This window comes from Miniopterus schreibersii, assembly GCF_964146895.1.
Source record: "Miniopterus schreibersii genome assembly, chromosome: 14".
In the NCBI taxonomy this organism is placed as follows: domain Eukaryota; kingdom Metazoa; phylum Chordata; class Mammalia; order Chiroptera; family Miniopteridae; genus Miniopterus; species Miniopterus schreibersii.
The window spans coordinates 18,887,798-18,959,886 of NC_138114.1; the positions used below are offsets into that span (position 1 = coordinate 18,887,798).

A 72,089-nucleotide genomic window follows, 5' to 3' on the forward strand; every position below is an offset into this window, starting at 1 on the left:
ACAAACACCAATGATGAGTCATTGATCGGCTGCCTCCTGCACGCCCCCTGCTGGGGATCGAGCCCGAAACCCAGGCATCTGCCCTGACCCGGAATCGAACCTCGATCTCCTGGATCCTAGGTCGATGCTCAACTGCTGAGTCACGCCCGGCCGGGCTCCATTGATATTTTTTAAAAACAACTGTACAAAGACAATTCAGTGGAGAAAGGAACAATTGAATATCCACATGCATAAAATTAATTTGGATCCCACCCGGCCGGGTGTGGCTCAGCGGTGGAGCATCGATCGACCTAGGATCCAGGCAATTGGGGGTTCAATTCCAGGTCAGGGCACATGCCCGGGTTGCGGGCTCGATCCCAGTCTGGGGCGTGCAGGAGGCAGTTGATCAATGACTCTCTCATCATCGATGTTTCTATCTCTCTCTCCCTTTCCCTTCCTCTCTTTGAAATCAGTAAAGATATAGTTTAAAAAATTAATTTGGATCCATAACTCAAAGCATATAAAAAATTAACTAAAAATGGATGAAAGACCTAAATGTAAAACCAAAAACTATAAAATATAGGAGAAAAATGTAGGAAGAAAACATAAAAGAAAATACTTTGTGACCTTGAGTCAGGCAAAGATTTCTTAGTTACTACACCAAAATATCAATCCATAAAAGAAACATTTGATAAATTGAATTTTATCAAAATTAAGAACATTTGCTCTTTGAAAGACATCAGGAGAATGCAAAAAAAAAAAAAAAGTATCTGCAAATCAGCCCTGGCTGGGTGGCTCAGTTGGTTGGAGCACGGTCCCAATGTACCAGGGTTGCAGGTTCAATCCCTGGTCAGGGCACATACAAGAATCAACAAATGAATGCATAAGTAAGGGGAAAAACAAATCTCTCTCTCTCCCTCTCTCTCTAAAAAATCAATTAAAAAATTAAGAAAGAAAATATTTGCAAATCATGTATCTGATAAAGTGCTTATATTATATCCAAAATAAAAAAGTCTTAATACCCAATAAGAAAACAAACATTCAATTTTTTAAAATGGCCAGAAAATTTTAATAGGCAATTTATCAAAGATTTACCAATGGCAAATAAGCACATCAAAAGATGTTGAATATCATTAGTCATTAAGGAAACTCAAAATCACAATGAGATACCATGAGAATGGCCATACCAAGTATTGGTGCCCCTGCCAGGGTGCCAAGGATCTGGAGCTCTCACAATACCACTGGTAGGGATGTGCAACGGTAGGACCACTTTGGCAGTTTCCTAAGAAGCTAAAAAAATATATCTACCATGTGACCTGGCCATTCCACTCCCAGGTATTTACCCAAGAAAAATAAAAGCACCTATCCATGCAAAGACTTGTATGCAGAAGGTCACAGCAGCTCAGAATCTAGAAACCACCCAAATATCCATCAACAAGACAATGGGTAATCAAATTGTGACATATCCAAGACAATGTAATACTATAAAGTAAACTTAACTTAGCCGGAAAAGGAAGAAACTGTTGACACATGCAACTGCATGAGTTAGCCTCAAAAAGTCACTATGCTGAGTGAAAGAAACCAGACACAAAGAGCAATACTGTATGATTTCCATTTGCATAGAATTCTAGAAAATGCAGCCTAATCCATAGTGAGGGGAAGCAGATCAATGATTGTCTGAAGAGGGAAGAGGGAACTTTTAGGGGTGATGGATGTGTTCAGGATCTTGATCGTGATGATGATTGCACGGAAGCATACCTATGTCAAAATGCATCAATTTGTGCACTTTAAAAGTGGGCAATTTATTGTAGATCAGTACCTAAAAATCAAGGTGTTTTTCAAAAGAAAAAGATAATGTCCCTCCTGGGGTCACACAGCTGGTAAGTGGCCGAGTAGGATTCGGACGCATAAGTCCGCCTTTGGCGCCCCAAATAGGTAACCCCTGAGCCCCGCGTAAGAGGGGCTGGGAGGAGACGCCGGGAGAGCGGAGGCCGACCGCTCGGCCGCGCCCGCGGAGTTAATGATTACGGGCCGCGCCCCCCCCCCCCCCGCCGGCCGCGCTCCCCGCCCCGGGGCGGCCCCAGCGCGGCCCCGCCCCTCGGCGCCCGGTGCAACCTCGCGGCGCCCGCCCGCCCCGCCGCCACCTGCTGCTCGCCCGCGTCCACGCCGCGCCCCGACATGGTGAGGGGGGTCGCGCGCCGCCGCGATTGGGGCGGCCCCGGTAGGAGCGGGCGCGCGGTGGGGTCGGAGGAGAGGAAGGGGCCGCACCGGGCCTGCGCCCCAGCCGCCTGCGAGGGCAGGGCGGGGGAGTGCGGGGTGGAAGGGCGGGAGAGGGGTCCTCCGAGCCCCTGGCAGGTTCCCACGGGCCTGGTTTGGAGAGCTGGGGTCCCCGCCGCCCTCCCACCCCACCCCCGGTGGTGCTCCTGGGGAAGCTGAAGCCATGAGAGGGCGGTGGCAGGTCCAGGTCACAGCCAGGCCTGTCCCTGGCTCCTAGGCCAGTGCCCCCTTGGGTGGGGCTTAGTGACCTCCCTGGTAAAGGTGGGGCGGTGGGACTAGGGCCTGGGTGGGGAAGGACAGCATAGTGAGCCTGCCCTTACCATCCCCTTTGGTTCAAGGTTCTCTTCTGTACTGGAGGTGGGGATGGGGACACGCCTGTGTGTGTGAGTGTGAGGAGGGAGATTGAATTTGTGAGTTCTTCTGCCTGTTTACTGCCCTTCTGGCTTGCACTTCTGGGTACAGGGGCTGGCAAAGCCCTCTGTGTCCTGTGCTGTCCCTGGCATCCAAGCCAACCCCTGGTGCCTAGTTTGAGGCCTGCCCAGCAGCGCAAACTATTGCTTAGGATCATCTGTCCTCGATGCTGAGCTTCCCCCGCAGGAGGGTCTCAGGCCCTGTGCTCAGGTGTGCTTACACACACACAGACACACACACACCTCGCCCCTCCACCCCTCAGCTAGTGAGGTGAAGGTGAGCCGTGGGGGCAGCCAGGAGAGGAGCCTCTAGACCTGAGAAGCTTTACTAAACACCCCATTTCTGGCCCAAAAGCATTAGGAACAGTTCAGACTGCAGGGACACCTGGGAGGGCATTTTGAAGGCTATGGCTTGGAGGAAAGGGAGGTGGTGAGGCTGTGAGTTGCACTGAGGCCTCCAAGAGGCAGGGCGTGGGTAATCAGTAACCCCTGGGCACACTCCCCCAGAAGCAGAGGCAGAGGCCAGGCCAGGCCTGATTTGGGATTTACTAAGTAAACATGGCCCCTACCCCCTTTGATCCCAGAGGTACTTGTCAGGTCAGCCTCGAACTGTGAATCTTGGGGGATTCCAGAAGACTCTAAAGAGAAAGGGGGCCCTCCCAGGAGCTCACTAGTACCCACCCGCTCCTTTCAGAGCTGAAGAACTAAACAGTGAGCTGTGATATCTGGGGTGGCATCTGGTCATCCGGTTGCCTAGATACATGGAACAGGCTTATCAGCCACTGAGAAAGGCCAGCTCTGGAACAGAGATGCGGTTGGGCGTGTGATGCAGATCTCTACTACCGTCCATAGCCTCTGGAGCCTAGAGGGAGCCAGACCAGGTCAGATCGTCCAGAGAGAGTGCGTATTTTCAGGAGGGAGAAAAAGATTGACTTGTCAGAGCACTGTTCCAATTCCACCCAAACCTGCAAGGCCCATCATAAGCCTACTTGCCCCAGGAAGTTTCCTTTTAAAATTGAAGGTGTCATTCCTTTAATAACGAGAGATTTTACTAAAGGGTCCTATTGACTCTTTCTGATGTGAAGTGGAAGTGCTTGCCCCCTTTTACCCGTGAAGCAAAGCGGAGATGAGTGCCACAGGGCTACCTGGCTGAAGAAACGCAGAACTGGGGCCTGAACCAGTCCTGCTAACTCAACCCATGGCTTCCAGTCTGTGGGCTGCCTCATAAAATGGTACATTAACCTCCCTGGCATTGTCTCCCCAGACCCCCTTGATTCATTTTTAATTTAGCACTTTACAGTTTCTGTCCTTGGGAAGTTCTGTTTCAGGAGTCTAATTCTGGGACCCCTTAAGCTCCTGGACCTGGATCCTCCCAGAGGACAGAACTGACTTGCTGACTTGCTGCCTTCTGTTCTCTGAGGGTTCCATTCACAGCCTGAACTGTGCCAATTTGGGCTGCCCAGAGGGCACTTTGCACAATAGATAAATACACGGATGGGGCATTAGGTTTGCCAATCGCCTTTGGCCAAGTTACTTCAACTTTTTTTTTAATGTTTTTTATTTCAGAGAGAGGAAGGGAGAGGGAGAGAGAGAAACGTCAATGATCAGAGTCATTGATCGGCTGCCTCTTGCACGCCCCCAGCGGGGATGGAACCTGCAATCCGGGCATGTGCCCTGACCCGGAATCGAACCTTGATCTCCTGGATCATAGGTCGATGCTCAACCGCTGAGCCACACCAGCTGGGCTCGTCTTTTAACCAAGCTCTGTGGCTCAGGCTGACAGGAAAGGTCGGTGGAAGTCTGAGAATCCTCTCCCTGGCCGGGGAACCAGAGGCTGCATGGGAGCGTCATGGTGGACCCACTGGGAGGCAGTGTCAGTGCTTGTCCACTGCACTGTGGCTAAGAGCCACCTGAAATGTGTCTTTAGTGCTGGGCCCTTTGCCGGCCCCAGGGACGCATAGACACAGAACCCCTTTGGGAACGGGGCCTGTGCTCTCACTGCCTTGGGGGAAGTATGGTGGTCATTTCCCTTTTCTAGGCCTCAGTTTCCTCTTTAATATACCCGGCAGTGAGTAAGGGTAGGGGCATGGAGGCAGACTGCATAAGGTCCGTAACTGAAAAGGGAAGGTTGGACAGTAGGGGGAGCTGTTTTTCTGAAAAGTTGTGCTGTAATACACACATCTGGGTTCGGTTTTGCTTTTACTCCCTCATCAGTTAAGAGACTTACTTTTTTTGCAGGGGTCGGTTCTTAGTTCGATGTGATTTGCATTACACTCTGGATTTTCTGTCCTTTTGTTTGTTAATCCTCACGGGGGGGGGGGGGGGGGGGGGAACATCAGTATGAGAAAGACATAGCAATTGGTTGCCTCCCACACACATCCCAACCAGGGCTGGGGATTAAACCTGCAACCCAGGACGTGCCCTTGACGGACAATCAAACCAAACCTGCAACCCTTCAGGGCTCAGGCCGATGTTCTAACTGCTGAGCCACACCTGCCAGCACAGGATTTTCTGTCCTTTTGAGTGTAATGTGAAATTTAAGAACCTAATCACTGCATCCGCCAGGGCCCCACCTCCAGGGCAGGGCCCCACCCTCCACACCTCCCAGTCTATAGCTTTAGACTAGCTGCCCTTTGGCTGTCACCTGTGTCCAGAGCAGCCAGTGGAGGCTGGCTCAGTTCCCCCAAAGGTCTGGGCCCTCTTTGTCCTATACAAAGAAATGCCCCTGGGCCTCTGTTTTTTTCCTCTCCTAGGCTGGCAAAGCACACAGGCTAAGTGCTGAGGAGAGGGACCAGCTGCTGCCAAACCTGAGGGCTGTGGGGTGGAGCGAGCTAGAAGGCCGAGATGCCATCTGCAAGCAGTTCCATTTCAAAGACTTCAACAGGGTATGGCACCAGGGTGGGGCAGAGCTTTCTTGAGACTGGGGCTGATGGGGTCACACTTGTCCTCTTCCTTAAAGTCCTGTTAGCCAAGACTCTCAGACACTGCTCTAATGCAGCTTACTCGGAAAGTGTCATCCTTGTGAGCTGGAGAGTGCAGACATGAGTCTCGGGCTCCATGAACCAACCCTTAAAAGACAGGTCAAGTAAGAAACAGTACATCTGAAGACATTTTAGATAAACAAAGGATTGGCCAAGACTGAACGCCTCTCCGGTGTTTCCACCTTGTTAGTGATCTAAGTAACAAGACTTTTCCTAAGGCAGAGAGACCCCTCAAACTCTAGCCTCAGATGCTGGGGGAATGATGAAAGCTAGAGGGGGACTCCTTATAGGAAGCCTGTCCGCCCTCCTGCATCGAGGCCTTACACTGACCATGAAAAGGTGCCCCGCAGTCTGTCTCTCAAAACACTAACCTGGGTCTCTCGTCACTAAATAGGCTTTTGGCTTCATGACAAGAGTGGCCCTGCAGGCTGAGAAACTGGACCACCATCCTGAATGGTTTAACGTGTACAACAAGGTGAGTGATGTGTGCCCGTTGTGCTGGGCTGCGTTCAAGTTCTGAGAACTCCACCTTCCTTGGACTTCCCTATGGACAGTCCCCGAGAATGTCCACTCCTGCTCCATCCATCTCCTTCCTAGAATCAACATAAACACCCCTGGAAAATATCCTCACTACAAACTAAAGAAATGCAAATTAAAAACAGTGCGATAACTTGTGGTTAAAGTAGACATTAAGTAGACATCAAGAAGGCAAAACCCAAGGAAGGCAGGCTGTGGGAATCAGATGTATTCATTGTTCGTAGCTCTGCAGGCTTCAGTCTCTCTGGAGGTGTGGGAGTAGTAAAATTGAACTAGGAACAGCCATGCACAGCGAACAGATCGGGTTTTCTGCTGAATGAACTGAAACAATCATTAAATGCCCGCCATGTGCCAAGAGCTATCCTGGACTCTTTCTAAAATTATTAAGGCTAAAAGACATGATCTGTAAATAGACAGCGTTTAGTAGGAGTTTGAGTTCTTTAGTTTCTTCTGTTTTTAATCCTCACTGAAGGACATGCTTATTGATTTTAGAGAGGGGAAAGGAGAGAAACATCAACTGGTTGCCTTCCATACTACAGCAACAAAGCGAGTCACACAAATTTTTGTTTCAGTGCATATATGTTATGTTTATACTATATTGTAGTCTATTAAGTGTACAGTAGCATTATGTCTAAAAAAAAACAATGTACATACCTTAATTTAAAAGTACTTTATTGCTTAAAAAAAATGCTATCACCTGAGCTTTTAGCGAGTTGTGATCTCTTTGCGGGTGGAGGGTCATATTTTCAATTTGTAAAAAACAGCATCTGTGACGCACAGTGAAACAAGGTATGCCTGTACTCTGGTGCTCAGTGTGGCTGAGCCCAACAGCTAGCAGCTTTCTCCTGCTCTTCGGTGAAGTCCGTGGAATCAGCTGGTTCCAATCTCTGGCTTTGTTTCAGGTCCACATCACCCTGAGCACCCATGAGTGTGCAGGCCTGTCAGAACGGGACATAAATCTGGCCAGCTTCATCGAACAAGTAGCAGTGTCCATGACCTAGACCCTGCCTTTCCTCTGAATTCTTCAGGGAAAGGCTGACTGAACTGGAATCTGGAGAGAACAGGGGAGCCCCCAAATGTTGCTGCAGTCAAAACTGCCAAGTCTTCCCTGCTGCCTCCATTTAGGGGTGAGTCCTGGCTAGAAAGAGATGACAGCCTCACTGCCAACACCAGGAATTTGGACCGTTTTCCCCCACCATGCCCTTCAACACTGGGGCCCTATTAAATGTGCACTAATTTGAATAAGATCTTCCCATTCTTTACAGCTTCCCAGCAACAGTATTGACTTTCTTTCTAGGCGCCCTTTCTAATTCATTTCCCAAGAAGCTGTGATAGAAGCTGTGTCTAAGACAGACAGAATCTTATCTTAGAAACCAGAACCCTAATGCCAACCCTCTCCTATGTGATAGAAACCTCCTATGTGTGCTTTTATGCCTCAAATAAAACTCTTGTTTCACTTGGCCTTAGGCTCTAGAATCTTCTCTTCCACTGGTCAATCCAAATTGGAGTCAGAAGACATTTAAAGAACTTACTCAACCAGACCACCCTGCCTTCAAGGAGTTCATTGTCATAGAGGCCCTAGATCTAAGGGAATGAAACAGGAAAACAGTTAACTATTTGTAAGCAGGATGAATTAACACTAGATGCAAGGATAGGAAAGAGCTAAGAGAACAGGAAGTGGCTAACAAGGGTGAATCTGGAGTTTCCTTTTGGGTTGTGCCTGAAAGACCTGAATCAAGACCAGATTCTTGAGGCAGAGAAGGCTGATCGTGAACAGAGATAATGGTTCCTGCATTACACGCGTGCCAAGACCTGCGACAAAAGCTACAGCTTAGGAGATGACAAGCTATTTGCCATCTGAGAGTTAAGAAGCTGATTCGCAGATCGGTCCTCCAACCCAGTAAGTAACTCTCTAGGACAAAACATTCTGATGTGCCAGGACTGGGAGAAGGGGGTGCCAAGAGCAGTGTCATCTCCACCCCGTGTACATGCCCCATGGCTGTCATTCCACGTGTGCCATTATACAAAAGAGTTCTCACCTATGACACCTAACCTGAGGCTGCCTGGGTACTAAATGGACTTGTAAATGCCAGGGTCACTTGGAACAGGCATCTAGCAATGTCACAACCCAGTCACCCTAGGTGAGGTGGTTCTGCAACAAAGGCCAGAAGAGGCAGAGGTTGGTGGGTGAGAAATAAGCATCTCATTGGTAAGAGGGACTGGCAGGGTCCCCTTCCCAGCCTATGTGCTAGTGCGGATTATCATACCTTGTTAATAGCAAGTTCTCAGCAAAGCCTAATATCAGAACCAACAAGGTTCACACAGTGGTCCCCCATCTGCTCCACTCTGACTTCAGTGTTTCTAAGTGCACTTCAACCTGATGACTGTGGGTTAGGGGACAGAAGCCATATAACACTGTGTTGTGTCATCTTCCTGCCTCTGCTTATGCTCATGGATCAAGGGTCGAAAACACCAACTCAGAGAACACTACAGTTGTATGAGGCACTTTTATGTGGGACAAAGACACAAGCAACACTTTTTAGAAATAAATGTTTATTCTAAAATTATTCAAACAATTGAAATGATAGGGGATGGAGTTAAAGAGAAGTGATAATAAAGGGAGCACAAGAAAAACTAAAGCAATTTAGATTCCAAATCAAGAAAAGGCTCTCAAACACCTCACTTTGGCTCCCCCAGGCTGTAGGTGGTGGCTCTAAAATAGGCCTCTGCCAGTACTTCTGTTACTACTGGGTCTAGCTATAAGTGGATCATTGCTACCAAGAGCCCATAGAGAAGGCAAAGGGGCTAGCATCCAGACACCATTTCTTAAGATGGGCCACGTCTATCAAAGCACATCCTAGCCCCTCTTTCTCTAGTGTTTACCCCGAAGCAAGCAGGTGCTCAGGGAGCCAAGTCATCTGGCAGAAAACTATAGCAAAGGTCACATTCCTCAACTTAATTCTAGCAAAGTCTGAATGGACAGAGCCAGATGAAAAGCTTGGTTACCTGAATGAGAGCTTTTGGAACCTGAATAACCCTTTGGAAAGGCTTTTCACTTGTTAGTCATAATGGAATAAGACACTCAGCAGTTGCAAGTGCAAAGTTAATCAGAGATTCTATCAGTTCCCAATCCAAATGCAGGGCTTGAAGTCAGTGTCCTTTGGTTAGACAGAGCCACACTGCCCAGCTGGCCGGACACTACCCCAGATGGCTCAACTCATCATTAAGGTATAAGCAGAAGTCGATGATGAAGATGAAAGACAGCATAAGGCAGGACCCTGGTCCTGGGGAACTAAAGACCTGAGTTCCAGACCTCCTTAAAACAGGTATGTCAATCACTCCTGGTGGAGCCATGAAAGTGCTGGGAATTGAGTGCTGCTCACCCACTCATATCTATTTGCCCTCTTATCAGTGGTCACACACAACCATTTCACCACAAGGGGGCGATCGCTCACCAGCAGCTAGTTCAAGAGCTGTCAACAATACATCTGGAATGACACATGTGCGCCTAAATAAACAAATGAATGCAACCATCCACAACAATTAAGATTTGGGACATTTAATTACTTAATTGCTTTTTAAGAGATTATTGCTGTAATTAGGAAGAGAGCCTTGAGATGGGAAGGGGGAGGTTAAAGACAGGAAAGATTTAAAGAAGGCAAGTACCATTTTCCAAGTATAAAACTGGTAATATTAAAAGTGACATGGCAGTACAGTCACATGACTATTCACTCTAATGCGAAACAAGACAGTACAGTTTTTGCAGAGGTCAGTGTGACACCTGCTAACATGATATCACTAAGACATTCCACCCACCTTTGCCAGACTTGGTGTTACTATATGCAGATACATACACACAGAATGGAAAGCCCACAAATGTTACGTCAAACTAAAGCTAGTAAACATAAAGTGGCTATAGTAGGTCCCTTTGAAAAACAGCCCACGACTCCCATCCACCCCCCGAAGCAATGTTGTCACAGCACAGGGGACAGTCCTAGGGAGACACTGGAAGCAACACATGCTTCTCCATTTTAGCAGCTGACAAGCCACAGTGGTGCCTGCTGGGTAGTGCTGGGTCCCTGGACTTCGTCCAACATAATGAATGCAGTGGAGACACAAAAGATAATTCACGCAGAGCGCTGACCACACCTCCTAGCTCAGGAGGTGCCCACCAGTTCAGCAACCGGAGGGAACATAACTTCCAGGTCCAAAGGACCTCAGCCTCTCCCTATCTCTCTCTCTCTCTCACACACATACATACACACACACACACACACACACACACACCCCAGCCCTGCAATGACATGGCCAATCACAGTTTTGTGTAGGAAGTACAGTGCTAAAGAACATTTCAGACAAACGTGGTAAGGAGCTTGGGGAAATGGTCGTGTTGGCTCTCCTGGCCAGCATACCCAGTGAGGGAGGCAAGAGGATACCAGCCTGAAGAGGCCAAATCTTCAGGAGTCCCTGAGAAGGGTAATGGAACAGAGGAGTTTCTCCTGACTTATCCTAAGTACTCCCCTACCCAAATAAAACCTCAAAGACTGATCCCCCGCCCCCCGGGGCCTGGGTTAGGCATAGCCTACCACTGCTTCCCGCTGAGGAAAAAGGCACACATACAATATGTTGTCATTAGGGTAGGACAGTGGCTCAGCCTAGATCCAGGCCCCTTGCAGGGCAGAAAAAGGTAGAAAAATGGGCACAGGGTTTGGTCCTGTCCCTGCACCATCCTGAGCAACTGGTCGTAAGAAGAAATCCCAGGCCCTAGGCTACAACTGACCCCATCATATTTTCCTATTCCAAATGTTTATCTCTTCCTAGCCAGGGCTGAGAAGTATCTAGTACCTGAGGCGAAATTGCCATAGTACCTTTGGGAGCTGAATAAAGAGGAAAGAGGCTGGAAGAACACACTAGGGGAGAGAGAACTTTTCCTTCCTTTGGGCCCTCTTGCGCCCTCCCTGCATCACTTAGGGTAAATCAAGGCAACTGGCGAAGACGCTTTGAGCTGCTCCTCCTGGCAAACATGTCCTCACACATGATGGCTTAGAGCAGTGAAAGTGGGGGACACCACCAACTTTGGTGACATATATTTGAATTTGGGTGCTCATCCTACCCAGATACTCAGAAAAGTATAGAAAAGGGTCTGGTTTCTGGTCATCTCCAGCCCAGGAGAGGGCTCGAGTGTGCTCTGAAAACTGCCAATTCAGAGAGACAGCTCCAAGACCAGAAAGTCCTAGAGTCTCTGGGAATTGCATTCTCTTCCTAGTCTAAGAACAAACCAGTGGCAGCATTATTTCAAATAAGAATCTCTAGAGACGGTGGGAACTAGGTATCAAATGGGGACTACACATCAGAAGAGGACAATGTGCCACTCCACATGCCGTCCTGGCAGACTGACCGCTCCTATCCTGGTCAATCTGTGTCCTGGAAAAATACAAGTTTCAGGAAAAGTAACTCTAAGAGAGACAACCAACCCACTCGAAGAGCAGGGCTTAAAGGGCCTCCTGCTTAGAGCTACCTAACAGCCACCCGGGAAACTTCTGTTACATGAGTGCATCCCATTTGACTAAGCCAATTTACCTGAGATGACAAAAAACCTTTTTCTACCTCATAAACTGTACCCCAGCTTCTCCAAGGAATCAGGACAGGTCAGAGCTGCCACACAATGATTAAGTGAAGGTAAAAGCTGAGAGGTTAGGGAGGAAATGGTTAAAACAATTCCTAGTTAATATTTAGAACAAGGGCAAAATTATGTAATGGAATCCTTAGGGGTCTTCACATTAAACCCACAAAAGGATGACAAGAGGAGGAACATGAATCCTGAGGGTCGAGCTGTCCCGTCTGTCTTGTGCGCTATGGAGCGAGACCAGATGTGGAAACTGCGTGTGGCCTGTTCCACACCCCAGAGCCTTCTGAGGGCCAGAAGCCCCTCCGGGCTCAGCGGGGTTTTGGAGAACCATTCATCTGGCTGCCCTGAGGTACAGTGTCTGTGCTGAAAAGGCTGTCCAGGAAGATCGAGGACAGTTCTGCTACCTGGTTCCTGTCGACGGTGGTCTGGGCCATGCCATAGATCGCGCCCTACAAATCCAGTCAAAGAATTGTTATTAGTGACGATGAGGAACGGTTGTGATCTCCTCCCCGGTCCTTGCCCTCCATGTGCCCTCCTCTCCCTCACTCCATCCCCACCCCAGGCTCCAGTCTGTCAGAAAGACAGCTGGCACAATAAATTTCTCCCAGGTACTTGCTAGTTGTCTGCCTTTCTGCCCAAAGGAACTATCCTGTGGGATTTTCTGTAGGAAATTCCAGAGAAAATTGGTTTATTGCCTTTCCTGTGTCAAGTTTTTCTTTGTAAATGGACACTACCACTACCTGCCTCTGTATGCAGCACTTCCAAATTTACAAGGTGCTTTAAATACAGTATGTCTCAGTGGAGACTAACAAACCCTGGGATGTGAGGCAGAGGTCATCAGCTACAATGAATAAGGAAACAGGTTTGTGGATAAGGGGCAGGGGCAGCAACAGACTCGAGGTCATCTGGTTCTTTCAGCCCCTCCCTTGCAACACCTAAACTACCAGAGAAGAAAAAGTCCCGTGTCCCTACCATTCCTGTGGCCTTTGCTTTAGGATTCTTCATGATCTGAGTGACAGATTCTCGGACGTCCTTCAGGAACTGTATGGCTACTCGCTTGCGGGTGTGCACTAACGTGACGCAGAAATGAATACTATGGGAGAAGAAAGAGACGGAGAGAGATGAGCCTGGGAAAAAAGTTCTATAATAAAGCAGCCCCAAATACAGAAATAACATGCTCCTTCATGTTATTTGTGACAAGTCATCCATGCTGTTACCAGGCCTGGGAACCAGGGCTCTCAAATACATGGGTTGTCAAGCACGGGCTGGCAGGAGGGTTTCTTGGCCTGATCAAGGGCCACCCTATAGAATGAAGACAGTGGCTGTTCTGTCCCACCCTTCCCCTCAGAAACTGTCCACCGCTAGTCCTTCAGCCATGTGACCACCAACGGGATGCCTTATCTCTTACTTAGATGATAAACCCTCATGGGGACAGTGCCACACATAGGCTGGGGTCTTGAAGGATGTCATGGCAAACTAGCTTTAGCTCCCCCAGAGGGAGACTGGGGACCAGAGGGATTGTGAAGAGAAAAGGCAGAGTCCAAATGGGATTGGCAATGGTGCTAACCTGTGAAAGGTTCAGGAGTACATGGAGGACACTGAAGAGACCTATTCTATTGGGGTGGAGTATTGATTTAAAGCATCATGGAAGATGAGGTTAGAAAAGCACATTAAAGAAGACAATAGCAGGCCTGAATGATTAGAAGCCCTCTGAAAGGTTTTGAGCTAAATATTACTCAGGTTACAAGTCAGTTTATAAGAGCAATCTGATGACTGTGTATAAGACAGATCTGAGTGTATAGAAAGACAGCGGAGGTGGGGATCTTATGAACCTACCCCTGACTTGAAGAGGATGCCACCTAATTTTGCCAGAATTTAAAGATAATGGTCTTGTTTTGATATTAACTCCAGGTGGTAAGACAGAAATCCTAGATACTACAGTTGCCACTACAGCTGGGCTCTTTATACTTCTGGTCATCTTGCTACCCAAGTTCTTCAAAAGTCACAGAGCAAAGAAGGGGAACGAGGCTTCTTCAGATTTACCTGGATGGGAACTGCAGCTGGTTCAAGTTCCACCCCTTAGCAGTCATCAGGTTAAATAGTCGGTAGATGTCAAAATCATGGGAGCCCAGAGCAATGACTGACAACTGAGGATCCCCAAAAACAAAGATGCCTTTGATATTTTCCAGTCTTAAAACAAGAAAAGGAATAAAAAGAAAATTCAGCCACATCTGGTCCTCTGGTCTTCATCTCTTTAATCACCCAACATCTCCCTTATAATATAATCTTTTGGGCTTTAGTTCTCTCATCTTGTAAAGTAAGGCATCTAATCTAGACTGAGATCAGTGATTCCTAAACATTACAAATATTCAAAGGCCCAAATCCCTTCTAGATGCAATGAATCAGAATCACTGGCTCCTCACTAGTCTGCTCAACTTCCAAATTATGGTATCACCCCAGGGGAATACACTTTAAAAAAATCCTGGAAAAATAATCCCTCCCCCCCCCCCCCAACTTAAAAAAGTCATGTTATGTAATCTCTAAAGCAAGAACTAGTATGGCAGTTCTCAACAGACGGGTATATCAGAACCATATGTGGGCCTTTTTCAAATGAGACATGCCCACAGGCCACTTTCATTCACCCTCAAGATTCTGAGAAAGCCTCCCCAACCCCCGGTGACACATAGACAGGCAGACAATATGGGAACAGATATGCTCAAAAAAGCACACAGCTTAGTTCTACCTTAGCTTAACCCAAGATTTCATCACCACCCTTCCCTATTCCTTCTCCAATTCTTTTCTTATTCCAGTAATTCTCCAGGTGTAATTCCTAGACCAGCAGTATCAGTATCCACTGGGAACTTCCTAGAAATGCAAATCCTCAGACCCCCATTCCATATCTATTGAATCAGAATTCTAGGAGCAGAGCCCAGCAATCTGCATTTTAACAAGCTCTCCAGGTGATCAGGATGCATACTCAAATTTCAGAACCACTATCTTATCTTAACCATTGAACTGTCCCCCAGCACTTGGTAAGAGCTGCCAGTTGTTAAAGACATCCTTGCAAACAAGATGGCCTAGATGAAGCCCTGATCTGACACTCCCAGCCACAGCAGAGCAAGGGAACTTATCGTCCCAGGCCAGCACCACACTCCTAAGCTGCTGTCCTAAACCCTTGGTCTCTCAGGAAGACAGCAAATGGGCTGGGGCTATAGGTGCTTGGCCAGGCAGATGACTTGAGCCCACTAGCAGACAAAGCAAGAGACAAGGCAGAATCCCAATCTTCCACATACTCTGACTTGAGGAAGCGAGCAGTTTTGATGATCTGTTTGGTAGCTTCAACATAGCCGCTCTCACCGAAGTGCATCAAGGCGGCCCAGCAGGCTGCACTAATGCCACCAGGCCGCGAGCCTGCGATGGTTGGGGAAGCATAGATGCCACCCTGCCAATCTGGATCAACGAAGAACTGATAGCTCCTGTACTTCTTGTCACTGTATAACACCACTGAAGAGCCTTTGGGGGCGTAGCCATACTGAGGGGGAGAAGCAGACATGTGAATGTACAGTTCTGCATGGCATGCTGGAACGCTGATCACGCCAATTTCTCCCTCACACTCTCTATGATGTGTCTCACTCACATTAAAAATTCAAACTTACAATGTTAAAGGGTAGAGAGAACTAAAGGAATGGAGTTGAAATTCTCTATGTTAGAGATGAGGAATCTGAGGCCCAGGAAGAACAGTGTCTGGTCTTGCTAATCAGTTTACTTCCCCTCTCGCGCCCAGGACGTGGTTTTCCTTATTTAAAACAATATTCTAGGGCAGTATGTCAGGATGAAAACAAAGATAAATTTCCATTGGAAGCCAGGAGTCCAAGTCACTCGGGCAGCTACAATCACAACCCGACTCCCTTCTCGCCCATCCTTTTCTGCTTAGTATGCACTTCCTTTCCAAGATCATGGTGTTCAGAATCTAGAAGCTACTTAATCCAGCTTTACAATGAGCTGATCTACTGTCTCAGTCCATGAGGGGTGGCAGGCATGGACGTTTCAAACATTACAAGCCGAACATTCCTGAACATGTTAAGTTCTTCCCTTTTTCCAAAGGACTCCCCTCAGCACACTCCTGTCACTCAGGTGCAGGAGCCCCAGGAGGATGGGAGCTGCAGCATTCACATACCTCCTCTCAGGAATTCCAAAATCAACCTCACCTCCACCCTCCACCCAAATAATCTCAAGGCTTCAGGGAACTCTTTTGTAAGAGCCACTACACTAACATGTCCCAGTTATAGGAATTCTCTCAGCCATAAGACACAAAGATAATAGGTTCTTTTCCATATTGCTTGTCACCTCTATCACTACACCTTGTCACCTGAATCAGCTGCCCTGGTGAAAGCAAAGAGCCAGGTTTAATTTTACATTTTGGGGGAAAGCTAATGCTTTCATCAATTTATTTTGTTGATAATAGTCAAAATAATCAACTGTCTACTCTGATTAACATCTGGTCCCTTCCCTAGCTCACCTTATGGGTATCCGCTGAAATGCTGGTCACACCTTTCACTCGGAAATCAAATGGCTGCTCCAGTGGGTATCCTGCTTTCTCCATAAAGACGATGAGGAAGCCCCCCAGACAAGCGTCTACATGAAGAGGTATTTTGTATTTGACAGCCAGCTGGTTCCAAAAAACAAAGACCATAAGAGAATTTCATCTATAGCCCTATAACAAAAATTTTGCAAGACATGGGTGGAAAAGTGGGCAGTAACCACAAGGCCATTGTGTACTGTATCTCCCATGTTTTAAAAAAACTGGCTATTTCTGACATTCCTAATAAAAAAGCTCATCTTTCAAATGTATTTAGCCTACAGAATAATTCATCTGAAATGTGGTGTTTATTTTACATTTAAATTTGCAGGGCCTCAAACTCACTGCAAAATCATTCAGAAAATGAGTAGCACTGGGATCCAGGCCGCCTCTGGAGCGGTAAAGGTCCTGCTTAGTAACTGCCACGTGAGGAAGGAGGGAGGCGGTGCTATGGAGCATCCTGCTGAATACCACCCTTTGGTAGGCATGCTCCTAAATGCAGATCATTTCCTGATCTGAACTGAAATGTTAGTTCTACTTCCAAATATCCCATTTAAACAAAGGCTTCTTCCTTCTATTATCCCTCCCCCACAGCAGAAGCCAGTAACTTGCAGAGGCTCCAAATAGAGCTGCAGGGCTTACTGCAGAGCTGATGAGAGATACTCAGCACTACTGCGCTAAAATCTAAACTCCAAATCACTTCCACTTGCCAAGAACTGTACCGTGAGATTCTATTTTAAAATCTGTTTCACTGCCTCATAGTCCATTTTTCTCACATACCTTGGCCACTTCAGGGACAGGATCTATCACACCGTGAGGAAACTGAGGGGTAGAACAGACAAGCATGGCAGTGTTCCTGGAGATGGCTCTTCTCATTGCCTAGGGTTACACATGGAAAAGAAAATGAGCATCCATGTCTGTTACTCTCCTGTTCCACTTTCAAGATTAATCTAGGCTATGAACTTAAGAGTTTCAGTCTGCTACTGCCCCATCCTTCACCTCTCCAACCCGGGAGAAGCCCACCTCCCACCATAGTTGCAGAACTCAAACGAGGTCGGATGGGTCCATTTGGGGAAAAGAATCTGAGAGCACAATACAAAAACAGCAAAATCACTGTGAGGGTGAAAAGAATACTGGGCTAAGAGGCAAAAGAGCCATCTACTAGCAGGGAAACCTGGTGTAAACTACTTCAGTCTACCCAGTCTGCGTCCTCATCTGTGAACTGCAATAATATTAACAGCTTCTACGACCTCCCTGGGCTGTCATAAGGCCACAATGCAATTCCGATAGCACTCTGAACATGGGAAGTTCTATACAAATGCAAAGCATACAATTAATTACAAAAGGAGTATTATTCAGCCTTAAAAGGAAAGAAGTCCTGCCATTTGTGACCACATGGATGACCCTGGAGGACACTAGGCTAACTTAAATAAGCCAGGGACAGAAAGACAAATATTATATGATCTTACATATATGTGGAATCTAAAAAATTTGAACTTGGTCTGGCCGGCATGTCTCAGCAGTTGAGCATCGACCTAAGACCCAGGAGATTGTGGTTCAATTCCTGGTTAGGGCACACGCCCGGGTTACAGGCTCGATCCCCACGGGGGAGCATGCAGGAGGCAGTTGATCAATGACTCTCTCTCATCATTGACGTTTCTGTCTCTCTCTCCCTCTCCCCTCCTCTCTCTGAAATTTGTATACTTGAAATTTGCTTAGAGATCTAGAGGGTAGTCTTAAGTAGTCTAACCATGAAAAAAAATGAAAATGTTAACTATGTGAGGTGATGAAAATGCTAAAAGCTTGATTGTGTTGATTACTTCACAGTGTATACTTATACCAAAACATTAAGTTGTATACCTTAAATATATACAATTTTTAATTTGTCAATTGTCCATTAATGCCTTAATAAAGATAAAGGGGGGATAATGTTAGTGCTAACAAGTTACAATAGTTTACTTATGAAAGAAAATCATTACTTTCAAATGGCAGTGGTGCTAACTCAGGCCAAATGAAACCACAGTGATGACCTGCCGGGTGGCTCAGCTGCTTGGAGCGTCATCCTGTGCACCAAAAGGCTGCAGGTTCTATTCCCAGTCAGGGCGCATGCCCAGGCTGAGGGTTCTATCTCCGGTCAGAGTGAGTTCAGGAGGCAACCAATCTGTGTTTCTCACATTGATGTTTCTCCCTTTCTAAAATCAAAAACATATCCTTGGGTGAGGATTAAAAATATATATTTTAAAAACACAAGAGTGAGAGTCCTGGGGCAAGTTAGACCATGATTATTTTACAGAGAGCAGAAAGTGACGGTGCTGAAAAAAAACCCAGGTCTTTAAAGTTAGGGACTAGATTCATCTTCCCATTAGAACAGATGAATCTGTGAAAACACTGAAGCTGCAACCACTAAGCACTGCCAGTGGAAGTTTTTGTGGCTCTGGCTGCTACAATCAAAGGCATTTTGAGCCCATCTGCGTGTGATACTGCAACAAAGCAGTCAAGCGGGTACACGTCCTGCCCCTCGCAGCCCAGGGCAGACAATGGCCCTTCAGAGGAACTCACCCGAACATCCACCTCCATCATTTTGTTCAGTGGGACGCGTATAATCCTCATCCCAAAATAATGGGCTGCTTTGTCAAATGCAGCATGGGCACTCTGGGGGGCCACGCTAAATGACAGGGAAGAAGAGAATGATGAAATTCAGATCAAAATGAGGTTCAAGAGAGAGCATAGTCAGCAGCTAATCTAAACAGCCAGGAGTCAACTTCTGATTACTTTTCCTCAAAATTTTTAAAGTGTTTATATTTACTTTTTTAAGCACAAAAAGAGAAATATTCTAGAGAATGTTCTCTCTCCTGTTTAGGAAATCATTTTGACAACAGGAAGAACTTGGAAGTAATCCCACATCAAAGGATCCAAAGCATAAATTAGGGCTGACAGGTAAAAGGATAGGGAATTTGGATCAGCTTAACATAAAGTGGAGCCTTTTAGTGGTTGCCTGTCCAGAGATGGGTACATCAGTGGAGAGTAAGCTTCCTGATCCGATACATGTTCAAGCAGAAAATGTTAAGATTGCTTGGCAGGGATGTTAAAGCAGCAGTCAAGAACCAGACCAAAGGTCCCCTGCATCTTTGAAAGACCATGATCCTATAAGAAACTATAATCCCCATTTGTACTACACACTTGGAAGCAGCATTTCAAATAGTATTGAAAAAGTAAACTGAGTCATAGTTAAGTATTTGCTTTCAGACTTTCCTTAACAGCTCCGCTCTTCAAATTAACCTGTTCCAGCTCAGCAGTTAAAGCACGGCCTGCAGACTGAAGGGTTCCCAGGTTCAATTCTGGCCAAGGGTACGTACCTTGGTTGCAGGCTCCACCCCTGGCACAGGTCAGGGCGAGTGCCAGAGGCAACCAATTGATATGTCTCTCTCACATCAATGTCTCTCTCTCTCTCTCTCCCCCCCCTTCCACTCTCTCTGAAAAGCAATGGGAAAACTATCCTCAGGTGAGGATTAAAATAAAAAATAAAAAAATTTAACCTGTTCCCTTTAAGGGAGAAAAATCTCTATTACTGAGTAAGTACCAAGCACCAAAGACTTATGTTTGAAGAAAGGTGGCAGCCTGATTTATTCTCTTAGGCCAAGTATAAATCATAGCATGAGATCATGTGCAACGATGCCCTTAGTCACTGACACTCGTGGTAAAAACATTACCCCAAACAATGTATAAACACACTGCAGAAGGAGAGGGTCTAGACAAAAAAACCCAACCAAATATCAAAACTATGTCCATGGGGTGGCAATATGGGTAACTCTCAAAAAGATTTAAATATTTTTTCATCCCAGAAAACATTTCTACCCTCAGGTTAAAATTACCTTAGGAGAACCCCAAGGCAGCCTGTTATATAACTAACTTTCACTGAACTAAGATAAACAGAGAGCTTTCCTTAGGCTTCAGATAACTTGTAATCAATATCACAGAATTCAAAGATGTAGTCCTATCACTGTCACTTTTAGAAAAAGGATCTCATTCTTGTTTGCAGTTTATATACCATGTACAAACCAGAGGTGGGGGTGGGGTGGGGGAGGGGGCGTTCTGAAAATGAACAGGCTGATCTACTTAGGATTTCGGCGAATGTGAAGGGATAAGGGTCAAGGGCAACAGGAAAGACTAGAATGCCAGACGAAGAGAAGCTAAAAACACACAGAGCGTTTCACATGGCAGCATTCCAAACAGAGAGATCTAAGAGGGGAGTCAGGGGAACGACACAACCACATATACATACATTTCTGGAGTTTTGATCCCGTTGTCTAAGGCCAGGTCCCGATAAGCTTTGCAGGCCATCAGTATGCTTTCTGTCCCGCCAGAAGTCACCTGTAAAAAAGAAGAGATGCCATCTGTGGAGGGAAGCTAGGGATAGTTATCAGCATGCACTTCCAGCCCAGTTTTTGATGACAGCTGATACAGAAAGAGATAATGTTTTGCATGCCGCAGAGCACACACTGCCATGTCTTCCAGAAGAGAAACTTGGCTTTGTTGGCTAAACTTAAGCTAGCTAGGTTCAGAAGAGTAAAAACACTAAATAAGAAGGAGCAGCACTTCGGCAGTGTCTGGACACATGCACATCTGCCCAGATCTATGCACAATCCATTTCCACCTTAATTCTTCCAATTGCATATAGAATAGGTCATTTTACACCATTCAAAAGCATCAGGATTTCTGACTCTGATTTAAATTTTCAATGCCCACTGAAGAACCTGACACTCATTAGAAGACCAAGAAGAGATATTTAGGCATTCCAAAGTGGACTTATGGTTTTTGACAAGTTTCAAAGAGAAAAGCAAAAGCCTTTACTTAAGAATTGTTTACCTGATCTGAAATCAAAACAAAAATTCTAATGTTTTTAAGTGAAGTAAAATGATTTCCTGAAGCTAGGTCTAGCAACTCTGATATAGGCAACAAAAGACTCAGAGGTCATTTCATTCATCCTACTATCCTCAGTGTACTACAAACTCATAAAGGTGGGGACCAAGCTGTTCAGGACAATATTCCTAGCACCAAGCCTATAGCAGACAACTAACAGACCCTTAATTAACATTCGTAATGCCTGATGTGATTATCAGTAAACCATGACTAGCACAGGCAAGTCATGCCTATCTATGACTAGCATGTCATACCCTATCCGAGGATATATTTTCCATTTCTTTTCAGAGAGAATGGGAGGGAGGGAAGGAGAGACAGACTGGGGGGGGGGGGGGGGCGCAAGGGAGACGACTCATCGATGTGAGAGAGACACATCACTTGGTTGCCTCCTACACATGCCCTAACCGGGCAGGGAATTGAATCTGCAAAAGTACATGCCCTCAACAAGGAATGGAACCTACAACGCTTTCGTGCGAGGGCCAATGCTCTAACCATTGAGCAACACCAGCCAAGGCCAACCGGCTATCTTTTAATAACATCTGAGAATGAATTATTTTCAAACAAACAGAAAAAGAAAAGCCATTGCACTGAGCTAGGTGGATATTTTCTTAGATTTATCATTTCCAAAGACTCATCATCTTATATAGCTTTTTCATTATACAGGTGAGAAAACTGAGCTGCTAAGAGACTAAAGTGATTTGCCCAATGTCACCCATTAGCATCTGTTGATAAGAAGTAAAAGTTTCTACATTTTTGTATTTATTGTAGCTTAATATGAGATGGAATGGGAGGGTGGTTACTGAAATTTCCTAAAATAATATCCACATATAGGACAAAAATAGCATTGGATAAAAAACCCAGTAGTCAGGAGTCACATGGAAGATCAGCTGAGAAAAGTTAGCCATTTTTTGATTCAGGAAGTCTTCATGAAACACGTGACCATCATCCACAAAGTAATGCACTGAATTTGGGCATAGGACGCTTGTTTGTAGGTCTCTGCGTTTCAATGCTGGAGGAGACAAAATGCTTACAGTTGAGGTCAGCTCTGCCAATCAGCAAGTCCTGTGGTCTAGCATAAAACCTCAGAATGTCACATGTGAAGTCAAACCAGTTGTGAAGAAAGTCAGGAAAGGACCAGCAAAGTCAATCTCCAGGGAGTTCATCTCTTACGAAGGTCAAGTAATGACATAAGCAAAAATATTTTCAAACCCTAGTTACTCACTTCACACATCCTATTTTAAGTCCAATAATTAATCCAATCAACATCTATATTTGTTAAGCGAACACCAGTGTTTTTTTTACTGTAAAAGCAGGGATAACTCAATTCTACTTCTTCTTCTTTCTGATCCCCAAATTCTGTGATTAAGTATGCTGCTAGTCTCCCATGTGCCTCCTCTCCCTGCACCCAAAGGAAAAGGAAAAGGAAAATTTAGGTGTGAAGAAAGAAGGTAAAGACCTCAATAACTACTTGTTATGTTAGTCAACTTCTTTTAACATTTATAAAAATGCTTACTCTAATATATGAAATGTATGTCAGAAAACAAGAATAGAACATGACCTATTGGGAAGATTTTCTTTTAGGTGGTGTTTGGGCCTAATGATATTTGCGTAAGCCAAGACCAGTTTCCTGGGCAACCTAATTTCTTTTGGTATATAGTCACCTCTCATCCATTTAGAGGCAAACGAAGTTAATAAAAGGAAAAAAAAGTTGAAGGCTGAAAAACAAAAAAAGAGAAGCTTAATACCTTAAATAGGAATAGTCTAAAAACAGCCCAACCCTTAGGCTTTGTCTTCATGTTTCCCTCCTCTGAACTTGGAACTTTCTTCACCAAAAGCAGCTCCTCGGGAGAGACAGGGACTAAGGAGAGCGCAAATAATCCCGGAGACAATCAGTTATCTTATAAAAGTCTAAGTGTTACAAAGACTGGGGACCTTAGTCTCCATCCTTCTCCTGAGCCCTGACACACCCACTGAAAAAGATCATAATGAGAGAAGCACGGCTTAATTGTCCCTGAGCAAAAACAAAACACAAATACCCTAGTGCTGGACTTCTGGATTAGGATGGAAGGCTAACTACTTCACAGATTTTCTCTTTCCCAATACCTGTAAGAATGAAGGAAAAAAGTGGTAAAAACATGCAACAACAACCAAACAAGGAAAAGAGATAATCTGATGCAATCAACTTCAAATACTGGCAATGGAAAAAAGAAACAAGCCTCCAATCCACAGCAGAGAGCAAAACACAGTTCCTAATCCCTCTCCTAAGCCCTGGATATTCTCCAGGCGAGTCAGCAAAATCCTGAGAATTTTCATTAACACCCCCAAATCTTCAGAGAAGCAAATGGAAGGGCTTTCCTTATTTTCTCTCCTGATCTTCAGAGGGGTAAACATGGTGGCTAGGAAGATACAAGCAAAATGGAAAGAGAACAACCTTGACTGATTCTTTGAAGTGAAGACTGCAGGAATACAGAATGGGTTAAAGAAATAATCAAAGCCCAAAGGGTACTCTTCTCTTCCAACTAGGCAGTGTGAACTCTGGTAATTAACTTTTAACAAACTCTCAGAAGACAAGACCTAGATATATTGAAATACAGGTGAAACAAAGCTTTAGCTAAGCCCTGCCTCAACCAAATACTCTCAGATGAGAAATCACCCACCGTGCATCAGAACAAATAGAAGGTCTAGAGAGCCACCTGAGCATGAGCCAAGGTGAAAGAAAATGGCACGGTAACAATGCAAGCAAATACAAAGAAAAAAGTAGTGTGCAAAATAAAAGCCCAGCTCCAAACCTAAGGAACAGCAGGAAATCCCTCCTAACTGTTTCTCACTGCAGGATGGTATCACAAGAGCATGAGCTCAAGAAAACAAGAGCTGAAAGGCCGGAAGCCAGAGTAACAAAACGAGACTGCAGACCTTAAAGACAAAGTGCCAAACAGCACCAATACAGAGCCAGTAAATGCGGAGAAGCCGCAAGGAACAAAATGAACACGCTGAGCATAAAGACTGACTTAGAGGGAAGGTTTAAGGTACGTTTAGTGAGCCCAGATAAGAAAGAGACTGCAAGCTCAATGTCACTCCATTTGGAGGACTGTGCCCATCTGGTTAGTCAGAGAATGACGGGAACGGCTGGCAACCTGTCTGGAAACCATGTTCTCTAAGGAACAGCGAGTAACCTAGGAAAAACACGGGGGAGACATTTGGCGTAAAAAGGCTTTCCAAGTACACAAAGGTCTCTCACGTGGGAAAAACACACAATTATGGAACTTCTATTTCCAGCGATACAGATTATACGCCTCGGGCAACCCTCTTACCTGAAACAACTAAAAAGCCTGATAAAACAAACATTACATTTTTTTTTATATCCACCACTGTGCTAACATAAAAGAATATATGCAAACAAAGCAAAACCAAGAATCCTACAAGATAAGCGAGTGCCAAAGCCAGCTTTAACCCTAAGGGTGGCTTCCAGCCCCTAGAGACCTAAACTCCCTCTGCAACTCAGGAACAGGAGGTAAATTTAAGGCCTGCCCAAAGTAAGGAGGTTAACGGGAAGGGAAGTGGCTGGGGAAAATGGAATTATGCCCACAGTCTGCAGGGTGCAAGAAACAAATCCCACTGGAACAGAAAGGGACAGCAAGAAAAACTGCTTTTCTCAACCCTGTTGCTTGGGTAAAGAAAAGTAAGGACCTAACGAGACACCTTTCATGTGAGCTTGTGGTCTGAACTCACACTACCTCTGCAGTGCAAAACTGAGCTGAGAACTGGACTGCAATTGGTTCCAGCATGGCAGCACTTCCCAGCAACTCCCCAGCGACAACAAAGTAATTACAGACCTTTTCTGGAAGAACTAACTTCACTCTAGGCCTCAAAGTTAAGCTCCCAGGAAAATGAGTAGTTTACAGTAAAAAACAAAATGAAACTGTAAGAATACAAGATGACATGAATAAAACCAGCAGGAACAGAAAGGCAGGCTCATGAACAATGGAACCGTCAGGAGGGAATATCAAGTCACTATGAACAAAACACTTAAGTAAACTACAAGCCAAGGGACAATAAAAACCACCAAGCAGATTTACAAAACAAACAAACAAACAGACAGACAGACAGACAGACAGACAGAAGAGCCGGGCCAGAGTAGCTCAGTTGGTTGAATGTCCTTCTGTGCACCGAAGGGTTGCTGGTCTGATTCCTGAGCAGGGCACATACCTGGGTTGTGGGTTTGATCCCTGGTTGGGGCGCCTACAAAAGGCCACTCATTAATGTTTCCATGTTTCTCCTTCCCTCCCTCCCTCCCTCCCTGTCTCTAAGCATGTCCCTGAGTAAGGATTAAATAAATAAATAAACAAACAAACCAAACAGAATTCTTGAGAATGAAAAATACAGTAAACAAAATTTTAAAACCCAATGGAAGATTGAAGTGTAGATTAGACACAACTAAACAGGGAAGTAATAAAACCAGCTGATCACACAGCTCCAACAATGGCCAGTTCTCACAGCCAGTCTTTTCATCTACCCCCAACCACCCCAGCCACTGCTGCTATTGAGAATATCAGTTGTTCTAATAGTTTCATCTTTACAGGTAGGTTTTCTTTCTGGCTGCTTTAAACCCTGTTTTAGCCCTTCTCACTCTATCCTTCATGTTTCTTAACTTCTCTTTTGTACTATTTATTTGTCTCTCTGGATTTTTTTTCTAGTCAATGTTTTAAAATCTATCTTGTTCTCATTAATTTGACTTAGAAACCATGTAAATATTTTACATAGTTATAAATCAACCAGGGTTCCTTGGACAAATGGCTGACTCTGGGTCTAGAGCATAAATGTACAAGATGAACATGGAATAATAAAAATATTTTGTCCACAAAAAAAGAATGGGAGCTTACAAAGTCTCACAAAAGGGCCCAGGAGCCAAAATTAGAAAGCTCCCACTGGCCAAAAATGGAGCAATTTGGGCATCACTTTGAGTAACAACCAGAACAGACAGAAGCACACATAATATCCTACAATGTATCACTCTACTGTTGATAGACATTTGAATTGTTTCCAGATTTTAGCTATCATGAACAATACTGCTATGAATATACATCTACCCTGATATACCTATGTTTTTCTAAGATATATCCTGAGTTGCAGAATTTCAGGGTCATAAGACGTGTATCTTCAACTTTACTGGGTAAGGCCAAACTGTTTTGTGCTGGTTTAACCTTTGGTCTCTTAAAAGTTCATCGTCTAAGGGCACAGGAGAATACCTACATACTGTAAGTATATCATCATCTCCCCTCTATGGCACTGTGTTCATCAAAACACCGTAAGGGAATCCATTATTGGTTCAGTTTGTAAACGTTTTGGAATTATCTTTGGGAAATGAATGCCATGAATACCAGTTCTGCTAGCTACTGAATATTTGAACATGTTGATTTACTATGGTGCCAACATAATAGTAAAACAATACAGCTTACTAGGAAAAACAAAAAAGTAACTATTAAATGTTACTGTCTTTGGACGGGCTCTTTGATAATTAAATTTGCAGACTTTCTAATAATTATAAAAGTATCTGATAGGGTTAGCACCTCTAGGTTACCATTACAGCACACTGCATTAAATCTAACTCTCTATCCTGCATAAGCTGAGATTTCATTTTTTCAAAGAAGACAATATCAGCTTGTAGCAACAAATCTAAACAGAAGTTATCAATCAAAGTTTAGGAAAACAAACAAATGTCTAATGGAAAGAACAGTTGAAACATGTGTGTCTTAAATATATAACCCTCTTTCTTTATTCCTAAACCAACTAAATGAAATTCGATTTATAGCAAAATCAGAAAGTAAACTTCCAGCTCAAGTAAAACAAGAAAGTATATAAAAAAACCTACAAGCCCTGGCCAATGTGGCTCAGTTGGTTAAATGTCCCATGCACCAAAAGGTCAACGATTCCATTCCTGGAGAGGACACGTGCCCAGGTTTTTGGGTTCCATCCCCAGTAGGGGGCTTGCAGGAGTCAGCTGATGAATGTTTCTCTCTCACTTTGATGTTTCTCTCTCTAAAATCAGTAAAAACTTTTTTTTTAAAAAAAGATTCTCTTCACCTTAAAAAAAACACATAAAAACTGTGAGATGGTTCAACAAAATTATATAAGTAAATGGGTAGGAAGCTGGGTGGGGTGGGTGGAAGAAAGAGAGGGAGGGAGAGAAAGGAGCAGAGAGCAGATAGGGCAAAATATATTTAGTGAATCTAGGGTGTTCTTTAAACTATTCTAGCAACTTTATGTAAGTTTAAAGTTTTTCAAAGTAAAAAATCCAAGAGAAAAATATCTAGAAGAATATATGCCAAAACGTTGATATCTTATGAATTACAAAATTACAAGCAGTATTTTTAAATTATTGTTAATCTGAATCTTTCCACAATAATCACATATCACTTGTGTAATTAAAAAAGTAAAATGTTCTAAGTAAATTCTATTGTTTTAAGCTTAAAAAAAAGATTACTGGATGCCACTTGCATATACTTACACATCCACAGGAATCTGGTCCCCCATTGAAAAGGGAACACGCTATCCTCACAATCTCTGCCTCTATCTTGCGTAGTCCTGGGAAGATATCTGGATGCAGGGGATTACTCCATGCAAAATCTCCATAAGCCTGCAAAGGAATGCGAGCAGATATGAAGTGAGACTATTACACTGTACAGGACAAAGAATCATACACTAAACAAAAGTTTCTAGGTGTCAGGCACAACAGTAGAAACTGGAAAAATGGTAATATATGTTCCCCAACCTAAAGAAGATCAAAATGTAGTGGAGGAGACAGACATGCAAATAAATTATTTTACAGTGTGGTAGGAGAGGAAGTATAAATGTGGTTAAAAGCACAGACTAAAACACCAAGCAGACTCGGTTTGAAGGTTTAGCCTTCCCTGTCACTTCTAGCTGTGTAATTTCAGGATAAATAACCTCTCTGTGGCTCAGTTTTCTCATATGCTAAAAGGAATAATTAAGGTACTGATCTGATAGGGTTCTAGCGATAAGCAAATAACTAACATAACGCATGCAAAGCACTTAGTGGAGTGTCTGGCACAAAGCAACTACTGTTCTAACTGCAATACCAGATGTGCGCACATGAAGGTAAGGGGCCTTAGAGAGGGATAATGAACATCCTGAGAGGTCTGGAGGCATCTGCTGAGTGGAACCTTGAGAGATAAATGGGAATTCATCATTTAGAACAGGTGGAGTGAAGGAGAGAAAGGCAAACAACATAAGAGCAAGGTGTCCTCTGTAAAAAGAAAAGGCAGGCCTTAGTGTTTACGTGGGAAAGTAACAGGAGTGATTGCAAAAACTAGGGGGGAGCTGGGTCATGAAAGGACTTGTATTTTCTGCCTCATAAGCAGCTTGTACTTTATTCTGCAAATGATAGGAAGCCACTGAAGGATTTTTAAACAAAGAAATAAGATTGGAGCATTATGTCATGATACAGCTGAGCAAAACCTGTAATATTTAGTAAGCTATAAGCAGTTTCATGATTATAATAATCAAACACAAAGACCTGAGACCATCAGTCAATGACAATTTTATATGACAAAGTGGGATTTCAAAAATAAATCCGACTAGAAATAGATGCTAAAGGCAATTCTAAAGTCAACAAAAAAATGAGAATTATTTTCATTATAAGTAAAACCATGCTCATTCTCAAATCATCTGACTTGAGAGGTAGCATAGGAAATTATGACCAAGTTTCTATCCCTTGTCTCTTCTTATCAAACAAAATATGTCTTATTATTAATAAGCTCAAACGCTACCTCTTCCCCATTAATCTGCCTTCTACAGGGGGTCAATAAAGCCTGGAAACATAAACAACATTTAACTTTACTACAGATTGAAGATGTATTTGACAATATTATACATGTTCACCTGTTTGGGTGAGGAGAAACTTTGTAAACTTCTTTAGTTTTATTTTAACAACCAATTTTTCTTAAGTGACATTTATATTACAAAACTTGACACAAATGAGGTGACATGAAGTGGCATAGACCACATGCACTCCCCTCAAGTACAGGGCACTCACCTTCACAAGGAGCTCGGTGAGCTTCTCCTCCCCACTGTACACCGCTCCAGAGGCTCTCCCTTCTTGCCACAAGACATCTGCAAAGAAAGTTAACACCACTGGGTCAGTAAGCAGAAACTTTCGGGAAGACCGGTAGATTCTAAAAAGAATAAATGCAAAGAAACCCGAGTATGAAAGAAAAAAGAAGTTTGAGTGGAAATCCAAAGGTGTCCTTACGTCAAGAAAGAAAAAAATTCCAATAGAGGTACTACAGTAAAATAAAGATCATCAATTAGTATCAACAACAGTCTGAAAGATACCCACAGCACCTAGTACAATAAATATGCTGTCCTCTCCCCAACTGCCTTCCAACAGTAGAACAATTTTCCTCCATCTATATACTCATTTTCTGTTCTCTGCACGGCTTAGCTTGACCTTTTTCAGCAATGCTTCCTTCTTTCTTCCTTCCCTTCCTATCTAATCATAGAAGTGTGAGAACTGTTATTAGCAGGGCTGGCAGAGAAGAGCAACACAAAAGTGAAGTTTCAGTACACAATCATCAGGGCTCGAGTCAGGGAACTGCATCCATGACTAGAGCCACAGTGAGATAGCTTAGTCTCAGGGGCTCCTCCTTCAGACGAGTCTGAAAACCCACACAGAATTAGCCTGCTTTCAGCAGCATTCTCTGCTACATCCAGGATCAGGAACAGCCACCACAGGGATGAAGCTCACAGGAAAGGTTCCTGATCAGAAGGTAAGACCCCAACCTTCCACTTCCTGTCTGAGGTTCCACATTATACGCTCTATGTTATACCAACAAATCTGCTAATGTGGGTGTCTCAGGTCCCTTTTGCTACAATATGGCTGTGCCCTATTGAAAGTGAGTAGTGAGAAAGCTATTACAGAAACACACTAATTAAAGACTAGAGCCATGGGCTCCACAAAGCAAAGATCCTTGGCTCCAACAAGAGAGCAGAGGACTGAGTAGTGAATATCCAGACCAATCCCTCAACCTCATGCAATTTGCCGAACTCTGGCTTGCTGACAGCTTGACTTTCCCCTTTTGTTAGAGGACACTGCTCTGTACCAGGTGTGTTCAGATCTGAGGCCACCAGACTTTCAAAAATAGGATACATGGTTTCATTTCCTGTTCTGTTACCGCTGCTATAGAGTATGGCAATGGACAGCGACTTAAAAATGGAAGGGAAGGCAATATGGTGGCAGCAACCAGCCCTCATAGTCACAGAAATCCTTAATACACAGGTATCAAAGTGCTAATCCCAGCTTTATATCATCTATATGTCTTGAACTGTACCTAATTTTGTACCAGCCAATGTCAAAAACTCAGCACATTTCAATTAAACATTTTAAAATGTATTTTTTGAAATACAATGTGGTATACTGGGTTGGATCCTAGAACATAAAAAAGGACATTAGTGGAAAAACTGGTGAAATCAGAATAGAATTTATAGTTCACTTAATAGAACTGTGCCAATGTTAAATTTTTAGTTTTGATAAATGTTATTTTAAATGTTAAAATCAGGAGAAGCTGGGTAAGGGATATATAGGAAATCTCTGTATTATCTTTGCAAATTTTCTATAAATGTGAAATTATGCCAAATTAAAATTTCTACTTTTAAAAGGTATCCATAATATGACTTTAAACTGTAACAAACATGCATTTATGTTCATAATAATTAACATTTATTGAGCACTTACTATAATGCCAGGTATTATACATTTACATGTATGATCTCATTCAGTCTCTATAATCATCCTTTTAAGTATTATTATTATTATGCCCATTATAAAGAGAGGCAATTTGAAGCACAGAGAAGTGAAGTAACTCACCCAAGGTAACACCTTAAGAGGTCAAACCAGGGTGTGAATCCAGGCTGATTCCATGGTCTGTACTCTTAAACATGAAACTACTTGTACTTGGCACATTTACCCTTTCTCATGCACGTATATACGTGTGTGTGTCTATTACATAAAAACATTATTAACATTCTGATATATATATATAATCTGTGTTTATCTTTTAATGAAGGAATTATAGTGGCTTTTTATTTTCTTTTTTGCCTTTACAAAGATTTTGCAATTTCTATAATGGGTCTGTATTTCATTTTTATTACACTTATTACCTTTTTAAAGAACAAATGTATCTGTTTTATTCAGGTTTACAAAAGGAAACAGAACCAAGTTCCACTATCTCTGAGATTTGTTTTTTTTATGGATGAAGGATAAATCTAAATATAATTTTTAAAATATGAAAGTCAATGTTTGAGAAAGGGAGTGGGCCCTCCTGAGAGTGTTAAGTACCAGGGATGAACTGTTCTAACCTTCACAAACATTAACTGACCACCCCAGCCAGGTTCCTGAAGTAGGTAGCATGCATTTGTCAAGAACCATACCCATAGAGCTGTACTCCTTGAGCTTCTCCAGAACTGCAGACGAGCTCAGACCTTGAGATGGCAGAACTTTCACATAGTCTTTGTCCACTTTCAGAAATGACATGTTCTTGCTAATATCATCCTTGGCCTTGTTCAACTCATCTTGGATCTCCAAAGGTAAGAAAGACAGCATTAACAAGGAGATGGAAGAACACAGTACAGGGAATAGAAGAAAAAGTTATGACACCAGGTCAACTGCCAAAGGCTGGGCACCACATAAATACAGAAAAGGGAGGGTATTTATTCTTAAACAGATATGGTGACAGTTTGTGCAACTATTTTCTAGCATGTGCAACACTTTCTTAGAAGTCTGAAAAGTCAACTTTCTCTCTTAAGGTCAAAATGCACTCGATCTACCCCCCTCTTCCTCTGCCATGTCAGCATCACCACTGCTTTACTTGGTTTGCATCTGCTAATATCAGCACTTCTTTGAGGGCAATATTTGGACCTTGTTCTTGCCCTGGCAGCAGCTACAGTGTAGCCACTAAAAACACAAAGGTAGAGCCGCTAACAGTCAAACAGTCGCCAGAAAAAGGGCAAGCAGCAGTAAAAGGGATTCTGGTGCTTGTGCCAAGTGATGAGCTCCTTCAAAACACATGTACAGAGTGTGGGAGGAATCTGGAGGCCCTGCACAACGCCCCCCCATTTTAGCTTGTGACATCCTGGGAAGTGCCAGGAACACTGCATCCTATCTCCTCAGGCTATTAACAGCTTGTACTGTTTGACCCTTAAGTGCCAGGAGGAGTTAAAAGTACGTTCTGCTATTTCACTTAGAAATAACTACAGTTATTTATTTTCCGTCCTCATGGCGATAGTTTCTGGGACATTTTCTTTTACTCATTCACCCACTCAATAAATATTTGTTAAACTACTACTATGGGCCAGGAACACACAGTGAACAAAACAAACAGAGTCGTTACACAGTGAAGAACAATCCTGTTTCCATGAAGCTGATTTGTTGCAGCAGAGACAGAAAACAGAAGTCAGGTAATGTAAAGTGCTAGGGCCGGATGGGGGATGGGGGGAGCAGAGTAAGGAGGTAGAATGGGTGGTAGGTTTAGGGATGAGTGGCTACAGTTTGTGTGTTACAGTGACGTGGTTTCAGCAAGATGCCCACGCTCTCAATCCAAACGCTCAAATTCTCTCATCTCGAGCTGTGAATGACTAGAATCCAAGAGGATCTTCTTAGATGTGGCCCTCAGTGAAGGCACAGGGAAAGCCACTCCTTTAAAACATGTCTACAGCACTCTATCAGTCAGGCACTGGCAGGTACGAGAGACCACATTCTTGGGCAATGCCAGGGCATGTGATGAACATGAAGATAATATTTAAGTTGTAAATAAAAAATTACGCTGCATAAGTGGCGACCGTGCAACAGGAACAAACTATGGAAGTTTAACTTCCACGCACAAACTACGCTGTTATAATAACATAAAACAGACAAAAAGTGATGTTGAGAGTTATCTTAGAAAGCAAAGCAAGTGCTTCCCACCCCTAATTCTTGCCTCAGAACCACTATCACATTTTAATTTCTTCACACCATCTATTTCAAAAAGAAATTTTATATATTTGTTTACTTCTTTATTTTGTCTTTCCTACTGACATATAAGTTCCACAGAGGAAAGACTTGGTCTTATTCACTACTATATCCCCAGCACCCAGGATAGTACCTGACACTAAGCATGTGCTCAGTAAGTGAACGTAAGTGAATCAATGAGATGGATACAAAAATGTTCACTCAAAACAAATAACTTCTTGTCTCTGAGCCTCAAAATCTGTTTCTAAAATATGAAAGGTGATTAATTATATAGTTTCTAAGTCCCTTCCAATTCTGTTAGTTTATAAATTTAAGAATGGGTTCTGCCCTGGCTGGTTTGGCTCAGTGGTTACAGTGTCAGCCCATGGACTGAAGGGTCCCGGGTTCCATTCCTGGTCAGGGGCATGAACCTCGGTTACAGGCTCGATCCCCGGCCCCAGTTGGGGCACCTGCGGGAGGCAACCAATCAATGTGTCTCTCTCACATTGATGTTTCTCTCTCTCCCTCCCCACTCTCCCTGAAAAGCAATGGAAAAAACATCCTCAGGTGAGGATTAAAAAAAGAAAGGAATGGGTTCTGAAACCCTAGCATTATCTCAAAATCTGAAATTGAAAGAGAAAAGCATGAAGCATAAGGGCAGAAAAACTACAGGGACTGTAAGAGGAAATGCTATTATCCTCTGTGAGCCAGTCCATCCATTCTCTTCCCTACCCTTATTCTATAAGGACCAAAGTAGATTTAATTTGGGGGCTTAATATAATTTGAGGTCACAAGAAAGCCTTATCTATCTACTCTTATGCCCCATCTCCATTCCAATAATTACTTCTACTTCTCCACAGGAAATGAGCTTGATATGACATAGTTTGGGAGAATTTATACAGTGCTCTGAATGGGTTTCAGTCAAAGGCTAAAGATAACTCAAATCTTTGCTGGTCTGGCAGGAAAGGTAACTGAAAGCCAAAAGTAAAAGGAAGGAGTGAAGGGCAGGGTGCTGGGGGATATGAAGACATCAAGAACTTGTTTGCCTGCCTTAAAGCCTGCAATGGGGCCTGTCCTGCTTATCTTCATCTGTGATAAAGGGCCTGTGGGAAGGGTACAGAGGTGACGATCTTATCCTCAGAGTGGGTGAGGGCAGAGAAGATACAGTGAAGGGAACATACTAGACTATGGATAGGTACAAAGAGCAGGACAATAGCTCTGTTATCTAAGTTCCTAAACCTGGGATCAGCAAACTACAACCCAAACCTGGCCCACGCCTATTTCTGTAAAGAAAGGTTCCCTGGAGCCCAGCCAGGTTCATCCCTCTACCTATGATCCTATTGCTGCATTCCCTCTATCAGGGCAGAGTTGAGGAGTTCTGACAGACATGGGATGGTCTGCAAAGTCTATAATGTTTCACATCCAATCCTTCACAGAAAGTTTGCCAACCCTGATCTGAACCATGTAAGCACCCAACCCCTACATAAATATCTAAAATCAGCCCAGCCAAATATTGTTCCAAAGCATCATGTCACTTCTGTCAAGTTTTCTAATTTCAAATTCTTGACAGACATCTCCTTTCTCCTTCGGTCACCTATGTTACAGAAAAGGTTAAGTCAGGTTTCTCAATCTTGGAGCTTCTGACATGTTGAGCCAATAATTCTCTGTTGTGTGTGTTGGGGGAGGGGGAGGGGACTGTCCTGTGCACTGTGGAATGTTTAGCAGCATCCCTGGCCACTATCCACTAAATGCCAATAGCATTCCCCTCCAGCTGTGACAACCAAAGATGTCTCCAAACACTGTCAAATGTTCCTTGGAGGTAGGGGACATAAAAAGAAAGAGGTATGACCATGGGGGTGGGAAGGGGAGGAAGATCTATACAGATTCCACTTACCTTGCGACCAATAATAGGCATCTTCCTGATGAGTTTAAAGCATTTCTTTTTAAACCTTGACCACAAACCTAAAAGAAACAAATGGTTCTATTACCCAAATGAACTAGTCATAATGCATGAACTATTCGAGTATGCCTTCTACAACTCCAGTTGCCCTCAAATCACAAAGGTTGTTTTTTTCCTTTAAAAAACCCAAAACAAAACAAAAAACCTTTTAATTTTTAAGTATTATGTTTACATGGTTCAAAAAGTAAAAATAAATAAATATACACACAAAGAGTTAAAAGTTTCTCATCTACCCCCAGACCACATCCTACCCCCAGGTAAACACTGTTAGTTTCTAAAATACCCTTCTAGAATTTCTTTATGCATACACAAGAAAGAATAAAGATCTATTCTTATTTGTCTCTACTTTTACACAAAAGGTAGCATATTCTAGCACTGTACTTGAACTACTACTTAGGAATATTTTCTTAAAGATTAGTGCTTCTTCACTCATTTTTTATAGCTGTAGAGTATTTCATTATTGGACGGACCATAATTTATTTAACCTGTCCCTTCCTGATGAACACAGGTTGTTTCTAACATTTGCTACTACAAACCATGCTAAAATAACCTTGTAACACATACCATACTGCATACATAAGAGAATACCTAAGGGTAAATTCCCAGAAACAGAACTGCTGGGTCAAATGACATACATATTCCAGAGATTTTTACCTTCTCAAGGTTTATAAAGGCCCAACATTTCTCTTCCCTTCCCCAAAACAAATGACCAATGCTTGCTTTTTTTCAGGATCTAGGCTCCAGTCTCTCATTCAACATACATCCTAACAACATTTTCTGGACCTAAAAAGGCCTTCATTATCATGACACCAATCAGACTCCATTCTGTTGGGCAGTACATAGGGCAAATGTGGAATTCTGACCCTGTTAATGACAATAATTATAAATAATGGCATTGAAACAGACTATTCTACCTTTAATGAATTCACATTCAGTATATCTGACTCTGAAACAAGATTTTGAGGTTGACACAGAAGGTACTACATACTATCCAAAGGCAACAGTGAGTCAAAGCAGTAATAACTTGCTCAAGGCCAAGATCAAATCAGTGATGGAACAGGGATTTAAGTGAAGTCTTTGTTCTTCTAGTCTTAGACCCAGGACTCTATGCTGCTTCAAATGCACAATAGAAATTTTCAGTTACCCGAAATGTGTATAAGGAATCTAGACCTAGTAAGGGACTCTAAGTTTTAGGGGAATCAAAAGTTATACATGGATTTTCGACTCCTCTTACCCCACATTGTTCAAGAGTCAACTGTATCTCTAACAATGTTAAAGCTGTAAAGGCTCAGAACCGCTTTCTTATTTAATAAATGAAATAATTAATGAGGTGAAAAGAGGTCCAAAAATCAGCAAATTGAGTCAGGTGCCCAAAGTCCAAATTCGACTAGGTGGAAGAGAAAGAACAGATTAATCTGGTGAAAGAGGTGGGGTAACATGGTGCAGGACAAAAAGAACAGAGTACAGGGTTAGAAATGAAGAAATTAAAATGAAAAGACCACGTGGTCACGACCTAAAAAGATGATCTCAGAAGTAAAAATCCCCAGAAGTACAGAAAGAAAAGTAATTAAAATAGGCTAAGGTAATAAAATAGAAAATGTCAGTGTAAGAACAACAATGCATGGCTTTTTACAGTTTACAAATTCCTTTCACACAAATTATGCCACTCAATCCTTCTATTACCCTATGACTAGGTAAGGCAGGTATTATTACGCTCATTTTATTGTGAGGAAACAGGCTAAGAGAACTTAAGGGTGTTGTTAGGGCTAGAAACGGAGAGTTTATCACACTCTCCTACCACATAGCTGACTTCTAATGATGACCTATGGACAATCTCAGCTAAAAATCAACATCAAGTTGTAAGGATTGGAGCTGATAATCACAGAGCAGGAAGACGGAAGAGAGAACAGCGTCGGAGCTAACCCCTGCCCACCCTCCCGCCCCGTTGCTCCGGCTGCTGCTAGCTCTTATCTGCCTTGGCTTCCATCCCGTGTTCTAGAATTACCCTTTCCCCTCAGAAAAGAATTCAGAGTTTCAACATTAGCAAAGTTTATCACCAGGCCAGACTTTAGACTCCTCTAGGGCAATACACTAAAAATAACTTCATTGTTCAGGGATATGTAGAATACTTCTCTATATGAGCAAGGTTCTGAAACAATATAAAATACGGCATTGCTATCAAAACGATCCCCAGTGTCTGGAGGGAAGACAAATACTTTGACCTGCAAAAACTACATTTCATATGGACACATAATATAGACACATAAGCAGTGGTTAGATCTAGGTAGCAAGATTTTAATTTTGTTCCAATGCTTTATCTATATCTGATTTTCTACAATAAACACATACTACTTCTATAATAATAAAAAATAGGTTATTAAAAACAAAACAACTGAAATGGCTTGAATTCAGTTCACAAAGATTTGGGTGGCAAATATCATTTACACCCTGCCACTACTAATTTTCTCATGGAATGCTCAGAGGCCAGCACATTCTTTTTGGAACACTAAAGGCAGTAAGTACCAGGACGTAAGATGTCTTTGCTTATACCAGTTAAACAAAATGCACATGGGCACCGTGGGCTGCAGAACTGGAAACAGAATTCTGTAAACACCCAAAGCTAATACTAATCATAGCAAAGAAATACAAATCTCTAACCTTAGTCTGGTTTTACAAATGTACCACCTTAAAAGGAAAAGTACATAGAATAGGGGCTGTCAGGAGCTGGGAAGAGGAGGGAATGGGGAGCACTTGTTTAATGGGGATTAAAGTTTCAGTTTAGGATGATGAAAAAGCTCTAGAGAGGAGCAGTAGTAATGGTTGCACACCAATGGGAATGTAATGTCACTGAACTATACACTTAAAAATGGGAAAACTGGCCCTGGCCAGTTTGGTTTAGTGGTTAGAGCATCGACCTACAGGTCTCAGGTTGATTCCAGTCAAGGGCATGTACCTCAGCTGCAGGCTCGATCCCCAGCGCCTGATCAGGGCGTGCGCAGAGGGCAACCAATCGATGTCTCTCTCACATTGATGTCTCTCTCTCTTCTCTCTCTCTCTCTCTCCCTCCCCCACCCCTCTGAAAAGCAATGGAAAAATCCTCAGGTGAGTATTTTAAAAAGGGGGGGAAATGGGAAATGTTATCTTATGTATGTATATGTTATCACAATAAAAAAAGAAAAGTACATTTATTGGTACTCCTGAGAGTTCCCTGGAATAGGTCACTTCACCTGGAAGGGCAGGCTGGTGGGCACCACTGAGTTTTTATATAAACTGCAAATCCAGAAAAATCAACATAAGCAGTAACAGTTACACAAGAATCCTATTATAATAGGACTTTACCAGTCAGAAGACAATGTCCCACTTCCCATTTAAACAAATTTTTGAAATCAGAACCAAATCAAAAGGAAAGAAATTAGTCTAATCATCAGCATGAGTTCCAAGGCTAGTGAACCTCCATTATACCTTCACAGAGAAGACAGTATACTTACTCTCTGGTTGGAAGACAAACTCATATACCCAGACTATCAGCAGGGTCCACACGACACTCATTGCAATTAGTTGCCAGGGCTCATACTTGGTGCAATGACCATTTATGTAATTCTTGGCCTTTGTGGAATACACTTCCAAAATCTCAAAGTAGGGCTCAAAGGCCTTCTAGAATACAAGAGAAAAAAGAAATATTACTTTCAGGGAGAGAAAGGAAGTCTGTTCTTACTTTGTTCTTTAACTCTCATTTTTCAAGGGCAAGGCCACTCATGATCTGGCCCTACCCCAGCAATAATTTTATCACCCTCTAAGGTCCTCAAAGCTCCTGCTCCTTTCACTCTAGTGTACACTGCCCCTTACAAGTCATGTGGACTTTGACAAGATTTCTAATCTTCTGACTATTCTGTAAAATATAAGTTAAGCCAGATCATCATTTCAGCTCTAAAACTTCTGTAATGACTATAGTATTCACCACCCTACTCTCTTAACTCAAGCTAACCCTCTCAATATGAATGTCTTTCTCTTCTTCTCAACTTTATTTGAATCTTTCCCACACTTTAATCCAGGGTTGGCAGACTGTTTCTGTAAAAGAGTAAATACTTCAGGCATCGCAGGCCAGTAACTGTTGTAACTACTCAGCTTTGCTACTGTAGCACAAATGCAGTCAAAACAAAAGAACAGGGCTGTGTTCCATCAAAATTTAATTTAGATGCTAAAATTTGAATTTCGTATAATTTCACATATCACCAAATATTGCTTCTATAAAAACGTAAAATATCATTCTTAGCTCATGGGCTGTACAAAAATGGGCAGCAGGTCTGATTTGGCCAATAGGCCATAGACTGCAAACTCTGCTCTAAGGCCCTATTTGACTAAAAAACTTTGAGAGCCAGGGACGTATCTCATCACTATGTGTATCCCTCACAAACAAGAAAAAAGTCCTCTCATGTGAAAATTTACCAGAATATCCCAATCATAAGAATTCACCTCTCCCGTTAAATTCTCAAGTACTCGTTTGTGCCTCTATACAGAGGTTATCACGAATCACCTTGCAGTCTACTCATCTGTTTCTTATCTCCCTGACTACATGGTTAGTCCTTGAAGACAGATCTTAGTCATATTTACAAGCCCCCGTGTGCCCTGTACAAAATAAGTTCATCTGATAGTTTGTTACTCATTCACTTACTCAACATTTATTAGGCATCTCCAGTGTTTAAGGCATTAAGCTGGGGGAACATCAAGGTAAATGTCACAGGTGTCCCTACTGAGCTTATACTCTAATGGGTGAGGCCTATGTGTGTATGCACATATGCACACATATGCATATACACATACATGCATACACAAGCCCACACAAGTATAAACAAACAATTCAAACTCTTGAGCATAAATACTATAAAAAGGATGTGAGTGCTGAGAGAGACTACTGAGGAAGGCCTACCTAACTCTACCTAAGAGGAGATGAGGGTGACATTACAAGATAAAATCTAAGCTGGTTAAAAAGGTAAAAGAACGATCACAGAAAATTCTCTAGGGAGAAAAGTTAAAGGAAAATAAGCCATACCAGGAAGAGAGAAAAGTAGCTGCAATGCCTAAAAAAGAATCTGGGAATGGCAAAAAGTCTGTGTGAGAGGAGAGTAAGCTAGATGACAGCAGGGACCCTATCTGCCTAACCGGGTACTAAATCCCCAATGTATAGGAGAGTGCCTGGCACACAATTTGTAGTGAATAAAAACTAGGACAGTGGATGACAGAAAATGAGTAAATACGTCAATCAGAGCACCCAGGCTGGGAGAAGCACACTAAGTTCAGATTACAAATGGTCATGAAAAAAAAAAGGCATGGAAAGTCAGAGTATAAACTGATAGGCGCTTTTTGTAAAGTGATTTGCCAGTGTACGTTAACATTTTAAATGTGTATTCGTTTTGACCCAGAAATTCCACTTTTTGGTATCTTGCACTTATGTATGGACACTCACTTCAGTATTCTCTGTAATGAAAGAAAAATATAAATAATAAAAATGTCCATTTATAGAGGAATAGTTAAATAAACTATAATACAGTACACACTTTTTTTCAATCCTCACCAGGGGATATGTTTTTTATTGATTTTAGAGACAGAGAAGAGAGGGAAAGTGAGGGAGAGGGGGAGAGAAACATCGATGTGAGAGAAACATCAATCGGTTGCCTCCCATATGTACCCTGATCACAACCTAGGTATGTGCCCTGACCAGAAACTGAAACTGCAACCTTCTGGTGTAGGGACGATGCTCCAACCAACTGAGCCACCAGGCCAGGGCTATAATACACGCATTTTAATGCAGCATTAAAAAGAAGGTAAATTTGAATGAACTACACGGAAAAATTTCCACAATATAATGTTGAGGTAAAAAAAAGCAAATTGCAAAACAACAAAACAAAAGACATGGGTTGTTAATCAGAGAGTTAATTTTTCAAAAAAAGATAACTTGTTGGGAGATAAATAGAAGGAGAATGGAGATTGGAAATGAAAATTTTAGTTGAAGATGACTGAAACAGTCCAGGGGGAAAATAAACTAGGTTTGACCTTAAGCAGTACAACACTGGGGACAAAAAGCAGTATGGATTTGAAAAACATTTTTGGCAGTGGAACAAACAGGGTTTGATAACTTATTGGATATGGAAAGTATGGAGTGGGACGAGTACAGATAATTCCAAATGTTCAAGTGTGAGAGACTGAGCAAGAGGAGTCACAATTAACCACGGTAGACTAGAAAAGGAAGGGAAGTGGGAGAAGGTAGAAGAGATTCTGAGAAAAAGATAGTGCTAATTATATTTTGGTTATGTTCCTGTTGGATATCTACATGCAATGTTCTAATAGGTGCATGAAAGCTTAGGAGGACAGTTGCTCAACAAATGTTTGTTGAAAACATTTATACCCTTAGCAATTAGGCTGCAGTATAAGGCAATTAACTTTAGGAAAGTACTGGGTTCCCTAGAGGGCTATCCATGGAAACATGGCTTATCTACAACCTCCTTCTAGTTCTTGGTGACCATTCCCCAGAGCCCACTATTGCTATCAACAACCTCAATCCTGCACACCAGTGGCAGTGGCAGTGAAGACCTGAGGAAAGACCAGAGGAGTCCATCAGCAGCAGCGTTATTGTCATGATTCCCATCATTATAAAGAATCTCGTAGTGTTAAAGCTGTGATCAAACCAAATGGTTAAACAGTGTGGATGAATATGACGACAGAAGAACAATCATTCAGATCAGTTTTTCCTCTGGTGATATGGTTCCTAATTTATCCAGAAAATAGAGGTTATTACTAATGTCAAAAGATGCCTGTAGATATTATCAACTCTTCCCAGCACTGAATAATAAAACAATATAACTAGTATTAGGGAGAGGGCAAAGAATCAGCAAATGCAAACTAATATAATTTTTTAAAGCCTATTAAGATATGAAGGTATTCCTTGCTAACATCTATAAAATTATACTTGGCAAGAATATATTTTCTTGGTAATTGCTACAAGAAGATAATGGGAGTCCTTGAATTCAAAGTCCTTAACAGTAGATATAGTTCTATATTCTCTTACTCCAAAGACAGAATGATACTGTACTTGGATGGATCCTAGCAAGCTTTTTGAGTAGGCAACTAATTGGTCACAGAAATTACATCTCCTGGTCTCATTCCAAGATCATTCTTGGTTACTACAAACAACCTAGGCTCAGCCCCCAATGAATTGAAGTACCTCACAACACTCACAGGTCATTGCATTATAGGGCTCTGTGGGGTAATGTAGGCTATCTCCTTGGAAAAAAAGAATGAGGCAGTTCCTTGGGGCCTTGCAAATAGCACAAACCCCAGGATGGGTCCCGATGCAATACCCCAGCCCTTTGGGGAGCAACAATCTAAATGCTGAAGGGACCTTTGGAGGTCAAGCTCACATTTTCACTTTACAAACAGAGACTCAAACATGAAATGGCCTGCCTAAGCTTGATAGGCTTGTGTCAGAGCCTAGGAACCCAGGCCTCCTGACTCATTACTCAGTACTCTTCCAAGTCTTTATTTATTTCCAGTGTTCACTGGCAGACAACACATTATGATCCCGTGGCACCCCTAGAGTTTTCTTTTCACAATGTATGTTCTCTTGTAACTCCTAGCAAATTATTTCATCAGTCTGTGCCTCTAATTCTTTATCTAGAAGGGACATAAAATAATCATCACAAAATAAATAAATTGTACCTGTATATGTGTCCATGAGTGTGTGGGGTGTTAGCTCCAGCCCTTGCCTCACAAAACAGTAGTTGGGGTAAAATTTCCCCACAGAAAGTGTTCCTTCCTTCACACTTTATTATAAAATTGGAAATGAATTCCTCCAGAGAAGACAAAAATGTTTTGCCCAAAGTATGCAAAATGGCAGTAAGAATACCATCAATCTTTTGAAAGTATATTATTAAAGGGGGAAAAAAGAAGATAAACCTTAGTAGGATGAAGATTCAAAATATTAACTACTTTAAGAAGCTACTGTCAAATAATGATAATAAACTGCAGGCTTTCTCTTCTTTTTCTAATGATTTAGGTGTTTGCTGATGCCTAAAAAGCCAGAAAATAGTACTCTCCTAATCATTATTAGCTGCTAGGATTTAAGGGAGTTTAGTAGTCTTCTATTCCCAAACATAATGAACTCCTTCAGCGCCCAAATCACTTCAGGTAAGACACTTTCATGAATGTAACACAACAGTGGAAATCCACAAGTTCTGTAAATCTGGGGTATGTTACTTGTGAGACCCATGAGTTTCAAACGTTTCCAATACAGTCCCAACAGAAACATATTTTACAACACAATCTAGTACACATAGCAACAAAAGGTATAAAACCAAACCAAAAGTTTCCAAAATAATACCAAGTACCTTACTTGTGATGCTCTCACATTTCTCTTCGTTCCTTCTTTTTTCAAATGCTTGACCCCACTAAATTGATTCTGTGTCCCTTTAAATCAGGGATGGGAAGCCTTTTTTCTGCCGAGGGCCATTTGGATATTTATAACATCATTCTTGGGCCATAGAAAATTAACTTAAAAATTAGCTATGAAAAAGGCTCCTAGATTTACTGAATTTTGAGTCCGGTCTGCAGTTACCTTGGCAGGGCCAGACCAAATGATTTCAAGGCGTAGACTGGACATTCCCCACCCCTGCTCTAAATGGATCATGACCTTCAGGTTTGAAACCAGTGCCCTAGAATGATACTACTCCTGGCTTCCTTAAATTTAGAGTATGGTTGTGTAATACAGTGAAGGGAGTTAACACTAATATTTTACACAATCTCAGTGCTTTTTATACTTATGATTTATTCTCTTAACATTTTTAGGAAACCAAGATTATGATGTGATTATGTAACTAAGTCAATGGAGATTCAGAATTCTTCAGTTACTAGCCACAGCTATCCCCAATGATGTTAATCTCTTTCAGTCTCTAAATCACTCCAAGAGAACAAACTCCATAAGCAAACTTCCCATACTGGCACTAACCGCACCCTCTCCCCCCAAGAAAAACTTGTTTGATAACTAGTACTGTATTGATCAACTGCCAATTAGGCAGTGATTTTTCCCCAATTACTTAATTACCAATTAATGCCAGAAGAAACATTCTAGAAGTGAGTATCACTAAAAGATAAAACTGCCTGGCATACATTCCCTGGATGGTGTTTCTGCCCTTGGAGCTAATACAAATGGAAACAATCCGTATTCAATAGGGGCAAACCATCTGCATTTGTCTTATTGCAGAACAACAGATCTCCGCTCAGGTAGCCCCCAGAATGCCCACCACACCATCCTAAGAAGAGCTCTGCCCTGCAATGCTGCCACTGCTGCAGACATGCCTACAGCTGATGGGTTTCCATCATTCAGCAATTATTCCCTGGGTGCCCACCATGTACGTGGCAGTATTTTACAGGGATGAGAGTTCACCAGTGTGCTTCACTTAAAACTCTCCCTTCCCTTTAAAACTCAAAGATGAGGCCACCTGACTACAGAGGGAAGCAAATTAAGAAAGAGGAGGTCAAGGGGCCGTGACAAACATGTGCAGGAAAGGGTGAAGCACTTAAGAGCATTATTTATTTGCACCAGATACATGGTTTTAAAGTTTTAAACACCCTTCATATTATTTCATTTGTACTTTATAACCTCAGGAAGCTCTTAGTTAAGAATGAAGAGTTTCACTTTACGGGTGGGGAGAACAGTCAGGCAAGGGTAAGTGACCTGCTCTATGGCAAACTGAGCAGTAAACAGCAGTGTCAGAACTATAACCCAGGACTTCACACTTCAAGCTGAATCCAAGACTTCTGGAACCATCACTCAGGGCTTTAAAACATTATAAACACCTAAACCTAACAGGAAGAATGTGACCTAAAAGAAGAATATAAAAGAGCTGTAGAGCCAAGCAGAGGAACCGAGACATTCCAATGCCCCTTCTCCTTCTTGTTCCTCTCACATTAAAAAAAATCAGGCTAAACATCAAAGAAAAACATTTCCACTGTCACCAATCCACTCTACTAATAATTTCTGAACTGCCACAGACACAGCATCCTTGCCAAAGAAAAGGTAGTAATGTTGCTCAGCTGAGTATTACACAAAACAAAGTCTTCTAATGATGTATTGTCAAAACTTAAGTGCACACAAACTAGCTTCCTTTGGCTTCAATAAAAACTTGTACCTCTCAAACTTCCTGCTGTGTCCAAATGCAGACTGCGGACCACAACAGAGACCTGGGTTCCAAGGACAAGCCTGTCGCTCACTAGAGGAAAATTCCAAACAGTAATGCCTAATAATATCCTGTAAATTCATTGTAAAATCAGGATTTTGGGAACGCTACTTCCTTACTAAAGGGTCTTCCTATCATAGCACAATGTCTTCTCTGCATTTCTAATATGCCAAATATCAGTATGCCACAATTCAGGCTATTTCTCAAGAGTTAATCAGGGCCAAACTGCATTAGCCAACTACACTGAATTAATTTGTCCTAGATGGAGCGTAACCAATCATTATTTTAATGTTTGAACTCTCTTACGGTACCAGGTACTGACAAGAATACAAACAAGAGGGAGGACCTAATTTTTATATCTTCTACACCACTTAGAATAGCATCTTCAACATGGTAGGAACTCAACACTTATTCAACTAACATGAAATACTGCACTTACTTATGAGAGTTTACAGAGGCCCAAAGGTCACAGAGCTCAGACATGGCAGAGCCAGGACTCAAACTTTCCAACTCAAAATGCATTGTTTTTCCCACTACATTTTCCATAGCCCAGGTTTCTAGAGCCAAGCTATCGGTGGCACAAACTATCAGAAGACCAACAGCAATAGGTTTAAAAACAGATAGTTCATACCATCTAGTTTATTCCAAGAGCTAAATTAAGAGCCACAGCTTCACTATGCTCTCAATTAAGAGAGACAACATTGCCAAGTGATATGAACATTGCCCTACAAACATTGAGTGCTTTCAGAGTATGAACAGCTATTCAATGGCTTTCTCAAACTGCAAACCTCACTTTTTTCTCAGCTAGAGACTTACACTATTATCTGCTTCCAAAAGAAAGACTGAATCAGTTTGAAAAATACTTCAGGAAAGTTGTCTTCAAAATCATAAAACATTGCTGTTTGAAGAAACCTTAGAGACCACCGAACCCACCAATCCTTTTCAATGATGAGGAAACTGAGGCTCAAAGACCAATACTAAAAGGTGCCTTCCCTGGGGTCAAACTACCCGCAGATGCCCCAGCAGAATCTAACTTCTTGTTCAATACTCTTTCCACTAAACCAGTGGAGTGCATCAAAATCACCCAAAGAGCTTTTTGGAGAATACCCCAACTGATGGTTCAGTAAGTATAGAGTGAAGCTCAGAAAAATGTGTTTTGGAAAAGCTCCCCCGGGTGATTCTGATAGGCACTCTTGGTTAAGAACAGTTTCTCTACACTATGGCATGCCCCCTTCTCTTCCCATCCCCTTCTTTTATAAAATAGTTACCCAACAGTTAACATATTACTGAGACCTGATCACCAAACTTAGTGGATACCCAGCTCTTTGACAGGGTGTACAAAAGCACCACCAAGCTTTCCTGGAAGTGTTAAAGTCAGAGCCCAGCCACATGAATCAATGAGACCAAATCACTATTCCTGGCTAGTATTTATTCTTTGGCCAGATACTAATGAAAATCAAAATCTTCCACCCTGCAATACTGCAGAGAAGAAAGAATTTCTTTCCCTCCTCCCTCCACTTTCTTAACCTCTAACATAACTGCTGCACGATTCAACCCTTGATAGCTTTTCCAGAAGAGCCAGAAATCTGAGCTTAAAAGCAGGAATAGTCTGTTGAGGAAAAGAAAAACCTGTTGTACCCAGTTCACCCACTACCTTAATATCTTAAGATCAAATGATAACCTAAAGACTGAGACTCAGGTTAGGGAAAGAAGTTAAATATAGAAGATACCCAAAGAGTTAATTATTCTTTACTTCTGCCCTAAAAACACAGGAACAAAGTTATTTGAATCTGGTTCCCTTTCATATCACATTCTGAAGAACTTCAAAGTACAAAGTAAACAGGTAAGAAAACACTATTGTCTTCAGAGCCCCAAAAGGCATTAAAGTTCATCAGCAAAAAGAGATCACAAGCCCAAATGGAAAACTTCCTGAGTCACTGAAGAAGTAAGAATTGAGCAATAAAACCAGACAGCCTTCCAACCAACCACTAGTGACTGTGACACAACAATGTTTGAAGGGACTGAATCAGCATTTCTTAGGAGGTAAAGAGCAAACTGTAAACTTCCCCCGAAAATTCCATCCTGTGAGTAAGAGATCCAGTATCTGAGAAGTTCCTCTCAAACAGCTGAATAGTCTATGTGCTCCCTTTCAGCCTTGCTCAAGACTCAGACAGACGTGCTCAGGATTGTTTCCACAAGCGTGTGTAAGTCTAATTGCTCTATGCTTGGCACTGCAGCACTCAGGCCAAGCACCTTACCATCACTGTGATACAATCTTGGCTTCAGAAAGGAAACAGACATGCAATATTCTCTAGTCATTAGGGTGCAATTATGGAAAATCAAAGCTTCTGAGCTCATAAAAGCTGATAGCCCTAAATACTGCCAAATGGTCATTTAAACTTTTGTATTTATTTACTCGTGTTGAGGACAAGGCATTAAGTGAAGACAGATGCTGCCTTTGTCAACTAATGATTTTGAGCACCTCTCTTCTCAAAAACATCAAGAAAGGCACTACAGGGAGCTTAAACTAGTAGAGAAGACTGAAAGGCATAAAACTAAGTTCAATAAACAGAGGAGCAGGCTAAGGGATGGAGAGGTAAGAGTAATTATGTGTTTTCTTGGTAAACACTTTCTTGGCATATGGCAAAATGTGAGAGGGAAATACATGCAAACTTGAACATATAATGTCAAATTTGCTATGAATCTCCCTCCCCTTCCAATAAATAGCTAAATGACTGACTGTGCATATGAAGTTACCCTTCCAAGTACTATAGGAGCTCATTATCCTCTGAAGACTAGGACGGAGAACTCCCTGGCTAATAAGCAAGGCCTTGTGGAAACAATCGTACAGTCTTCACACATAAAGGAGAAGTCTTGACTTCCCTGAGCTACCAAAACAATAGGTGAGCTTTTCTCTTCCTGTACTTATCACAATAGGATTATCTAGCCTTGTCATTGAGTTAGCATACCCAGACTTGCCAAATTATAAGTATTTATAGAAATCTCCTCTTCAACAGTCATGCTGCTATTAGAGATAAGAAATCCTAAATATATGCGGAGAAGTGTAACCTAAGTAAGTTGCAAAGGCTACTTCTTGGAGATTTCCAACATGTAATCCTGTTCAAAAGAATAAACTTCAGATCTATCTCTGGGTCTCTGAATAACTCTTTCAGAAGTCTGCTTTCAAAATCTAGTCAAAAAGGAGCTACTTTTTAAAACTGAAGACTAACTTTTAAATTAACATTTGGAAGAGTTTCAGACTTTTTGATAACCTGTTGAAAGTGCAGGAGAAAATGTGTGTACTTCCAGTGGAAAATTAGGCATTCACTAGGACATCCCTCTGGGTTATCTGATTATAATTATATGGAAGCTATAATATAAGGTAGAGAAATATAATGTAGATGACTGATAGCAATGCAAACTAATTTTCATCTAGAAACAGACAATCTGCCATGTCTGGTAAAGGTCCAAATGACTTCCCTCCCCACTATAGAAGAAACAAATTTTGCCTCCATTTCATATTCATTTTAATATCCTTGATCTATAAGTGTGTCTGTTCTTTGGACATCTCGTTTGAACCAGTTATAACATCTGCCTGGATTCCTCACTCTAAGTAAAATAAAATCTTCAATGTATATTCATTTTCTATCTGTATGAGTATCATGATTTCATCTTTTTTTGAGAATTCTCAGTCCCCTAAAGTCCCCTACCAAAAAAATGCTTGGGCACATAAACTCTTACAAATAATTATAAAGGGTTCAAGTCATCCTGAAGGCTGGTCATTTGGGTCCATATTCCCCATAACAGCCCCTTCTCTAAAATGAATCCTAGAAGTAGCCTTTAGATGACAAACTACTTTATTATATTAAAGTAAACTCAAGATGAGACACCCCCCCCCATGTTCCCTGTGAGAACAAAATAGAAACACTATTGGATATAACCATTACTTAAAATTTTCCAGGAAAAGCCTTATGACTGTAATAAAAAGAAGTGAAGTTCTGACCAATGCTACAACATGGATGAGCCTTGAAAACATTATAAGTGAAAAAAGCCAATCACAAAAACTATATATTCTATTATTTCATTTATATGAAAAGTTCTGAACAAGGAAATCTATACACAAAAAGTTGTTTGATGTTTGCCTAGGATGCAGAATACAAATACACCACAATGGCTACTTAAATTCCAAAGAGTTCCCAAGGATTATGATTTTAGTCTTAGAATTAACTGCTACTGTAAATGGTGTTTTACAAATCTAAACTCTGCCCTTAACAGAGCACTTTTAATATTCAAAAAATAACCAGGGTTGCTTTGTTTCCATCAAATGTTTATTCAGTTATAGACTAGATAAACAAGAATGCAGAAGGCTTTTACTCTCTTGGAAAAATTACAGGAAAAAAAGGACATTTCACATTTTAAAAATGTCTAAACTACTTCAGGAAAGAATTCTCAATGCTCTCTCTAATGTTTAGTGTGCAGAACTTTAAGATTTGTTGCCCAAATCTAAATCCAAAATTTATATATTAAGAAAACCACATAGGAATGTAAACTGGCACAACCACTTTGGAAACCTGTTTGGCAATATACCTATGACCCAGCAATCTATTTATGTTTACCAAAAGACATGTTCAAGAATGCATCAATGTCGCCCTGACCAGTGTGGCTCTGTGGTAGAGAGTTAGCCTGCACACCAAAGGATCACGGGTTCAAGTCCCAGTCAAGGGCACATACCTGGGTTGTAGGTTAGTTCCCCAGCCCCAGTTGGTGCTCTTGCAGGAGACAAAGAATCGATGTGTCTCTCACACACTGATGTTTCTCCCTCCCTCCCTCCCTCCTACTCTCTCTAAAAATCAATGGGGGAAAAATATCCTCTTGGGAGGATAAACAAATATAAATAAATAAATAAATAAATAAATAAATAAATAAATAAATAATAAATAAAATATTTTTTTTAAAAAGAATGCATCAGCATCACTCATAACAGCCAAACACTAGAAACATAAATGTTCACAAACTATACAATAAAGAAATTGAGATGTTTTATACATTGTAAAACCACATTACAATAATTTAAAATACTGCTACATAAGAGCATGGCTGAATCTCTCAGAAAAAATGTTGAGCAAAAAGGACATTCACAAAAATATATCTATTGTATGTTTCAATTTATAAAAAGTTCAAAAATCAGCAAAATATAGTGAGAATGATAACCTTTGGTGGGTTATCAACTGGGAGGGATATGAGGAGCTTGCTGGGATGCTGGCTATTTTTCAGTCTTGACCTGACCTGTATGATTTACTGACCTGTATGATTAAGATTTGTGCCCTTTACTATATGAAAGCTATACCTCAAAAAAGAAAATGCTACAGTTCTGTTAAATTCAAAAATGATTTATTCAATTCATGGGATAGTAAGACACATAAATAACAATGTGCCAAAAGGACAAGCTAGAACTGTCCTATATTCAGCCTGTACAAAAGGCAAGTCATTCATCCATCCAACATTTACAGTTTGCCTATTTCATGACAAAAAGCTCATGTAGCTATATTATATTAAGTCAAAAAGCAGTACTAGATAAAAGTACAACTTGCTAGGTAAGATGTAACAATTTTAAATCTGTATGAAGCTAGTTAACAAAATCATAAAATATATACAACAAAATTTAATAGAACTACAAAAAATACATAAATAATTAATAAGGCATTAAGACTTGAAGAGGCACCCACAAACCCAGAAATCCACATAGTCAATGAACATCTAAAAGGACACATTAGTAATCAGGGAAATGCATATGGAAATCAATTTAGATTTCACTCCTACTGAATTGGCAAAAAATAAAGCCTTATAAATATCAGATTTGTCAAGCTGTGTAGGAACTAGGAACTCTGATATACTGTTGCTAGGAGTATAAATTTTATCAACCTCTTTAGAAAAGTTTGGCATTATCTAATGAAGTTAAGGATGTACACCCTTTACAATCCAACAATTCCACTCCTAGGAATAAATCCCAGAAGAACACTTACACTGTGATCACTTGCCATATACAAAAAAGTTCATAATGGTAATGTTCAAAAAAGCCCCAAATTGGAACAATCCAAATGTCTATCATTAGTGGAATGGAGAAATAAACTGTAGTAGTCATACAATGAAATACTACACTGCAATGAAAATGAATGAACTAAACTACAAGCAACAACATGTATATATCTCACAAATACTGAGCAACATAAGAAAATTTAAAAATACATATAAATACATTTATATCAAGTTAAAAAATAAAACTAAACTTACAGTTGCATACATAGGTGGTTACACATTTAAAAAACAACAACACAAGAAACAGCAAGGGAATAATTACCCCAAAATCAGGATAGTCGTTATCCCTAGAGGGGAAGGAAGGAGATGTAATCATGGTGGGGCACAGGGGATTGGGGGTAAATTTTCTAGTTCTTAACCTGGGTGGTAGATAGATGATTATTTTATTATTATTATTTAAAATGTAGGTATGTGCTTCATACACTTTGTGTATGCATAATAAATTTCATATGAAAATAGTAGTAGTTAAGAAGCGGGACAAGGCTTTCTCCTTTTCTTTCCTCTTCCTGCTGAATTAAACATAAACCCGATAGTTTGAGCTCAAAGCAGCTAGCCTGGACCAAGGGGAGGCATTACGAGTGGTAAAACTTCCTCAAAGGCCTAGGAATGGCCATATCCGTTAGGAACTGACTACTCTGGATTTCTCTTACTTTAGAGAAATATATTTCTACCTTTCAAAGATCTCTATTACTTTAGATTTTTCTTTTATTTACAGCCAAACCTAATTCAAACTGATCCATTCAGTGATCTGGGCAAATAAAAACTTTCTAACAATTTAAAGCTGTCCAACAATGGAAAGAACTCCCTGAGAAAGTATTTCACACCCACTCCTGGCAGGGCACTGGGGAAAGGATTCCTACACAGCAAGGGAAGCTGGACTGCTGGATTCCTAAAGGTCAGGCAATTAAGAACCTAAGGCTACTACTAGAACAAAGCAGCTCTGGGCTTGCCAAAGCTATGGCAACACTTTGCCTCTAAATCTGTCCTCTGTTATCAAAGAGAACATTCCTTTTCTATAATATTCCAGACTCTGCTCAGATACTGTCTTCTAGCTGTGCCTTTCAGAACTAACTTGACCTTGACTCTAGCATGCTGGATACCCTCCTTTTGCTCTTCCAGATCCTCCACCAAACCCCTTCCAGCTCTGTAAGTATGTATCTCCCGGGCCTGCCCTGTATGAATTAAATCACCCAGGCTTCCTTATTCTCTGGTTTCCAGTTGAGTTTGACCAATAAGAAACTCCGGAAGGAGATCAGAGGGTGAGAAACGAAACAGTTTGAGGTGTTTATTCCTCTTAATTCCCTTCCTACGCAGCTACTGGTTGGCACTGGCTATATTCCTACAGGTTACCCTCTCCTTCAGCTAAGCTCTCTCAAGGTTCCAGAAACTACTCCCCTTCCTGGCTCCTCCAGGCCTAAGAGTACGGCTCTTACCCTTGAGCTGTTTCATCACCCCTCCTGGTCTTCCTTAACCCTGCCCAGCTCTGCAACAGTCCCTTCATCTCCTCATTCATACTGCTGGAGTGCACCAAGAGATAACTGATATACCCAACGAACTACTTTCTGCCTTCCCAGATGGCTCCTATCGCCCCTTAACCTAGAGCATGGTTTCTTTCTCTGTAACTGGGTTCTGTATGTTTCTACACATGGACTGATTCGCTATAAATCAATTCCTTCAGGGAAAATTCTTAATCACAGGCTGACTCTCAATTGTGTCACCAGTGCGTACAAACTATATGTAATATTAGATTGGATAAAGCCTAATTAAGAAGGTAAATGTTACTAAAAATTCCTGACACACAGACTGCAAAGCTAAGCCAAATACTGGGATTTGAGGGTTTATCTATTTACAACTCCCCCTTCCTTTAGGCGAAAGGCTGCAGAAATTATCATACTTGTTATTATAGTTTTGCTTTATTTATAAGATTGAAACAATGCCAAATATAGTGCTCATCCTACAAGGGCCAAATTGTCAACAAAATTTAAATATTCTACCAGTCCCAATGAATCTTCCCTTTTCTTCTAGACAATCCTACAAATAAGACACCAGATTATAAATAAGCATTTTGTGTCGATCTTTCAACATATTGCTTAAATCTTAATTGAGATTCAGAAAGAAAGTATCCCTGAAAAAGATCCAAGTGTTAAAGATAAAGCTCTAAGATCTGGAAAGATTCCATTTTTGAACCTGAAAAACAAAACTGAGACAGGCTTACTGTTTCCAAATGAAGAAAAAAGTGCTTCAGTCATGGCTGGGTTGCTCAGTTGGTTGAATTGTTGTCCCATACACCAGAAGGCTGCAGGTTCAATTCCCAGTCAGGGCACATACCTAGGTTGCAGGTTCGATGCCCAGTCGGGTCGCGTAAGGGAGGCAACCGATCGATGTTTCTCTCTCATATCAATTCTCTCTCTCTCCTCCCCTCTCTAAAAATCAATAAACATATCATCAGGCAATGATAAAGAAAAAAAACCTAATTTTTAAAAAAAAAGAGTGCTGCAGGAACGTTACTCTGCTGCAGAAGACCATGCTGTACACTCTCCAATATATATTCCAAAGCTGCAGGGCTTGATCTACCAGCAAAATAACCCCAAGTAACACTATAACAGACACATTACACTCAAAGACTCATTCTGCCTGGGACAACCCACATTGAATGTATGGGCTACAGATACCGTTATCTATGTTAAGAACTCTAGACCATGGTTTCTCAACCTGGGAACTACTGACATTTTACACCAGATAATTTGTGGTTGTGGAAAACTGTGTGCATAGTAGGGTTTTTAGTTACATCCCTGACGTCTAGCACTCCTCAAGTATGAAAATCAAAAATGTCTCCAGACACTGTCAAATGTTCCTGAAGGGTAAAATCACCCTGGGTTGAGAACCTTGGCCCTAAACAATTTTTACTCAAACCCCAACCAGCAAAACCAGTGGAACAAATGGTAACCTTGACTTACCGATATGGATGGAAAAAGAGAAAAGCTATCTAAGAAGTAGACTGAGCTTCTTAAAAGCTAGAGGTATTTGGCAACTTGTAACCCTAGCTTAGATAGGAGGAGAATATGGATGAAAAGAACAGTTGCCAAAGTAGACAAAGATTGCTCAAAAATTGCCTAACTTGAATTCCCGCAGGAAGTATCTCAATTCTCAGATGAATTCACTCACTCATTTCATTCTCTCTGAGTCATAGGTGGAAAGTATTACAGCCTATGACATATAGAAGCAAATGGAAAAAAGCAAGCAAACCACCCTAATCAAATGAGGGCAAAATTAAGGACAGTAATGCACTGAGGGCTGACAGCCCAAGCTCCTTATTCTGGAATACAAGGTGTGACATAGATGGACTCCAGTGGATCTTCAAATTTTATTACCATAGTGTACTGTCCACACATGTGGTTTTCAACCTTATCAAACCCAATGACTTCTTTTTATAACAAATATTTTATACTGACCCTTTATTATTCTAAAATGAAATTCAAAGATTAAAACATTATACATATAGGCATAACTTTTAAAATTTCAATATAATGCCCCCAACTGCAATGTAAAAGAAAAAACAGGAATATTTGTATAATAAAACACGTTTTCTCAGGCAAGACTATACTAGACAACATGTGTGAGCAGACACACTCACACATTTCTAAAGTGCCCCCTACAGGATGAAACTATCCCACCCTTCTGCTCTACATAAACCCTCTCCCATCAGTCACAAAGTTCAACAAGCTCTCCCTTATGGAGAGTATGAGCCAGATGCAGCCTTACAAAGTAAATATGCGGGAAGGATTTCAAGTCAGATCACCTGTAGTTAAAGGGTGGCTCCACCACTTTGCTGCTGATAGCCCAACTAAGCCTGGTTTTTCGCCTGTAAGAGCCAGCATATTTTCCAAAGGGTTTTTTGTGAACCTTAAACGAGTATGTAGAGTATCTATTTCTGCACATAGCATGTAATAGGTGCTCAATAAGTAGTAGCTGTTGGACTTATATTACTAATCTTGAATCTGCCCGGTACTATGTCTTAGCTTATTCCCAACCTATTCCTCCAGCAGAAAAGACAGATGACTGGGTACCTGTTTATCAGAGATTCTAAAAAAGGATTCGTGCACAACATAAGAAATTGCATCATATGATTTCTATGATTGTTTCTGAGTTTCTACAATACACTGCCCTGCATGGAGGTTTATTTTTTATTAACTCGGGTCCTTTCTTCCTAGTTAAGGGGCCAAGAATATGTCTTTTAACACATTATATAAAGTACCTATAGAAACATATTGAATTCAGATCATGACAGTTTAATGACCCCACTGAAAATCCACCCGTTTATTGGTTCTTCACATTTTAGCTTCAAATAGCACAGTATAAACAAGGAAGGAATGACAGCTTTTCCAATGAAAGCACCTCAACCAACATATACAATGTCTTAGGAAAATGATGATCCTCAAGGGCCTGTCATCCATGTAAATTAATTCCTTATGCTAACGAGCAAAGCAACACCCCTAAACAGTCTAGATTATTAACTGAGGAAGTGAAAAGTAGTGGCAACAGCTACAGAAATACTTCAAAACAAAACGAATCCCAAAGTTAATATTCTGCATAAAAGCACTCACTGCTCAGACTTTTAAAGGGAACCAAAGGCCCAAGAAGTAATAAGCACATCTCTGGGCATGGGAATATAGCCTACTCACATACAGGAATCTTAATTTACATAAACATACTGGGGGAAAACAGAAATTACCAACTATTACAAATCATTCCCCATTAACCCTCCAATATGCTAACAGCAGCTATCCCTGAGTAGTGGAATTTTGGGGGGTTGCTTCCTTTTGCTTATTTATAATAATTTCATTTTTTTACTAATGTATTGCTCTTATAATAAGCATTTAAAATTATATTAACGCTATTTATTATCTACTGACAATCCATAAAACTTGAGGCAAGAAACTATTTTAGATGAAATCTTCAGGATCTGTAGGTAAATCAAATACTTATGTCTCTAAAATCATCCTTGCTCCCAGCCTCGAATCAGAACTAATCACAACTTAGTTTCCCTCTTTATTTCCTTCTCTCTTTATCTCCTTACAGGTTTTGCCACTACAGGAAGTCAGCACCAGGTATAAGAAAACTTCACTATTAGTTTTTGCCAATTTCCCAGGGATAGCTACCACCTCTCTGGGATAGTGAGATAAAGAGATGAAAAGGAGTTGTTTCTAAACCCATGTTTTTTGCACAGACATCAGACTCAGTGAAGTGACTTATTAAACATTAAATGCAGACCCTTTTTCTATATAGCTATTTGAAAGTCCTGGGTTCCCCACAATTCTCCCACTAAAGAGCCTCTATGGCGTCATAAATGTCCCAAGAATAAAACGCCGTTTTGGTAAATGCTCATGTGGTAATGCTATTCTCCCTGCTTGCTGAGAAAATAGCACAGGAAGATCTCAGGAGAAGAGGAAAATGAAGCCTCTACCAAAGCATGTATACACCTCAGCGCAACAAAACACTTAAATTCAAACTAATTCAATTCCATAAGCATTGTTAAGCACTTACTACTACAGAGCACCATGACAGGTGTTTATTCATTTCTATCAAAATAAGACATATCTACCTTCTGGGGAATCATAACTATAGTCTGGGAGACAGTCACTTCTAAACTAATATATGGCAGACCCAGACAAAATGCAATAGAAGTTTTAAAATTGCTATGGTAATATGAGAAGGGAGTAATTAAAACCAACTGCAAGAATTTTGAAAAAGATTCTCCTTCATGTATATTAAATATTATATATTCACATATTTAATTCAGTTATTTAACCATCTTAATCATTAAGACCAAAATAAAGGTGGCAGAAATGTTCAATTACCAAAAAGAAGCATCAGGAGTGGAATCTACACACTCAGCTCCCTTGGACTAAAAATAAAACTCCAGGGACAAGCGCCTTACAACAAGGAGGATGTTTGGAAAAGACTCACCAACATCAGAAAGTCTGTACTCGGCATCTTCCTCTTCCAGCCTCACTTTCAGCGCCTCCCTTCTGCAAAAGAGAACCAGGTTTGTTTACTTCTAAAGCTTTTCACTCTCACGTCTAGATTAGACCGAGCAGTTAAGAAAAGGTTCTCTCCCTCCTTTGAGAGCTCGGATTTCACTGCCAGATATCGCACTCCACCCCCAGCACCCCAAACCGGCGAATCAGAACCCTGCTGGCACTATGCTTCCCTCCGACAGCTGACCGAACGAATCCAGACCCAGCCTCCCACAAAGCAATGCCCCCAGGTAGGTACCAGGGGCACCGCCCAGCGCCCCCCCCCTCCCCCCGAACAAGGCCCGAAACCCAAAAGCCCAGCTCATTCAGCCCAACCCCGCGGAGAATCCGACGCTAAAGGCAGCAGGGTCCCTGGGTCCAGCCTCCCCTGGACGCTCTTTAGAAACAGGCTGGCCTCGCTCTCTTCATCCATCCCTCCCCTGAACCCCTTCCTCTCGTGAAGATCAGCAAATCTTGCCTGCCCCAGTCCACTCCCACCCCCTCCGTGGGAGCGGAGTTTCAGATCCTGCTCCCTCTCGGCGTGGGGCCCTCCAACCCACTCGCAAACCTGCACTCACTCAGACCTCGGCGGCCCGCGCCCCCACCTCTGCCCGCAGTCGAGAGCGCCCTCCTCTGCCGGCCCCTCAGCCCCACCGGCCCTCCCCCCTCTCCTTAGCCCTCCTACCCAAAACCCCCTCCCCGCGAGTCTGGACGCTACTCCCTGCTCCCAGACCAGGACCCGCCTCCCTCTCAGTCCAGACTGTCCCCCCACTCCGAACCCGAACCCGAACCCCCCCCCCTCCCCGAACCGTACTATCTTCCTCCTCCGGAGCCGTGGCGGCCCCTCTCCCTCTTCAGCCCGGAACCAGCTTTCAGGTTTCTTCCCTCCGACGCTCTCGTCCCCCAGGGTTCTCTTCACCGCGGGACTGACCCGCGAGAGGCGAAGCTCGGGCTCCCCCTGCCGCCGCCGCAGCCGCTGAGATTAGAGGTTGAGCCCCCGCCGCGCCGCCCTTCCCCGCCGCTCCGCCCCGCCCCGCCCGGAAATAGATCCTCGGCCCGGCGTGCGCGGCCCCGCTGCTCCCGCGCGTGCGCCTCCCCTGGGATCTACGGCGCGTGCGCGCTGCCGGCTGACCGGGCCCCGCCGGCAGCCGCGTCTGGGGCGCTGGCACCTGCGTCTCCGGACACCGGCTTCTTTTTCCGGCTGCATTCTGAAAAATCAAGTTACTGACCACATGCGGTCACCCCCGAGAGAGCTGTACTGCAGAGCGCTGCGAACTGACCTAAATAAACGGCCCAAAATGGGACTCTGGCGGAGACATGAAAACGCCCGTAATGGAGAGACTCTCCCCATCATCTCACCCCGAGCAAAAATGGAGAACAAGTTGTGGCGGACGAAGAAACTTCTCTCTACTTTCAAGGTTCTTTCCACTGGCCTAACGATAAAATAGACATGAGGCCAATTAGAAAGAGAAAATGACCAAATTTAATTACATACATGCCTATGGGAACCCCACATGAGACCCCTCCCCCCCCCCCCCCCCCCCCCAGTACCTGAGAGTTTCGGGGACAGAAAGGGAAAATAATACATATCGCGAGCTAAGGATAAAGGAAGGCACCTTGGGGCTTCAGAAGATAATTGCAGGGAGAGCACTAGTTCAGTAATTAGAAGTTTGCCCTGCCATGTAGATAGGTCATAAAAAGTTATTTCTGGTGATAACTCTTATCATGGGCCAGGCCCCTAATTTAAATTCCAGGCTGTAAAGGAGGAGTTGGGAGGAGGGACAGATGTTTCTTGAATCTGCAGGGTCCGGGTTGCTTTTAGCTCAAAATCCTCCTACCACAAGCACATCTTCGGGGGACTCATTCTGAACCCCCACAAGATGTCGAGCAAAAATGCTACCAATACTACTTTATTTTTGTGAGTAGTGTTGGGAACCATCTAATATTTAAGTGAAAGTACCCAGCAGGATCACAAAGGTCACCATTTCCAGATGAAATAACTACATCTAAAATAAGATTTTAATGACTTGCCCATGTTCTCATGATGGTAATTCAGCGGAAGCAGAAGGCAGCATCGTTACATGTAACTGACCAGTGACCTGCATACTGTATTTTTTCAAGAGTTTTTAAATGACGCCAAGAAGGAATCTTGAAATCTTAACAAAAATGACACTTTACAAGGGCACCAATTCCCTCCCCTTGCAAAATGTCCTTACACTAATTTAGGGTGTCATCATACTATTATTATCCTTATCTAGGATGAAATGCCTTGTTATCACAGCTTCCCTCCCCTGCAAACCCCTCAGTACTTTCCAGTTTCCCAGCCGGAATGATTAAGACCCTGAAGGAGTGAAGCACTTTACCCCTGGGCTTCCTCACACTCAGCCCCACCCCATCAAAAATCTCAGACATCTCTACCATCCAGAGCCCCTGAATCAGGCACGGAGATTCCATGTTCTGATCCCTCTTGCTGCTGTTCCACCACAGACATGCATTCTCAGTTCTGAAGGGTCAGAGAATGTTCTGAGGCCTGTCAATGCTTACTCATCAAGAGTTGCTTTGAGATTCTAGGCATGTCCTCCCCACTCACCACTGCCCTACCCCTCTGCTTTATTTCTTTTTCAGACCCTAGGATCTGCTCTCCCTAGTCTCATTCCTGGCTGCTGCCTCCCAACCTTTAATCTAGAATCTGTGCTACCTGACTGGAAGGCAGGGTCCACATCTGATTCCTCCCCGGTAGAATCAGACTACATGGTAGGCAGTCTGTTGATTCTTCTCAGGTGAACAAATGAATTCAGCCATACTGACTAATCCTTACTGTTATGGATGGAATGTGTGTTTCCCCCCAAAATTCATATGTCTAGGCCCTAACCCCCAATGTTATAGTGGGGCCTTTGGGAAATAATGAGAGTTAGATGAGGTTATGGGGATAGTGCTCCATAAAGGAATTATTGTCCTTACAAAAAGAGGAAGAGACCCCAGAGTTCTCTCTCTTCTCTGTCTCTACACACACACACACACACACACACACAAAGAGGTCATATGAACACACAATGAAATGGTTGCCCTTTTCAAGCCAGGAAGATGGCCCTAACCAAAAACCAAATCTCCCAGCACCTTGATCTTGGACTTCCCAGCCTACAAAATTGTGATAAATAATTGTTTGTTGTTTAAGCCACTCAGTTTAAGGTATTTTGTTATAGCAGCCCACACTGACTAAGACACTTACTTTGCCAAGAGCTATGCTAAGCACTTTTACATCTAGGACCCTATTTATGTCCCAGCTTGCCCAGATCAGGTGACTCTCATCATCACTTAACATGTAAGCAAGGCACTAAGGCCCAGAGAAGGTAAATGATCATCCCAAAGACACAGAATAAGATGGGGTGAAGTTTGGACAGAAAATTAAGTCTTCAGATTTTGTTCACAGGACCTAAAATATTCTTGTTGGTTAATTAGAATCAAAGAATATTAAAAACAGAGGGGCCTTTAGCTGGTTGCCAGCTCAGCCACACAGGCATAAAGAAACCAAGGCCCAGAAAGGAATGTGACTCCTGACAGTTCTTGGCAGAGCCCAAAGTCCGTGTGTGTGTGTGTGTGTGTGTGTGTGTGTGCGCGCTTGCATGCATCCGTACATGTGTGTTATCAGGCCATTCTGCCCCTCAAGCCCACCCCCCCCCTGATTGCAGAATAACACCAGGAATTACAAGAGAAGCATCCAGAAACAAGGGATGCACGAGAATTGAGGGGAAAAATCTTCAGCCTTCACGGAGGAATCAAGTACCAAGATGGAACAAAATCTCCACTGACTGTCTTACATGTCCTAGCTGTATTGGTGAGCCCTTGGGAGAAAACAAGAGAAGAGAGCCAAGAGACATATGAAAAAATGCTTAACATCACTAATCATCAGAGAGATGCAAATTAAAACCACAGTGAGGCATCACTTCACAACTTTCAGAATGTCTCCATCAACAAATCAACAAACGACATGTGCTGGCGAGGATGTGGAGAAAGGGGAACCCTAGTGCACTGCTGGTGGGAATGCACACTGGGTCAGCCACTATGGAAAACAGTATGGAGATTCCTCAAAAAAACAAAAATGGAACTGCCTTTCGACCCAGTGATCCCACTTCTAGGAATATATCCTAAGAATCCTAAATCCTGATCAGAAAGAATATGTGCACCCCTATGTTCATAGCAGCACAATTTATAATAGGTGAGATTTGGAAACAGCTCAAGTGCCCATCAGTAGATGAGTGGATAAAAAAGCTGTGGGCCATTTACACCATGGAATACTATGCAGCTGTAAAGAAGAAGGATCTCTTACCCTTTGGGACAGTATGGATGGACCTGGAGAGTATTATGCTAAGCAAAATAAGCCAACAGAAGGAGGCTGGGTTGATCACAATAGAGTGGTCACGAGGGAAAGGAGAAGCTACAGGCCAGCCAAATATGGAAGTAGCCACAGCAGGCAGTGTGTGCCCTGAGGCTGTCACCTAGGATGAACAGCAAGATGCAGTGGGGCACAGAGGTGCATGTCCCAGGTGCCAACTCAGTCAAAAGTCAGAAAGGCCAAGACTTCAGGGAACCAAGAGTTATTTCCCAAGGAAGCCCCACCTTTCCCGAGGAAGACCCCCTATTGCTATCCAGGCTACATAATCACTCCTAGCAAAGCATCAAGAACAGAGAGCCACTGCTTATCAAAAACCAAATAAATACAAAGGTTTGGGGCAGAAGGAAACTCACTAGGGCCTGCAATGACAAAGCAGCTTTGAAGGCAGGTGAACAGGCTTCCACCCTGAGAATACTGAGGCAAGTTAGCTTAATCATCAGAGCCTGGGCTTCCTCTGTTATAAAATAAGGGCTAACAGCATCTACCCAAAGACTGTGGCAGCAATTGCAGGATATAGATATACGTACCCAACACAGGTTCTGACCCACAACAGGCATTCAAGAACTCCCACTCTAACCCCCTCCTCACCCAGTCAAGGGTGAGTTCAGATAAGACACCAAGCTGGGCTCTGGGACCTGCTCGCCCAAGCCCAGTCCTCTCACCTTGCTGCTCTAGGTCTGGTTTCATTCCCCAATAGGACCTGATCCTGAGAAGTTGATTCTTCCTTCCAACCTGTCCCCTGCCCCATCTAAGGCACCCCAGGTCTTTTCAAGGCTTGCCTGAGAGCTACAGGTCTACTGTTTTCCTGCAGGGTTTGGTGTTTGTGGATCAGTAAGTCCCAAACCAACTGGACTCGACCTCCCATTATGGCAGTTACAAAATATATTTCTTATAAACAGGGAATGTACTAACTTGCACCCATAATTCTTTACAATGTAATAGAATGTCCTAACTTTAAAAGTGAACGCCATGATAATAAAATCATACATGAAGTTGGCAGATGCATAAACGTACAGTGGATAAGAAATCTACTTCTCGTATGTAAACTGAAATGGAATTTTTAGCTCATGTAACTATGAACTGACCTTTCACCTACATGAATATTCTGGCAGGATGTTCGAAAAATATGCAGCATTCAGGACAATTCCTCATTGTGAGGCCTGTCCTTGTGATGTTTGCACTGCAAGACATCTGGCCTGCCTCACTGAATGCCAAACGAACTACCCCCTTCATTTTGACAACTAAAACTTAAAAATTTTTCAGGATGCTTCCTAGGGTGCCGAACTGTCCCATGGAGACCTGCCTGCCACTGTGGACTGGTCATAGGAATGTGCTCTAGCACAAGACTCATTTTACTGTCTACAGCTGAGTATCTCTCAGACTAGAAGGGATTTAAGCATCATCTGGGCCCATGCTTCCCATTTAGCATTTAGCATAGAGCGTCAAAATTTCTCATGAAGCTTTTCCAAGTCCGCATGTCAGGGCTCTCCTGCAGACCTAGTGAATGAGGAGTGGGCCCATACAGCTGTATTTTGGGCACCCCAAGATAAGAACTGCTAAATTCCATATCCATTCGCATCAATTTCTATGCTTTAGTCCCACAGCTAGTGCACAATGAACCAAGAATTCCTGATATTCCAGCCTTAGAACCCCAGGCCCAGAAAACAGTGAAACCTGTGGGTTCTTGTTCTGGTTTTGGGACTCATGTGCTGTGCAGTTTGGGATGCACCCTTTACCTTCTCTGGGTCTCAATTTCCTCACCAGCTCTCCAGCTTTATCATTTTAGAATTCTCTATGCGCCCCTTGGGTTACACTTTTCAGAAGCCTCTGTTTGGAAACTCCACCTCTCTGTCCCCAGGTTCTCAGGAAGGGCCCTCAATCATGTGGTTATCTGTTTGAATAGGGTGTCATCCTGGTTCTGTTTGGAGGGTGAGCGATGTTGCCAGAATGCCCTGGGAGGCCAGGCCCCCTTGCTCCCTCCCCCACCAGTGTTGACACAGATGGGATGCAATAGAGAGACCTAGCTTAATGAGTCCTGAGTAAACAGAGGACCAAGGGGATAATTACAAACATTGGCCATGACTACTCCTTGTCTGGCCCTGCAGAATCGGTTTCCAGGGGTGACTCACTCAGAGGGGCAGAACATTGGACAGCTGAGCACACCTGTATCCTGAGCTCAGGGGTCAGGGTAGGAGGAGCGGGCATCCATCTGTACAAGGGGATGAATACCTTTTATGTCCTTAAACTGTAATTAAAGAAACTTTCTCTAGAACGTTTTGCAAGAATTAACTCCATGCCCATGGGGATTGACCTAGGCAGAGGAATCAAGGACAGTTTGAGCTGAGTGCACAGGACAAGCAGGAGTTAACCAGGAAGAGAGGGGCTAGATGAATATTTTGGCTGAAGGAACACTATATGCCAAGGCCCGCAGGAAGGTGAGTGGGGCCTGAGAGCGAGGGTAAGGAGGAGGGGAGGGAGAAGCTGGTGTGCAGGTCAGTAGGGACAACTGTGTAGGGCAGGTGTGCAAATGCACATGCCTTCAGGGTCACCGGCAAGTAAAGTGCTGCCATTTGGGAATGTAAGCCTCAGGCTCATTCATTCATTCAGTCATTCAACTATTAAATGCTAGGTTGCAATATCCTGGGGATGGGGGATATATTATAGGGCAAACAAGATCCTTTTGTCGTACAGCTTACATTCTAGTGGAAGGAGACAGACAAATAAACATATTAAATAAACTATATGTTAAGTTAGAAGGTGCCAAGGGCTATGGAAGAGGGCAAAGCTGAGTATGAGAAATAGAAAGTGTGAGGCCTGGGGCAGAATGTCATAAGTGCTGCAATTAAAAAGAAATTTAAATGATAGGGGAGGCTCTGCACTTAAATTTTCCAAACAGAGTCAGAAATCCAGACTATTTGGTAAAAATCTCTCAATTTTAAAATTGTGATGGAGCTTGGCAGAGTCAGGGATTACTTTCACTCTCTTTGCTAGGGCTACTTTAGTTCTTTATGTTAAACAATGGGAACAGCTTGGGCACCCCAAGAGGCAGCAGAGCCCAGTTAAAGGGTTTGTCACTGCCCCATAGAAGCAACCTTCGGATATTAACAACACTTATAGCCATCTGCAGAGAGCTCCCTCCCTCCCTCCCTCCTTCCCTCCCTGCCTCCCTCCCTTCCTTCCTTCTTTTCAATGCCCAAGCTGTTCAGAATTCCTGTTTTCTGAGGGCAGACACAGAGGGGTTACCCACAGCCCCGTTTGCCCAAGCTCTGTTGGGAAGACAGGGCTATTGCTTCAGGAAGCAACAAAGCTCTCCCTGGAGCGGAAATGATGCAGAAGGTTGACAGTCACACCTGATCTCCTCTGGGCACTGAGAGTCAGAAGCAACATGCAGGTCATGCTTTATTCTTAATTAGCAATAGGAAACAGCAAGCCAGCATAATTTCTAGACAAAAAGCAACAAAAAAGTATGATCATGTTTTTCTTGTTGCAGTCTGCATAATTTATCTTGTGACTCTGATGTAACTTGCTGAATCACACACACACCCTTGTTAATTCCATCTTTTTCCCCCCAAGATAGAAGGGGGGGATCTCTACTTGTATGATTGTCAAGAGATCTAAAAGGTTGTAAAGGGGAATATGACTAAGGTACTCCCAGAACTTTGGACAATCCATTCAATGGTTTTGAAGTTTTATTTTTTAATTGAAATACACCATATTTACAGACAAGTCCACCAATCAGAGTGGCGTTTCATGAATATTCACAGAGTGAACGTCAGTGTTCAGCATCCAAATCAAAAATCAGAATCACCAGTTCACTTATCTTTTATTAATTTTTTTATTTTTGTTATTATTTATTGATTTTTTTTTTTGAGAGAGAGAGAGATCTACTTGTTGTTCCACTTATTTATGCATTCAGTGGTTGCTTCTTGTATGTGCCCTGACCCAGGATTGAACTTGTAACCAACTGAACTACCCCGGCAGGGCTCAGTTGTTTTTTTAAACAAATGCAGATGATAAGCCGCCTGTCTGAACCCTCAGGGCCTTGTAGGATATATTACTTTGATCTGTATTCAAAGAGCAGCAAACAGCCATTGAGGTTGTTTTCATCAAGGAGCCAACTGTATCACATCTGTGTTTTAAAACAATCCCTCTGTATAGTATGGAGAATGGCTGGGAGAAGATTCAAATGGGCAGAGTAGTTACAAGGCTTTTGCTTTCATCTAGGCAAAGAATTAAGATAGTTGGCTCTAGGGTAGAATAAGCGTAGAAGATGAACTCTTAGAAAGTGAGATAACAGGTTAAAGCAAGATTCCCAGAGCTACGGGCTACCCTATGCCTTGACTAGCAGGCTTCCATGTGTGCCTCCAAGCTAGGAGCCTCAGGGGAGAAGTCATACATTCATAGCTCAAGGCAAATTAACCCACATCTAGTGCGCTATACCTTTAACATGTTACAACAGGATTGGGACTGTAACTCTCCCTTAACTATGGCATTCTTTCTGACTTGATTTCCCCAAAAGTAGAGTTGGTTACACTACTAATCAATAGAGTGGTTGCATGAGTGGTGATGTTATTTCTGTCTACCCTCATGTTATGGGTTAAATCGTGTCCCCCAACAATTCATATGTTGAAGTGCTAACCCCCAGTACCTCAGAATGTGATCTTATTTGGAAATGGGGTCATTGAAGATACAATTGATTAGGATGAGGTCGTACAGGATTACGGTAGACTCCTAACCCAATACACCTAGTGTCTTTATAAAAAGGAGAAATTTGGACACAGACATGCAAACAGAGAAAATGTCATACAAATATGAAGGCAGAGATTGGAGTGATGTATTTACAAGTCAAAGAATATCAAAGATTGCCAGGAAACCACCAGCAAGGGGAGAGGCATGAACAGATTCTCCCTCTCAGCCCTCAAAGGATCCAGTTCTGCCAACATCTTGTTCTCAGACTTCTCGTCTCCAGAACTGTGAGATATTTCTGTTGTTCAAGCCACTTAATTTATGGTACTTTTCAACAGCCCTAGAAAACTAATACACCTAGATCCCCAAACTAGCCCCAAACTTCAGTAGGCTGATGAAGGTGAAATGGGAAGAGCAGGGTGACATGACCATTCCTGAGCAGCCTCATGTCCCCTCTGAGCATTCAAGTGTCAGAGTAGTGGTTGGGGCAGGGGAGCCTCCAGAATCCATGGGTTGTGCTGCCAACTGCTTCCTCATGGGCAAAAGCAGAAGCTAGTAGTCCTTGGGGATCTGTTTGAGGGGACTGCTCCATTCAGTTTTGGAGTGCAAACCAACACCTACCACTTAGGGACAGATGTTGCAGGGGGCACTGAAGAAGAACCATTTACTCAGACATATTTTAAATGCTTACTCTTACTATCCACTTTCCACTTATTCATGTATTTCAAATATTTAAACCATTTCCACTGGCTGCCCATTCAAACATCTAACTCAACACTCCCCGATTATTGCATTATCTTAGAGTCAATTAAACTCATTTCATTTGAATACTCCTATAAGTCCCTCCAATACACAAGTCATTCCAGTCCTGTAAAGCAAGTTGTTTATAGCTAGTATAGGCCTACTGCTGACCCCAGTTATTTCCCTCCAGGGAAACCTCACAAAGTTTCTAGTTGGGAATAGAAGGACCAAGGGGATTGTTCAATGTTGTCTCAGGACACAACCTCACAACCACAAAAACAAGTCAATTCAAGGCCTAGTAGCAGACAATCAGTTATAGGACACGCACAAATAAGGATTCACAGAGATTGTCTGGGTGCCGTACCCCAGGCTATGTGGAAAGTACTTACCTGGTAGGTCTTCCATAAATGATAACCCATAGCACCAATCATCTATCAGTAGATGTATTGATCTTTGAATTATGTTATATATGGAGAAGATGACCTCAAAGGGAAGACACCATACAAAGCCCAGTTAAACTGCTCTTCTTGAACTTGACCCACAAGGCCTCTAATGATCACCCAGCCCCTGCCTCTCTCCATCTTCATCTCCCCATGTTCACCTCACCCTAAGACTTTATGCCCCAGACATACTTAGAGTGATCATGTAATTTCCTATCCAATCTGGGGCACTTTTGAGACTGAAGACATAAGTTTTCTGGAATATCAGGCATAAACTGGACTGTTCTGAGCAACCTGGGACTTCTGGTCATATGGAACTACTTAAGTTCCCATAACATGCATTGGCTCTTATATTCCCAGACTTTTATATATATTTTCCCTTCTTCTTGGACCATCTTCTCCTACCTGGTCTACTTAGAACACACTCTATAGTCCACTCCTTTGTGAATCCTTCCCCAAGACTCATAGGTGGGCTAAGGCTCTCCTTCCCCTGTGCCTCCACTGTCCCTAGCACTGATGACATTCTAGCTCCCCACAAGACCAGTAACCCCTTGAGGACAGGAATTATATTTTTTTCATCTTTGTGTTTATGCTATAGATCAGTAGTGGGGAACGTCCTGCCCATGGGCCGTATATGGCCCATGATACCATTTGCTCTGGCCCTGCCAAGGCCTCACCAAAGAGAAGCAGTTCCAGTCATCACATTAGGGTTGAGTTAATGAAATGTTTGACCAAATATAGTAGGCTAGTTTTTAAGTTGATAATTTTGTATTGCCCACAAATGATGTTATAAATATCCAAATGGTCCTTGGCAGAAAAAAGTTTCCCCACCCCTGCATATAGATACTCAACAAGTATGTGTCTAATCAGTGATTTTGTGATTAGCTTAGAGAAGAGGTGGGTGTGAAAACTAACTTCAAATGTCTAAAAGGTTGTCATCACAAAGAGGATCCAGGCTTGATTTATGTGACCTTAAGGATAGAACAAGAATATTCATTGGAAGCCTCAAGGAGATATATTTTAGCTCTATATTATGAAGAGCTTTCTAGCCAACAAGACTATACAGAAAACAAACAGGCAGCTTTAGGCAGCAGAGAGGTCTTTGCCACTAGAGATGTTTTGTTGACTGGCATACACTTGGTAAGAATTTTGAGGTAAGGATTCAGGCATGTAGTGGGTGAGTGGCCTAGATAACTACCTAAGACTCATTCATTCATTCATTCAGTGAGTATTTACTGGGCACCAAGCATTGCACCAGGAGCTCCATGAATTGGCATAAAACAAACACACCCATGTAACCGCCATGCAGAGCAAGGCCTTATGCTTGGTAATGAACGAGACAGAAGTAGCCTCTGACCTCTTGGAGCTTACAGGCTTGCAGGAGAGATACAAGTAATTTTAAAAATTATTGGGTAGTAAAGAGAATGTGAGGACAGAAATTGGGGTGAGGGTTGGAGAAGAGACATTTAGGTTGAAAAGGCATGAATGTAGGAAGTTCTTTTGATTTCATGACCTTAGACCTTTCTGGAGAGTGCAGGCTTCTTTTCTCTTATCTGATGCCTGCTCTTCCAGTTGGACAACCTGCCTAGATCAGTCCATACCTGTCAGCTCCAGAGCTGAGAGTCTTTCTCAGATGACAGGTAACTAGGTAACTTTGATCATCCTGGGGGAGACAGGTGGTTGACCACATGGGGTCTTTAGTCACACCCCTTTCTTTCTTCCTTCTTCTCTGAAAGACCATCAGAAGACTAGTCACACAGACTTTGGAACAATAGAAGGACAAGCAATGCCATGGTAAGTATACCCAGGAGCTTGGCAGAGACTCAAACTCAGAGTGCTAACCCTTATCAAAGCACCCAGAAGTACTGGCCACAATTCAGAACTCCATGTACAAAGCACATGAGCAAGTGAGCCAAGGGGCATGTGATCACAGGATTTTCTCCTTTACCACTGATGGGGAATAGCCCAGGATAATACAGCAGCCATTCAGAAATGTTTGCTTGCCCTAGCTGGTTTGGCTCAGTGGTTAAAGCATCAGATCGTAGACTGAAGGGTCCTGGGTTCAATTCCAGCCAAGGTCACATACTTCAGTTGCAGGCTCAATCCCTGGCCCTGGTTGAGGTGAGGGTAGGAGGCAACCAATGGATGTGTCTCTGTCACAATGATGTTTCTCTCTCTCCCTCCCTTCCACTCTCTCTGAAAAGCAATGGAAAAAGTATCCTCAGGTGAGGATTAAAAAAAAAATGTTTGCTTGATTTTTATAAACAAAAAAACAACTACCATGCATTGAGGCTTGACTATGGGCCAGACACTGTGCTAGATGATTATATATGCATTGTCATATTAAACCATCAAGCAGCCCCATAAGGATGGCAGAATTATTATTCCTATTTTACAGATGAGAAAAGTGAAGCTTAGAAGTTATCGTAACTTACCTAGGGTCATATATCTAAAAGAATGGCAGGCCTGAGTGTCTTCAGAGTGTCAGAGCTACCCTCTCTGAACACCAAAGGTAGGTGAAGGAGCCCTCAGCATTTTAGCAGGAGAGGAATCTAAAACCTGAGTTCACAGCATAGGCAAAGTCAAAAGAAAAACAATAAAGTAGAAAAAAAAACTTTTTATTACTCATATTACAAAAGGATAACCTACTATATAATTTATATGCCCATAAAGAAGAACTAACAGACAGAAAAATGGGCAAAAGATATGAACAGAGATCACAAGAAATACATACAAACAGCACTTAAACATATGAAAAGATGTTCAACCCCACTCACTAAAGAAATGCAAATTAAAACTAAACAAAGGTAGCATTCATCTCTTATAAACTTGAAAAATGTATGGGATGTAGCTATTATGGCATTAAATATACAATATATTTGAATATAAGAAAATTGGAAGCCAATGATTTAAGTATCCATTTCAAGAATTTATAAAAAGAATAGCAAATTAATCCCAAAGAAAGTGAAAGAAAGGAAACGAGAGGAGCAAAAAAACCTAAAAATTGGTTCTTTGGGGGGAAAAACAAAACGAAACTTGGCAGGATTGATCAAGGAAGGAGAGAGAGAAAATGAATTTAGTCCAATATCAGGAATGAAAAGGAAAATATCACTATAGTACCTAGAGACAAGGGAAAGATATGGCCTATGTTATACACTTGTAAATGTAAATGATATGGAAAATTTCCCAGAAAAACACAATAGATACCAACACTGAAATGACAGAGATGTTAGAATTATCTGACAAAGATGTTATAGCAGCCATAATTTTTAGAAAATGCTTCAATGAGCAATTAGGAACACATTTGAAGTAAATAGAGAAAAACTCTACATACATAAATTTGACAATTTAGGAAAATTAACCAATTTCTTGAAAAAACACAAACCACTACAACTCACCCAATATAAAATAGATCACTTGAATTGTCCTATAACTATTAAGGAAATTGTCTTCATAACTTAGAAACTCCCAAAAAATAAATCTCGTGGTCCAGATGGTTTCATTGGAAAAGTCTAGCAAACATTTAAAGAAAAATTACATACATTTTATATAATCTCTTCTGAAAAAAGAAAAGAACACTTCCCAATTCATTTTATGAAGCTAGCAGCAACTTGATGTCAAAACCAAACAATGACAGTACAAAAACAGAAACTACAGACCAATATAACTTATCAATATAAAAGCAATAATCCATGACAAATTATTAGAATTTTGCAATACATAAAAAGAATTATACACTATGACCAAGTGACATTTATTCTAGAAATGCAAGGTTGTTTCAATATTCAAAAATTAATCAATGTAATCTACCATGTTCGCAAGCTAAAGGAAAAAATTACTATATCAATTGATGCAAAAAATAATTACTTGACAAAATTTAATACCTATTCATAATAAAGACTCTCAGAAAAATAAGAATAAAGGTGAAGTTCCTCAACTTGATAAAGGGGATCTACAAAAACCCTACAATTAACATTATATTTAATGGTTAGACTGAATGTTTGTCCCCTAAGATCAGGAACAGGGTAAGAATGTCCACTCTTGTCACTCTATATTCAACATAGTATTAGAAGTTCTAGCTAGTGTAGTAAGTCAAGAAAAGGAAATAAAAAGCATATGGGCTAGAAAGAAATAAAACTCTCCCTATTTGCAGATGATATTATTTTCTACATAGAAAATCCCAAGAAATCTACAACATACATTCCAGAACTAAT

General features: G+C 42.2%; 2 protein-coding genes across 5 annotated transcripts; one reads left to right on the forward strand and one right to left on the reverse strand.

Moving 5' to 3' along the window:
- Window positions 1-2,070: 2,070 nt before the first annotated feature.
- Window positions 2,071-7,645, forward strand: PCBD1 (pterin-4 alpha-carbinolamine dehydratase 1). Of its 2 annotated transcripts, none has more exons than XM_081157454.1 (4): window positions 2,071-2,160; window positions 5,420-5,551; window positions 6,042-6,122; window positions 7,087-7,645. In XM_081157454.1, exons 1-4 carry the CDS (start codon window positions 2,158-2,160, stop codon window positions 7,183-7,185), a joined length of 315 nt encoding a protein of 104 aa, XP_081013580.1. In that variant the 5' UTR covers window positions 2,071-2,157; the 3' UTR covers window positions 7,186-7,645. The 2 variants fall into 2 exon arrangements, with proteins under 2 accessions (XP_081013580.1, XP_081013581.1); XM_081157455.1 differs by lacking the exon at window positions 2,071-2,160 and adding an exon at window positions 3,750-3,898.
- Window positions 7,646-8,720: 1,075 nt separating this feature from the next.
- SGPL1 (sphingosine-1-phosphate lyase 1) lies at window positions 8,721-58,650 on the reverse strand. 3 transcript variants are annotated; one of them, XM_081157451.1, is made up of 15 exons: window positions 58,430-58,650; window positions 57,566-57,627; window positions 38,762-38,927; window positions 35,208-35,275; window positions 31,759-31,906; window positions 29,366-29,442; window positions 27,818-27,946; window positions 20,675-20,763; window positions 18,952-19,057; window positions 17,173-17,271; window positions 16,333-16,482; window positions 15,107-15,345; window positions 13,857-14,003; window positions 12,786-12,906; window positions 8,721-12,262 (listed from the first exon to the last, which is right to left on the reverse strand). In XM_081157451.1, the coding sequence occupies exons 2-15, from the start codon at window positions 57,590-57,592 to the stop codon at window positions 12,122-12,124; spliced, it is 1,707 nt and encodes a 568-aa protein (XP_081013577.1). In that variant the 5' UTR covers window positions 57,593-57,627; window positions 58,430-58,650; the 3' UTR covers window positions 8,721-12,121. The 3 variants fall into 3 exon arrangements, with proteins under 3 accessions (XP_081013577.1, XP_081013578.1, XP_081013579.1); XM_081157452.1 differs by lacking the exon at window positions 58,430-58,650 and adding an exon at window positions 58,194-58,229; XM_081157453.1 differs by lacking the exon at window positions 38,762-38,927 and having other exon boundaries at window positions 58,430-58,529.
- Window positions 58,651-72,089: the final 13,439 nt, after the last annotated feature.

Bases quoted from the DNA above. Each gene is read 5' to 3' on its own strand.
- SGPL1 (XM_081157451.1), bottom strand. From the start codon at position 57,592: ATGCCGAGTACAGACTTTCTGATGTTG. The intron at 27,947-29,365 runs GTGAGTGCCCTG...ATTCCTTTGCAG, and splicing joins TCACCGAGCTCCTTGTGAAG to GCTTATGGAGATTTTGCATG. The intron at 19,058-20,674 runs GTATGTATATGT...CCTGTCATTTAG, and splicing joins GGGATCAAAACTCCAGAAAT to CGTGGCCCCCCAGAGTGCCC.
- PCBD1 (XM_081157454.1), top strand. The intron at 5,552-6,041 runs GTATGGCACCAG...GTCACTAAATAG, and splicing joins ATTTCAAAGACTTCAACAGG to GCTTTTGGCTTCATGACAAG. The intron at 6,123-7,086 runs GTGAGTGATGTG...GCTTTGTTTCAG, and splicing joins GGTTTAACGTGTACAACAAG to GTCCACATCACCCTGAGCAC.